This window comes from Pinus tabuliformis, chromosome Q (genome assembly GCF_031772625.1).
Source record: "Pinus tabuliformis cultivar Carrire ecotype Pingquan chromosome Q, CPIR1, whole genome shotgun sequence".
In the NCBI taxonomy this organism is placed as follows: Eukaryota; Viridiplantae; Streptophyta; class Pinopsida; order Pinales; family Pinaceae; genus Pinus; species Pinus tabuliformis.
Genome location: NC_142296.1, coordinates 382702930 through 382775018, shown reverse-complemented (window position 1 = coordinate 382775018; position 72089 = coordinate 382702930). Strand labels below are relative to the sequence as shown.

At 37.0% G+C, this 72089-nt stretch overlaps 1 protein-coding gene and 2 pseudogenes across 1 annotated transcript; all 3 read right to left on the bottom strand.

Moving 5' to 3' along the window:
- Positions 1–13740: 13740 nt before the first annotated feature.
- LOC149219785 (beta-amylase 3, chloroplastic-like) lies at positions 13741–16591 on the bottom strand. Its single transcript, XM_089384485.1, has 4 exons — positions 15972–16591; positions 15262–15472; positions 15024–15134; positions 13741–14885 (listed from the first exon to the last, which is right to left on the bottom strand). The coding sequence occupies exons 1-4, from the start codon at positions 16589–16591 to the stop codon at positions 14082–14084; spliced, it is 1746 nt and encodes a 581-aa protein (XP_089240611.1). The 3' UTR covers positions 13741–14081.
- Positions 16592–22658: 6067 nt separating this feature from the next.
- LOC149219783 (pentatricopeptide repeat-containing protein At2g03880, mitochondrial pseudogene) lies at positions 22659–41655 on the bottom strand (annotated as a pseudogene).
- LOC149219784 (uncharacterized) lies at positions 34104–35287 on the bottom strand (annotated as a pseudogene).
- Positions 41656–72089: the final 30434 nt, after the last annotated feature.

Here is a 72089-nt window from a genome sequence, read left to right as displayed (position 1 = left end):
AAAACTTGAAATGCCAGAAGAAAAATAAGGAGAATGCCCAATAAACAAAACCACAAAGAAACTTTTTATTAAAAATATAATCCTTGATAAATCAGCTAGGGCGATGGTAGCTTATCTCTGAGAAGAGAGTGATGGCTACATGCCTCTGAACTGTAAAGGCTACATTGTGGCGGACAATCTGTCCTTTTACAAAATGTGACTTGTTACTATAGTATTTTTAGTTACAATACCACGGGTAAATTCCATGGGTGAATGAATACCATGGGTGGATTTTACAATACCACGGGCGGATGCCATTTACAATACCATGGGCAAATCCATGGGTCGATGAATAATATGGGTGGAAGAGTACCATGGGTGGATTTTACAATACCACGGGCAGATGCCATTTACAATACCATGGGTAAATTCCATGGGTCGATGAATAATATGGGTGAATGAGTACCATGGGTTGATGCCATTTTCCATTCGGATCACTACAACAAGCCAAATCCGTTGTAGTTGTTGATCGTGATGTCCTCTTGTGCTTTCCTTCTCTTCCTTTGCCTTCTTGTTCCAAAAATCCAAGTATTCCACACTCTCCAAGAGTGCTCCAAGAAAACTCTAAGTATCCAAGAGTACAAGAGAGAGAGAGAATAATGAGAGAGCTCCAAAACTAAACTAACAAAAGTCTATGTACTGATCCTCATAAGCCTTTTTATTAATGAGGCCTCTATTTTCTTCATTTTCCATTATTTTCCTTCATTTTCTTCCTCACATGCAACCTGTGACCTTTCACCTCCCTTTTCTCCTAATTTCCATTATTTCCATAAATAAATGTGCAAAAAATGCCATTTTTCCTTTCCAAAGACTTAGCCATTGCCTTTGCCAATTTCCTTAGCCATTAACAACCAAATGAACACCCACACTAGGATGTCTTGCCCAACATTCAACTTGGAATAAGTGTCCCATCAACCATGGTTATTATTTTGCCTTTATTAACTTTTATTACATGGAATTTTCACTAGGGCTATTATAAAAAGCAATAGAAAAAGCAACGAAAATCCCATGAATTACTTGATAGAGATAAAGAAATGTTATCGCATAAGTGAAGGAGATTTGAAATTGGATTTTGAGGCGACCCATAGCGAGATGAGGGAAAAGCCCACGTGGATCAACAAACTCATCTTTTGTTCTATTTGGGATTGTTGAGCTGCCATATGGAATTTTGTGCCTAAAATTGTCTTGGAGTATAAACTAGCAATGCCTTTCATTTACTCTTATCCTTTCCCTTTACATCTTGTAATAACCACAACATGGTTAGAAATTTTTTTGATAAGCATACTTACACAACAGTTCACATGCATATTATATTTTCATTTTTAAAATGTGTAAGGCAATACCCAAATGAACTAATGGGCAATTTTTCTAGTTCATTTTCTCAAACAGGTCACAAGGATCGTTGCTTGTTATACACATGACCATGGTGACGTCCCAAGTCACAAAGAGAATGTAGGTACTTGCGGAGTTAAATTTGAGCCCTTGCTCTCAACCTCTCAAAATTAAAAACAACTTTTCAACGTTTCTTAGAGAGATGTTGGAGTTTGTGGTCTTCATTCCCTTACTGTAATTGTAATCATGGAGAAAATTTAATGGGCCTTACCTTCTGGTATTATAGATATTGTTCTAGAAGTTCAAGTGTTGTCTTCTGCTTCTATTCATCATGGAGAAGCTTTAGTGCTTCAGTCTCACGCTTCTCTTGTCCCACAACCTTCAAAAGCACAATACTGATAATCCCTTCGAATGTCTAATGGAAAACACAAAGGTCCATAGTAAATATACTTTGAGGGTTTAAGAATTTACCTGCAAGTATTCTTCCTTTTCAGCTTCATATTTCTCTTCATATGGTTTCTTCTCTTCTGCACTCAATGCTTTCCATTTTTCTCCCAAAATGGATCCCATATCCTTGAAAATAACATTTGGATTTTCTGATTTCACCTGTTGGTAGAATAACACAACAAATTTGAGCAAATGATTAAAATGAGCAATCTGAAGAAACATGTGAAACATTCATATAATAAAAATCAAAGCCTTTCTTCTAATGCCATAATTAATTTGCAGAATGAAATTATAAGAGAATCAAAGATTCCATTTGTCTTAGAAAAGACCAATATGGCATAACATGAGGGAAATGCATATTCAGTATGCACATGTGATGAGAATATTGAAGACTGAAGTTCCCAAGCCATCTGAATTATGTTCAGGCCTTATATTGTGAGGAAGTCAATAAAACACCTTTTTTAGAGGACTTTTGGGATATTTCCCTTAATAATTAGTATAGTCTTTCCTTCCACACCTACATTTTGCTAATAATACCTACCAGATTCCATTGTTCCTGGCACCATAAAATATATGAAGGAGAAGGTTTCTTTGGCCTCTTTGGATACTCCCCAAAAAATCACTTCACCAGAAATGATATAAGACTAACTCCCATCAAATTATGCAAAAATGTCATAATACCATATTTCAAGGATAGTAAAAGAGTTGACAACTAGGACATAAGAAAAAACGTGGAGGGCTACCATGAGCATAGAAAATGTAGTATTCAATGGCCAGGACAGAGGAAGGTGTTGACAAAGAAATAATTCTATAACATTAGTTCTTTAGACCCTAGCCCTAAGCAACAACAAGATTCAGAATATGAGATAACCCTCTTGCTGACACACGCACCCACCCTACCCTTCAAGAATTTCAACCTCATAACATAGCCAAAAAACCAAGCTCAGCCAATCCACCTAAATCCTCGGGGTTAGATAATTTTTTAGCATGGACCTAGAGCTCTATAGAAAAAACTAGAACAAGGGTTGGAGGGAAAAGTAAGAAAAACTATTACCATGATAGGGTTGAATCCCTTCAGTTTTTGGAGCTTTTTGAGCTCTATAAGAAAAACCTAGGTTAAGGGTTGGAGAGAAAAGAAAGAAATACTATTACCATGACAGGGTTGAATTGCTTCAATTTCTGGAGCTTCTTGAAATCCAACTAAAGCTAATGAAGTCAACATCCATGAAGGTTTGTTGATTGACTTCTTCTTCTCTGAATTTGCAAAGCTTCGACACCTTCCGTAAAACCATGAGTGAATCCAAGGATGAAAATAATGAGAGACAACATAAACAAGCAATGAAGCAACCACCACCTAGACCTGCAATTGTGTTTTCCCTGTGTTCTTTAGAACAATATGCCATGCTGTTAAAAACGTCCTGGCTATAGAACTTGGATTTCCCAAAAAAACTTTTTTCATATACTAGACTCTCAAACGTGAAAGGAACTGTACCATACAAACGATTTTTCGAGACATTGAAGGTATTCAACTTCTGCTTCCTGAGCTTAGAAGGAATCAACCATGTGAGAAGATTGTCCAAGGTATAAATAATTAAGTACTAATAAAGTACCGAGATTCACATGTATCGAACTGGGGATTTGTTTTTTTGAAAGATAAAATCTCCCCAAGCTAGTTACAAGAACCAATTTAAGCAAGAATCTCTCCACATAGTTGTCTATTGCTAAGTTACATCTTTCCCAATTGTTGTAGCATCCCTAAGCTCAGAGGAAAAGCATCGACGTAAAGCACTGAGATTCACAGGTATCAAACTAGAGTTTTATTTTTTTGAAAGATAAAATCTCCCAAGTTGCTTGCAGGAACCAATTTCATAGCTCTCCACAGATATCGTTATTGCTAAGTTATAACTTTCCCAACTGTTCCAGCTTCCCTAAACTCAAAGGAAAAGCACTGGCGTGTCAATTTAGCCAGCTTTCCCAGCTATTGCAGCTTCCCTAAGCTCGGAGGAAAAACACCGGCGTGTCAATTTAGCCAGCTTTCCGAGCTGTTGCAGCTTTCCTAAGTTCGGAGGAAAAGCATCAGTGTGTCAATTTTTGGTTTGAAGGAGGACAAAAATAAGCGTATGTGATTCGTTGAATCTACCCAACAAAACCCCGCAGAGGAACACCGACATAATTAAATATTTTATAAATACAAATAACTTTAAATATAAATATTATTAGATTATGATTTTATAAATATAAATAATATTTGTAATAATTAAGTTATATACAATATATATTTATTATAAATATAGTTTTGTATTCTAAAAACCAATATATTTTTAGGTTTTTTTTTTTTTTTCATTTCCTTTTAAAAATTTTTTATAAGTACTAATTTATTGATTAAACAATACATAACATATGAAATTATTATGGTTTTAGATAAATCTAATTACATTAATATGCATGTTTATATTGTAAAGAGTGTTAGATTTTCAAGTTTTCTTATTATAAATATTACGTGTATGTTCAAGATTTAATAAAAAAGAAAGTTTCCTATTGTTAAGGTTGTGATTAAATTTATTAAATTATTTGCATTTTATAAATAAAGATTTTCTGGTTATTTATGTCATTAATTTTTTTTTTAAGTGTATAACTTACTTCCAATTTTAAAATTAGATTTCTTTCCATCTTTATTACCATAATTGTCTTTTTATCTACATTTGTATCCCAAATCTAATGACCTTCATAAACTTTTAATTTTTTTTTTTAGTACGAAAAAAAGTTGTATATATTAATATAAACCGCAATAGAAGTCTGATACAGAAAATATATGAAAAAGGGAAAGATTTGTTTCCCATATATCCTACAGCTAACATAAAATAGAGAGAATTTATACCCAGATACATGTACATTAGACACTATTATAGTAAACTAATATTCAATGAAAAATGGAGCAAAAAGGTACCCGTGCAAAAAGGTACCCGTGCATGCAGCAGCTGATAATTAAACAGGGACTCGATACATACCAGGACATTGAGGGCGAATGCTATTTCCAACCCTATAGCTCCATAAATGTCTGTACTTGGCTAATGCTATTTCCAACCCTATAGCTCCATAAATGCCTGTACTTTACAGCCCAGAGACCCATTCTCCTTACGTCATCGCAGGCTCCCAACCATGCATCCATCGAATGTTGACGTAAGGAGGGGTGTAAGTACAGGCATTTATGGAGCTATAGGGTTGGAAATAGCATTCGCCGACATTGAGACTATATACCAAGCATTTGGAATGGCTGAACATGATACGTGTCGGATCCATAGTGATGCACATATATGAGCAATGGAGAACTCCTTTGTAGAAATCCAGATTGAAGAGATCCTTTGTAACCATCTAAAAACTTTTAACTTATATACATGAGCTAGTGCTATTGGTAAATAATATTATCAAAAATAAAAATAATGGCCATAAAAAAGTAAGTTTCCTAGTGAAAATTTACCCTTTTTTCCTCTTTTCAATATTATGTGAATTTATGACAATTGATCACTAATATAATTACATTATAAAGTTTAGTGTTATTAATATTAAAAATACATTAAATATTATATATTATTTTTTTAATTGAGAAACAATAAATTGTTTCATTAATTTTTTTAATTTAATTTATCAATGAATCACTAAAATATTTATTAGTCTTGAAGATATTTATTCAAATTTAAAAAATATTTGTATAATATAAATAATATTTAAAGAAAAATAATAATATATTTTAATAAAGTAATAAAATTTAGTTTAATAAAATCATATAATTTTATGAAAATCTCACTCTTAAAATATGAACTAGCATTTTAGATAAACACAAGTAGATGTTTATTTTAAATAAATATTCTTCTAATTAAAATATAATTATTAAAAAATAACAATTAACTTAAATATCATGGTTAGAGATGGTAAGAGGGGGTATTTTGTGACTTTAAGGAAGACAAAGTCTTCAGCTATTTATGGGGTCAAGGTAATATAAAAAATAATCAAGTAGAGATATATGATCTCTACCAAAGATTTTTGTTAGCCAAAAAACATCAAGTGGAACACTTACAATTATGGGAAATTCTTTCTTAATCTTGTATCATTTGGTCAAATACTCCCTCCCAAAGGAAAAATCTATGGAAAACATCATGAAAAGAATCAAGAAAATTGCAGAAGATATCCCATCCAAAACATATTTCCATGTCCTAAGAGACTTCAACAAAGAAGCAAACAAGTATGCTAACAAGGGTTGTAAATTGAAGATAGGTGAATTAAAGATTAATATCCAAATTAGGTTTGTTATAATTCTGTAATAGCAGATGAGGTCTATTAAAAAAATAGTTAAATTGGTTGATACAAGAAAATATAAAAATGGAAAATTAAGGGTCCCAATTGACTTTATTGCAACAATGAAGAAACATATACATACAAAGAAGTTATCTTGAATGATTTTTTTTTGGTCAAGTGACCTGTGTTTATCGAGGCTTGACTTGTGGCTTGAGAAACCACGACCCAGGCGCATCTAAGTCGTCAAAATCACTCGGGGATCACACCCGGCCTCGGCCACACCAACCCTAAGTTCGCTGGATTTTAGCATGTCTCCTCCCCCTAACACAGGCGCAACAGCCTCCATGAGGTTCGATCCTAGGTCGCCTTGCTAATGAGGCCCATCCTCAACCAATTGTGCTAATGGGACTTGACCTATCATGAAGGATTTTAGAATCAATTATGTGTTGTAAATTTATTTATTTTGTTGGGGATATTTTGTAAGGTATTCACCTACAAAACCCTTCTTTTTGTTGCTAAGATATATTCTCCTCAAGAAAATCATGTATTCCTATTTGAAAGTAGAAAATAGTTGGAAACAATTGTTGAATTAGCTCTATATTGGCCGATGTATTTGCTACAAACCAGGCACAAAACTATACAATATAAATACTCTTTCAAATTCAAATTAAAACAAAATAAAAAAATCATTGTTTCCTCGTATGGGGTGAGACACAACACAAATGGAATGATGGGGACGTGAAGATGGGGTGGTACCCTGTTGTCACTTTGCTCAATAAAGAGAGGAGGCATGGGCACCACCCACCCTCATTTGTCCTTGATATTATTTCAATAGCTAGACCATCATTAACACACTTTGTTGGGTCTTGAAAATGTCATTCATTTCCATTACACTTTCACTATTATGTCCATTATATCACCTCCATTTCACTACTACGTCACTACATTCATCCCACTTTCACTATCATTGGGCCACATTTATGTTTTTCCAAACTTTATTAATTCTTAGCATTTTTAAGTGAATTTGTGGTTAAAATTAGAAAATAATGTGCATATGCTTATACCTAACAAATGGGTTGAGATTGTTGACATGTGTAGGTCAAAAGGAGGCTTCTAGAAGACCTTTATGTGGCACTCTAAGGCCAAATTCGAATTTGAGTGGAAAGAATCATGGGATCATGAGGATATGTGTCACATCTCCTAATTGTATTGAAACTCTAAGAAGACGTGTCTTATCAGTTCCTATTTTGATTAGGACTCTAGAGGTAGAGGGAGAGATTCATGGACTCTCATTAATGAGATGGCTTCTCATCTTTTTGTATAAATAGGAGATCTCTCTCCTTCATTTGTTAGTTTTGTTAGCTTGTTAGTCTTAGCTTAGCTTGGCTTTGTAGTTCTTCCTTGATGGCTTTGGAAAGCTTTGGAGAGCTTTGTTGTACTTTGTAATTTTGAAGAATTTGAATAAAGCTTTGATGTTCTCAACATGGAAGGAGATGTGAAGTAGATGTCATGGAGCACATTAGAATGTAAGGTAGAGTAGATTTTATTTGTAATTTTGTTTTGATTTCATTATGTCATTTGATTGCTTTCAAGTTTGATAGATTATAGTTTTCATTGATGCAATTTTAATTCATGCAAGTGTGTTCAACCGGTTGATTGTAGATTAGTTTTTCTTTACATGTTTTTGCATCAAATAGTGACATGAGATTTGCCTCTCTACTGAACTTTTTCAATTTCAATTATGCTTTGATTTCAGTCTTATTTATTTGTTGTTGTTAGTTAGTTTAGATATCAAATTCTTCATGTCATTTGATGTTATCTCCAGAGCCATGGATTAACCCCGAAAAGCTACTTGGCGAGCTATTGGATTATGAGTGAAGTGATTTGATTTTACTTTCATCTTTGCAATTAGATATCAGGTTCTTCATGTTATTGACGTTATCTCCAGAGCCATAGCTTAACCCCGAAAAGCTACTGGGTGAGCTATCGGATTATAAGTGAAGTGACTTGATTTTACTTTCATTTGCAAGTAGGTAATTTAGCTATCAGGTTCTTCATGTTATTGACGTTATCTCCAGAGCCATGGCTTAACCCCGAATTGCTACTTGGCAAGCTATCGGATTATAAGTGAAGTGACTTGATTTTACGTTCATTTGCAAGTAGGTAATTCAGATATCAATTCTTCATGTTATTGAAGTTATCTCTAGAGCCATGGCTTAACCCGAAAATGCTACTTGGCAAGCTATCGGATTATAAGTGAAGTGACTTGATTTTACTTTCATTAGTCTGCAATTTTTGGTTTGTTTGAGTGCAATAGTTTAGATTTTATTTCTGTAATTAGATGGGTAGCAGAGACAGTGATTTCATGATCAGTATTTCATCTTTTGTTTGATTTAAGTAGCTGCATATTTACACTTTTGTTCAAGTACTGATTTGATCAATAACATGTTTTGAGATCTTTTGAAGTGTTAAGTTTTGGAAGTTACCATAAGGGACATAAACCTTGTCTTGAAATCTACATCCATACTTGACCTTTAAAAGTATTCTTAAGACCTTAGAATAGGATTTCCATTTGCATTAAACACTTTAGGAAACCAACAAGAACAAAACCCCAAAAACAACATAAACTATAAAACAACGAAGTAAGAAAAATGTTAACTAAGCACATATGGTGCACCACACTTCATCAGTTTATGATACCCGGATTGATAATTTATGTAGAGCAATTTAAGACGTTAAATTGACTAGACACACTTCACATTGTTTGTAATGTTAGAGGGTGCTGGTGAAAGGATGGTCATGGAATGGTTGCATCATTGTGGCTCTTGGGATTTCAGGTTATTCGAGATTTCTTAGCTCGCACTGTGCAAAGTTAGGTTTTTTCTATCTAGGTTTAGTGATTCATAAGAATGTTTCCCATTGGCTCACGAAATTTTCTAATTTCTCTTCGGGGGAAGGACTAAGTTGCCTTGGCATGGCCTCTCCCAACTTTGTAAATTTGGCTCTCACCTTTGTTTGAGTACTACAATTCTTCCCTAGTGATGTAAGGGCGAGCTGGGCGATGACGAGCTTGAATTTCAATTCATGTGTTATGGCTCTGCTTAGAGACAATCATTCTTGGCATCTTTTAGTTTGAACTCTAGTTGCTTCATTTCCAATTTTCACATTGATGGTTGGCTCCCATTGCTTGTCAGAGGAGCATGCTTTCTATCTAAATTTGCCATTGCATTCTTGATGGTTTATTCTAGTTGGATATTTGGTAGATGGTTGTCGTCGAGCGATGTTGGTTTATTCTAGTTCTCATCGACTTTTATCGATGGGTGTTGTTGGGCCATTGTTAGTTTCTTCTTTACCTCTAACCTCTGCAAGCCCCGATTTTCCCTCATTGTTTTACCATCCCGCAACTTCTCCCACTTGTTATCTATTGCATGTGCCTCTCCTTGCTTGTGCAATGCCTCCCCCTTGCCTCCACCATGCCCCGATAATGTGCTCAAAGCCAGTGCGACTCATTGAGTCTTGTGGATGGCAATGCTCGAGCTTGTCTTCGCATACATTTTGTGGCTCAATGCTTCCACTTGCATACTCTGACAGACATTCAAGAAAAAATCCATCATGCAAGTAAAGAGGTCTTGGCAGATATAGGGGAATTTATTGACATAGAAGTCTTGGCCTATGTCTCCAACTGGGTTCCCAATAGGAGCCACACCAAAGATAGAAAAAACCAATATCTTAGCAGAATTGAGCTCTACTAGCACATCAAAGCACTCCTTGGCATGGTCCTCATTGTGAGGAACAAGTCCAAAAGATAAATCCTCCTTCAAATGGATGACCCATAGGTTGAGCACAGGGACATGGTGCTTTGGCTAACTTGCATAGAAGCCACACTGACTCGTGGCAAGGACCCAACTTCGCCAAACACCTCAACAAACCCCATTAATGTTTTGACTTCCTCCTGAGCTAATCTAGATGGCTTAATGTTTTGATTGTATGGTTGTTTCTCTTTGTGGCTCCATGTTTCTATTATACAATTTATATACACATAAGTTCAAGTTTTATTTCAAGCACGTATATTGTTTACACAAGATTGATAGCATTATTAATGCCAGAAATTGGCTCAACCAATATGTCTGATTTTGTAAATGTTTAGATTACTACCCTTCTTTTTGTTATTGGTTTAGTCTCCCTAACAACAAACTACGATGATAGGAGAATCATTATAGTCATAATATATAACTTATAAGATAAAAATAAAAAGATTAAATATTATAGTTAATAATAATGATAATTATTATTTAAATTTAAAGAAAAAATATATATTAGTTTTATACATTACGTACTTGTTCAATTTTAGCACAATCAAATGGGTTGAATTGATATTTAGATCTTCGTCACTGAATATTAGAAAATGCAACGCCTGCAAGAACTTAAGCCCTGAAGATAATAAATACCCCTGCATTATAAGACTTCTCTTTTAAATGTTTATAACGGAGGAAAACGTAAAGTTGGAGCACTGAAAGATGTGTGCGATAAAAAAATAGGTGCAACGAAGTACAATAAACTTCAGAAATATCTATGTTTATATTCATGGAACTCTCTTTTAACATAGTTTAAATGGATAAAATGGATTTTTTAAAAGAGTTGTTTTTAGAAATATTTATGTTTATATTCATGGAACTCTCTTTTAACATAGTTTAAAGGGATAAAATGGATTTTTTTAAGGAGTTGTTTTAGTGCAATTTTTTCTGGGAAGAATTTATTGAAATCAATAGGTAATTTTGTGCACTCGAAGTGCTCTAGGTGTTTCTAGGGTGCTGAATCCATAGATACACTCAAAAAACTAATTTAAATAACACAAATCAAAATTTCACTTCAATTTTTTCAACCAAATTCCGGCAGTGAAAAGTCCAGAAAAATCGCACTAAAAACAACTCCTTTATAAAATGTGTAAAATAAAATAATATTAATGAAATATAATAAATATAAATAAAATATTTATGTTAATATTCATGGAAGTTTATAGTAAATGGATAAAATGTGTTTATATATTTATAAAATTTATATTTATGGGATTAAAAGCATTTTTTACCTATATAATATTTAAAAATATTGATATAGCTCAATATTTTTATAATAATTTTTTTATATATAAAGTTGTGAAATAGTGAGAGGTAATATATATATTTATTTTTTAATGGTAATTTAAAATATTTTTTATATCAAAAATATGGAAAGTTATTTTTATATTTTTATGAATTTTATATATATATATATATAGTATTGGTTGAATTTGAGATTATTTTATATTTATCTATATATATATATATAGCATTGGTTGAATTTGGGTTTATTTAATTTTTTAATGGGAAAGTTAAAATGGTAGAATCTATCTTGATTCTATTGAAAGTTATTAAGTTGAAAATTTTAAAAGAGTAGAATCTATCTTTATCTTTCATATAAACAAGGTTTTTAATTTGGCAATGAGGCAAGGTTTCCCTAAGCTTTGGACACATAGTCTTATTGTGTTTATCTTTAAGAGTGGGGATAAAAATATTCCATCTAATTCCAAGACCATTATGGTTAATCACATTTTAGCCGGAAAAGAAGATTAGCCTTTGGCTTAAAAACCATGGTAAAAAAGCTAAAGGTCAATTAATGTTTAAGAGATACCATTGAATTGTGGACTATCTTATTACCCTTAGAATAATTGTAGAGTAGGATAATTGTATAGGAATTCCACAATAATAGAATTGATCTCTTTTTTTGTTTTGTTGACTTTGGAAAAACTTTTGACATCATCCTTAGAACAAAGCTATGGAAGAGGCTTAAAGAGATAATGGTTCCTCTTTGTTTTGTTGACTTTGGAAAAACTTTTGACATCATCCTTAGAACAAAGCTATGGAAGAGGCTTAAAGAGATAATAGTTGTTGATGGTCATTGTGGTAATGTTGTTTCTAATGTTATTGCCAAGCTTAGGATCACTAAGGGTTAGTCTAAATAAATTAAATGCAATATTGAATTCAAGCAAGGGTGTCCTTTATACCCTACCCTTTTTTCCATATACATTGATAAGATAGAAGAGTGCTTGGAAGATGCAGGTTATGTTTGCCCCAGACTCACTAGTATGGTCATAACTGTTGTCCTTTATGTTAATGATGTTCTATTTGCAAGAAGCCATTACAATCTTGGCAAACATTTCATAATGCTCCAAGATTTTTGTTCCAAGATGGGTAAGATTATTAATACCGACAAAAGTAAATCCAACAAGATCGTCTATGGTACTTTTAGTTATGACAAAAACTCCTCAATGAAAGTTCCTTTATACAAATATGTGGGAATTAACATCCATCATAAGCTCAATTAGAATATTAGAATTGAGAAAAGTATAAATGGAGGTTGGAAAACTTACTATGGGCTTGAAAACAATTGTAAGTTTGTAGACTTTTGGATTTGTGATAAAGAAAAAGCTCGTCTTTGAGACTTTCATCATTCAAATTGTTATTCTATATGGATGTGAGGCTTGATGTTGCAATATATCCAAAGAGTTGTCGAGCACGGATCCAAAAGAGATTTATAACCTACACCTCAAGATTAAAAGAAATACTCTCTACCATATCCTCCTAATTAAAGCAAGCCTTCCTCATTGAAAGCATGTCCTCGTTGAAAGCATGACCATGACTAGTTATCTTATGTATAAGAATATGTTAGACAACATGGATGCTAAGAGGTTTCGTAAAATTGCTTCTAATCTAGCCAAAAGCCCCACATTTGGCTTAAGTGAGAGTGACATAAGGATGCGTAGCCTTGATTGGTCCATTTGAGAATAAAGGAGGAGATGATATTGTAAAATTTAGATAATATTAAAAATATTACTTCAAAATTTAAATAGAAGTTGTGGGGCACTAAAAAGCTAGAGGGAAAAAGGAAACTAAGATATCACAAGGAAGTGATTAACCCCAAGTTTGAAAATCAAAATAACTTTTTTCCCTTAAAAAAGAAAATGGACATTGCAAAGATAAAAAACTAATTCTCATAGTAATATAGTGAGTTGCTCAATTCCCAAAATACCATTGGGTGAAAGAGTTTGTCACTTGTGTAATCCTAAAAGAGTTGAAGATGAAAAACATTTTCTTTTAGATTATCCATCTTATACTTGCTCACATTAGATTTATTTTTCAAGATATTTGTCATACTACTAGCTTTCTTGACCTATTGAGTCAATAAAACTATGATGATTTAGGAGCATTTATCCCATTTTTTTTTAAAGATAGAAATAAAATGCTAAAAAATTTAGACTATTATGATTCTATAAACCATATAAATCTTAATAAACATTAATCACCGTGATATATATAAATCTTAATAAACATTAATCATCGTCGTATTATATATATATTTCATTAGTCACCATCATATATATATATATATATATTAACTTCTCATTTTTATTAATAATTAAAAATTGAAAATATTGATATAATATTTTAGTTATAAAATTTTAATATACGCTTTCCAAAATAAATCCAAAAATAAAATGAAATAAATAACGTATTTGCAGAATCTTTGAGCTATCTAAAATTTCAGGTAATTTTGAATATTAACGACTTGTAGACAGTGATTCAGTCTTCACACTTAATAAATGCAGAACTTTTTCTATATCAGATAAATATCAATTTACAATTACTTTTTATTGATGATATAAAGTCGACATTACAAATGGGAAGAATGTTATAGAAAGTATTGAGTATTCTACTCATAAATCTTTATACAGTATGTAGAGGATTCCATTGGTATAAATACCTCACATCGAATGGAAATGAGGCTGAATCGCTTGACTAATAAAACTATGCTCTGGACATTTTATGCTAAGCATACTGCACACGAACCTATTGATAAGCACAATTTATCCCGATACCATATAATACACCCTCTTAATTACTTACACACTTTGGTAGGCAGAATCAAGAATAAAGCTAAGCGTGCATCAGAGCTGCGGCATCATTTCTCAGATACGCAGCGGCGTTGAACTTGAGCTCCGTTTCAGAACGATCCTCTTCTCCATACCTCAGCGTTCGTCCTTCGCTCATGTTCCTTACAAACCACACGAAGCGATGCCAATTCTCGCTCTGAAACATTTGCTGGTTCATCCTCAGATACGTGAAAGCACACATCTGGGACTTGCTATCATTGCTATCACGCGGCTTGAGATTTGAATTGTGCATGATTTGGGCGTATGCACTTCCATCGAACCTCTGCAACGCATTCTCCCCAGCAAGACCCACACCTGATTTCCTGGTAGCCTCCGTAACCTGTCTCAGAAGCCTCTCCGGACTGCACCGTGCGTGCTGTGGCTGCTCTTCATCTTTCATCTCGAAGCAGGTGAAGTTCAGAACAGTTCGGTGTTTCTTAAACATGCGTGCAATGGGGAGATACCCATCGCTTTCTCTGGTGTTATAGTATCCCGCAGTCAGCTCTGCAGCGTGAGATTTTGAGCCGTAGTGCCAGTGGATCCCTGCAACTTTTCCAGATAATTTGGCACCGCTGCCCCTGAAAACGCCTTCTGCAGCACTCAGAATTCTGTCACCATGAGCAAGTAACATTTCCGAATACCAATTGAGAAAGAATCTGCCATAATCGGTGTCCCATGTTCCTTCTCTCCGAAAGAAGCCAGTGTCTTCCGGAAACTGGTTATAATTCCCTGAATCGCGAGGGCAGTCTAGCCCCCACTCGCCATTCCCAACGGCCTCTGCACGGGCGATTAAGGACGCCTTCAAGTACTGTACAAAAATTGGATTCCAAACATTTAGGTGGTTACTGTAATTTTAAGTCGGTCATACAGAGAAATATATTGGATTCTCGTATTTGTATCACAGATTTGAATTTCCAATTGTCCGGGAAGAGGAAAGCTGCTTTACCTTGTCATAGCACTGAAATTCGCCAATCCCAGGGAAACGCCAGGTGCCGTTGCTCTCAGGATATGAGGGATACCTCAGCTCTCCACAAGGCCCCATTCCAACTTGAATTTCCTGCATATTTGTAAAACTTGCAATCTCAGGAAGGTAACAAACAAAACCTGTTCGGATCAACCGCAGATTTGAAATGGAAATTAAATCTACGTTTCAATTAATTGGAGAGAGAATTAGATGGGCATACCACTATGACTTTTCCAAGCATATCTCTGAACGTATCTCTGAAACTTCTCATATAATCTGCGTATACCTGAATCGGCGTTCTTCCCTTAAGCACAGGCAGGGTGTCGCACCCTAACGAGATATACTCTTTGTTTCTCCTTCCAGCCTTATCGGTGTATACCAAATCTGGATTGCTCTCGACTTCTTCCAAAGCCCAGCGAGGTAAGGGAATACTACATCCACAACAGAACAAACAGCAGTATAAGTAAAGCACAATGACGGCCTTAACATGATAAACTTGAGCCTCAAACTCTTCTTTCAGAATTTCCGTGCTCGTTTTCGCCCAACAAATTTTGTGGCGCATCGCCGTTCCCGGGGCGGCCTACAATTCTTCCCAAATATGAACAGGACTGGCGAAGAGCTAAGAAACTTTTCGAAGCTGCTCTGCAAATAGCTGAACCGACTATTTAATTGGCTAGCTAAGTACAAATTGAATTTGATTCCGGACTGTTATGCCCCCAAACATTTCAATCTCTCAATTCTTTGCTACCGACTAGGTAGTTAAGTTGTTGTGTGTGTTAAAAAATTGATATTGAGCGCAGTAGAAAGAATTTGACATATTGCTACATAACGGAATTGGGGATACATCAGTCTCTCTCTGACACAAAAAACATGCATAATTCACTGGACTTTTAAGGTAAACGCTTGGAAAGATTAAGACAATATGCTTACTTGCAAGTGTCGCCAACGTTTCCTCCACATTGATGGAAAGACATTACTGCCTGAAGCTTCAACCCATGCTTGCTAACCATTTGAACGAGCTCCTTATATCCGGACCAGTTGTAGTTACCAGGGCCATCTTTCTCCACCAAACCCCACCACACGTCCACCATTAAGCCTTCCACTCCTCCACTTTTCAGCGCCATGAGGCTAGCATTCAGGGCGCGCCTTCGATTAAGGGTGCCATTGGCTTTCACCGTATCCAGAGGCAGCATCACAAAAACCGGCACTCCTTGAATCGCTACTTCACTAATAGCAGGGCTTTGGTGCATTAACTCTTTTTCAACAACAGTCTGGGTTTGCACACTGTAGGCCTTACACAACCCGGTCCTCTGCTGCTGTGAAATTCTCAAAGAAGGCAGCTTCATGGCATTCATTCGACAAACTTCTTTCCTGGGATTTTTCAGGCATATCTTCGGACCGTGTACTTGCTCCGCAAAACATTCAGAGCGACAGAGGATGTTATTTTTCAGGCATATCTTCGGACCGTGTACTTGCTCCGCAAAACATTCAGAGCGACAGAGGATGTTATTGCTAGAATTGGAAGAACACGTAAAAGTGAGACTAAACATTTTCGACAGATCTATGGGCAGCTTAACAGAGCTGATTCTTAAAGACTCTGAGAACTGCTATTAGTAAGGCAGGTAAAGTGATAACTTTAGACCTTGCTGGATGTTTATTCTTATAGAGGTGGGCACTGGGAATGGTTACTGAACTTTTGGAGCAGCCCACCAGCTCCCAGAGGCCAAGCGTCTGGGCTCGCCACCTGCCATCAAATTAGTGGTGAAATTGATGCGGAAACTGCACGCAAAGGCTTAAGCCGTTAAGATTGCACTCAAAGAGATGGAAACAGGTCAAATAGGGAAAGAAATACAGGTCCCACGTTGATGCAATACCAATGAACAAGATATTTTGGTGCCACGTTGATATTTTTGAGAATATTTATTTTATGTGCGTGGATATCATTCTGATTTCATGCACACAATCGCTGAATCCTGCTTTGATTTATTACGTTAACTGCAAGATTTAAGTTCAAGTTACGCTATCAGAAAAGGGTACTGATTTCATCAGGATATTTTGGGCACAGATATTTTTCGTTAATATGAAACCAACGTTTTTTATTTCTTGAAATAGTCGCCTCTTATGTTCTCAACGACTTCTGTTTCACGGTTTTGCCATCAATGGCCACTTAAAAAAACCCACGCAAATCTCCCCTAAAAGTTAATGACAACACAGCTTCTATTTATCTATCTAAATTTCTCATATTAAGTTATATTTTCTCAACAGACTTGATTCTCCTAGCTCCTTCTGCGTCAGCACCCATAGTTAAGTTAGGTGGCTAGGCCCCTTCGAGTGGGCCCACCTATGAATGTTTGGTGAAAAAAAACCATAGTTGAGCCAGCTGGGCCTACGGCCCCTTCCGGTGCAGTTCAGCGTGGACCCTTCGTACTTGAAGACACGAACGTAAGGTCGCTGTGCTGGGGCCATTAAATGGACGTTATCCGTTGTTTTTGCTCAATGCCAATAATGTAAGGTCGCCGTGCTGGGGCCATTAAATGGACGTTATCCGTTGTTGTTGCTCAATGCCAATGAACGACGGAGAATAATGGAAATTTTTATAGGCACAAAGTACATCAGTCTCTAATGGAAATCCCAAAACAATAGAAATCTTGTGAAGCTGTTGTACAAATCCACAGGAACAATGGAAATCTCGTGTTTCCTAATGTGCCCCTTTGATCACTAGGGTAAAGTGTAATTACCAAAAATTCAAAGACACCATATCAATCCTTTTCACCCACCTTGCTTGCCCAATAAAAGCTTTGGAGTACCTTTTGGAGCCATTTATAGGTTATTTGAGAAGGAAAAAGGATAAAGAAACAAATGTCCTCTGCTGCTAGAAATTTATCAATAATTGCAATCTTCTTGTAAGGCAATAGGTCAAGGTTAATCCAAGTTTGAATTTTTGTTTTTAAAACTTGGCTATTATTCATCTTCTGTTAGACAGCTAATCCTTAGGATTAGGTTTGTGTTATGATAAGTGGTTATTAGAGTCCAAAAAGATCCGGAAACTGAATCAATAGTTTTTTTTGATGTATTTATATATACATTATGTACCTTATTCTTTGATATCAATATTTAATATACAATTTGGTTTCCAATTTATTGTCTTACAGGAGGCTTATCTACCTTGTCAAATACCTTAGTTCACAAGTTTTGTGACCTTCCCTAGAGCCACTAGTTTTGTGGCCTTCATGAATGCTCCTTGATTTGTGGCCTTCATGAATGCTCCTTGATGGTTGTTGCAGTGGTGAAATGCTTGGTGAAACCAAGAATGTTGCTTGTCGGATGCATCTAACTGCAAGACTCGTTTCTTTTTTGAGTTAAATGAAATCGAGTGAGGAGGTCCGCATGAATCCTATCCGAACAAAGATCATCATTCAGACACTCGTATTTAGAATTGTGTGTTGTGCTTTTTGTGCTAAATGAAGGGTAGCAAAGTTCTGGAAAAGTTGTGTTGTGCCATGAGGATTACGCCAGAAATCGCCTTAGGATTTTGGCGTGGTTTGACCTACAAACTCTACTAGACTGTGGTCCGATATGGTGAATGTAGCACTGTTTGAAGGAAATGACTGGAAGACGCCCAGAAAACCCCATAGTGTCAAAGTTGTTGAGAATACCCTTGCGTGCATGATTGGGCATTGTCCGATAAGGTTCATATTGAAGAAGAGCGCAATCACAGAGAGGCTTGAAAATCAATTTCCATATTTAATTTATCAATTTGTCTCCGTAAATAATTAAAGCTCTCCTCGCCATGAAATTGCATACGCTATTTTTGTAACTAGTCGCGTTACTGAAGGAGAACTAGATGTATTGTCGTGCTGCTCTTACACAGATATATTGTATGTATTTTGATTTCTATATTATCTTAATATAACTATCCTGATTTTCTCTCTGAAAAAAGAAGGAAACTAGATGTGACACGACCAGATTATTTTTTATGATTTGTTTAATTGTTGCTTGTCTACCATCAAGCCTCTGTGTTCTATCTAATCTTTGGAGTTTCCACTTTATGACCGTACGCATACTAAATCTTTTTTCATAGCTTTAAATTGATACGTTAGTTTCAGCGTGGATGGAGGAAGCATGATCAATGTTCCCAAAGAACTTTCAAATAGATAAACCGAGGAGAAGGCAAGGTACAAAAGGAAGTATGGAGAGCGCTGCACTGTTTGTCGAGGAAGAAAAACCCTATCTTGCATTAATCGACTTCATATTCTTCATGGAGCCGCAATAAGAAGAAGCAGCAAAGCGTGTTGATGAGGAAGAAGATGTGTATGAGACCACATAATGGGTTAGCCCTTCCCACCTACCTCATCTTTTCTTTCTCCGACTTGGATAACGAGCCCACAGGAATTGGCATTCGTCTCCAGCATTTTCAGAGAAAGAAGTCGAAGTTTCAGAGGTACTGCTTGGATTTGCATGGAAAATTACCACCACAGAAAAAAGTTTAAAGGATTTGAAGGTGGCATCATCTTCTCCTTCTAAGTCCAAATATTTCATCTCTGATTCATGCCTCATCTCTTGTTTCTACTTCTACATCCATATTGGCTCTGATTCTGGGTACTTGGCTGCTGTTTTTTGCACTTATGGTTTGAAGAACAACGCGGAAGAAATAAGATTTGTGGAGGAGAAAAGGTTGCACTAGGTAAAATTGTCCAAAGTAAATATTCTTTTGTTACATTGTTTGAGAACATAACTTTGGTTCCCGATGTAGTAAACTTGCAAAGATGTATTCTAAAGGGTTGATGAAGGATTATTTAACAATTGCTAGCAGTTTTCATTTATGTGCAACATTTAATATTCTGTCTTCGAGATCACAAGACTTTTGACAAGTGTATTTAAGGTAGTAATAATTGTTTGTCATGCCAAGAAGCAATTGCTTTGGAAAATTATATTCAACAAATTTTATTTTCCAAAGTTAAAAGCAGCCAAGGTAAAAGTGCGTCGGAGTAACTCACAGGGTTGGCATAATCATGTTTTGAAGCATTTTTTAAAAGTAAAATATTTTATTTGGTGGCATATTTTTGGTGAAAGTCTATGAGAAGTGGTTTAGGAGGAAGCAAGTAGTGTCATTGTCTTTTTAGTATCACTGGCTTTGTGTACTTGAAGACCATTGTTACTTGTCAAATTATGTTGTAAACCGACACTTGAGATTGACTAAAGTGGCTCAAATTAAAAATGTAATAGAAATCTTAAACAATCTCATTAGTTCCACTGTTGATGAAACTGTAAATATCAACAAAGTAAGTCTGGTTGATATTAGAGTTTGTTTATGTGATGCATTGGAGACAGTTGAATTTCTCCAGATTGAGTCTCAACTACAACCAGATGATCCTAATTTCAAATAGCAATGGAAGAGTAATGAAGCAACTTCAGGAGAAAATTTGGATACAACAGAAAGTAATGTTCAAGCAAGGGTGTGCAAGAGTCATTTGCATACAGATGTGCAACCTATCATTCCCAAAAACTTTATAAGACAATGGGAAAAAATTACACAAAACAAGCATAGAACTGGTTTGAGATATAATGAGGATGTCCTGAATGTATCTTTTTCATATTCTTGATTTTTCTAAACCTATAAATTTTGTAGTGTTAAATTTCTGGATGGTGTTGTTCCATAACAAATTGATCAATGTAAACAATGTAATAGAGTTGGACATGTGAAAGATCAATGTTTTGATCTTCACCCATGTGAGCATTATGGAAATCACAATCACCATTTAAACAAATGTTCCAGAAAGAAGACTACTACAAGACAGAAACTAAATTTTGGATGGATTGCTTCTTGGGATTAGTCAAAAACAACCAAGAAGATTTACAATTCATACCATAGGATATGTTTGAGAGTGTTTACTAGTCTTGCAGTGATGAAAAGTACTTCATCTTATCACCCTATATCTGACAAGGGGGGAATTGTTGATGGTCTACTATAGGTTTGAAGATTTGTCAAGCGAGTCTGAGTCATAGATCCACAAGTGAGACTGAGCCACAACCTATCCCAGTTAGAGCCAGAGTTGTAGCCAAAGAGACTTCAGTTTTTACTGAATGAGTTGTTTGTGAATGAGCACTTTCATATTCGGAATTGTTCCAGGAACTACATTAATGGTTCCAAATTTGAAAATTTGTATTGATCTGAGAACTTCTATGAAGGTTTTAGACGTGGGCATCATTTTTGGTTTTCTCTTAAAAACTAACATACTTGGTTTGTGGTCATCCTTTAAAAACCATTTCTGAGATACATTCAGCTCTTGGCTAAAATGCATTTTTTCATTTTGAGCTCTCATTCTTGGACTTAGATACATCCCTTCAGATTAAGGGGGGAATGTTAGACACCTAATCCTCAGGATTGGGATTGTGTTATGGTGAGTGGTTATTAGAGTCCAAGAAGACTTGGAAATTGAATCAACAATTTTTTGATGTATTTATATGTACATTATGTACATCATTCTTTGAGATCAATATTTAATATACATTTGAATTTTGTTTCCAATTTATTGTCTTACATCTCCAATAATTAACAACTGAAAAAACTATTTACCGAAGGACCTGCCCAAATAAGAAACAGTCTCCCCAAGATTTATAATCTTTCATTCATGATTCAAGAAAGTAGGGGATTTATCTTGGCCAAAACAAAAACCTATTTTTTTTCTCTCTAACAAATACTTTTGCACATTTTGCAAAAGTTTCAGAGCAAAAATTAGTACCCTCCATAAATTGTTGAATCCATGAATATGTTAAAGCCAAAAATTACAAAGTGGAAATTTGGGTCTATTACAATATATCCTGAAAATTGATATTATATGAATTAATTACATAAGAGTAATAAAGAAAATCTTTTACAAGTGAAGTTTATGTCGCTGAATTTCAATTCTCCAACACCTTTATTAGAGGCAATAATGCTTCCGAATTTTTTTCCAAATAATATCTAATAATCAAATAATGAGGTGGAGATTTCTAGTTACCTTTAAACTGGCATTCATCACTCATTCCAACCACTGAAATGGTCTAGATATCAATGCATATTTTGTACACGGTAAAAGTGGTCATCTTTTACGAGAACTTTTTGGTGGACAAATTCTTAGACTAGCCTGGTGATCTTATAAGGGTGTGAAGGCCTTCACCTAACATCCAATCCCTTGCCTGGATCCCATCAGCACCATTTTATGATCTTTCTTCAAGCAGGTATCCAATCTTGCAAAACCTAAATACCTTCCCTGATATTGTATCTACATACAACAAATCATGTTCTGCAATGGTAATTGTGTACTCCATCTCCAGGTAACAAGATACTAGAAATCAAAGACAACATTGAAGGGCACGAAACTAAATCACAATAGTGCTTGCCAATAGTAAGGTTGGAACTACCAACCCAATATAATTTTATACTACCCGTGTCTTCTTAGAGACACTAATTGGGCTTTGATCCTAATTCTAGCAAGGTCAAGGATCAACTGTTAATTTAGTGTTGATCGTCTTCCAATGCTTAGAGTATACAATGTCGATGCAAGAGGCTACGGACTAGGAATCAATCAGTTTTCCTTATAAGAGGGAATCACATACATATAATTGTCTCTTGTTTTAGTACCACCAAAAATATCCACAAGAACACATCCCATCCTTGAAATGATGATTCTATCTGGCGTCCCTCACAATAACTTATCACCATGCAATTTTATAAATGAGTTTGGAAGCAATATGACAATCACCACAAACATGAAGATTCTTCATGATTTGAATAGGAATTCTCCCAGGAATACTAATAACCCCAAACATAATCGCTAGTTTCTCACTATGATAGGATAAAAATTGTTCTTTCTACTCATCCTCTACATCATGCAGAAAAAAGTTTGTATCGGGCACATACCCTTCCTCCTTCATCAGCTTGGTTAATTCCTCCAGCTTCTCATAGATCACTTTTATTTGTGGATGCCTTCTGTCTCTGACAGTGAAACTATGCACCCTACCTTTGACCTCAATCCAACTGACTCTTGGTTCCTTTTTCAGTCCTCTATCTTTCAGCTTTTTCCTCACATTTGTAAGACAATCCCACCTTCCAGTTGCAGCATATATATTTGACAAAAGCACATATGCTAGAGAATCTTGTGGTTCCAACTTGAGAATATGTTTTGCTGCTCGTTTCCCTAAATCCACATTTCCATGGAAAACAACAAGGTCCGCCATACCAAAGCATTTGGTTCAAACAACATTTTATTTATTAAATCTTCAGCCTCATTCAATTTCCCAGCACGACCAAGAAGGTCAACCATACACACACAATGCTCCATTGTTAATGTAATGCCATAATCTCGATCAATGGAATTGAACAACCTACGCCCTTCATCCACTAATCCAATGCTACTACAAGCTGACATAACAGAAACAAAAGTGATATTATTTGGCTTCATACCTACTTGTTGCATTTGGTCGAAGAGTTGGAGAGCCTCCTGGCCATATCCATGATGTGCATATCTAGAAATCATTATGTTCCACGAGGCAACATCACATTCACATTTTTCGGCAAATACTTTTTGTGCATCTCCCAAACTTCCACACTTTGCATACATGTCAACAATGGCATTTCCAACAGAGATATGTGAGTCAATCCCACTTTGGATAGCAAAAGAATGACCTGCTTTCCAATTTCTAGGACTGCTAGGTTGGCACAAGCACCAATGACGCTGGCAACAGTAAATTGATCTGGCTTCAAGCCTGCCTGTAGCATTTGGCCAAAGTTTTTCAATGCCTCTTCCCAATACCCATTTTGGGTATATCCTATAATCATGGCAGTCCATGAAATCAAGTTGCATTCAGGCATTTTATTAAAAACCTTACAAGCAGACTTGATGCTTGCAAACTTTGTATACATATCAAGAAGAGATGTTGCAACCCAGATATTGGACTCATAGCCAGTTTTGATTATGTAACTGTGGATGCATTCACCTTGTCCTACATTTGCTAGGCTAACACATGCCCTGAGAACACTAGGTAAAGTGCACTCATTTGACTCATACCCATAAACCACATCTGAACAAATAATGTTAGGTTCTCCTTGCCATGAAAATTCAACATGCATCCCGCTATTATTTCATTCCATAAAACAACATCTCTAGCAAACATTATGTTAAACACGTGAAATGCATCAACTATACTATTACATTTTCCATACATTTCAACAAGGCCACTCTACACAAAGAGACTTATGCCAAATCCAGTCCTGACAATATAAGCATGAACCATATTTCCATGTTTAAGGGTTGTGAGGTTGGAATAGGCAAAAGTATACTTATGAAGGTATAATATTTTGCACCCATTCCTGCCTTGAACATTTCACAAGAGATTTTCAAAGCCTCCTTTCCATGTTCATGTTGGGCATATCCAATAATCATTGCACTCCATGACACTACAATTTGTATAGGAATTTCATCAAACATTTGGCGACAATGGTGCAACATTCCACATTTACAATACATGTCAACAAGTGCACTTCGTACAAAGACGTCAGACTCAAAGCCAAACTTGGTGATTTTGCAATGAATTGTTGTGCTCAATTTAAGAGCTACTAGACCAGTGCATGCCCTGAGAAAACTTGAAAAAGTGAACTGGTCTAGTTTGAACCCTTCCAATTGCATTTTATGAAACAACTGTACAACCTCATCACTATTCCCACTCTGTACACATCCGACTATCACTGAATTCCAAGAATCTATATGCCTTTCAAGCATTTTATTGAACACTCTGAAGGCTGACTCTATACACCCAAACTTGAGATACATGTCAACAAGAGAATTACCCATAGTGACATATGAGAATATACCAATTTTTACAATATTGTGAGGCCCTATCCTAGGATCTTCTAACAGATCTATTTCTCTGGAATTTAAATGCAATAAGAGGCAATAATTTACTTTCTTACAAGACTTTTAAACAATGAAAATTTTACCATTTACATTCTAATCCCTATAACTTATAGTGAACATTTTATTTCAATAAATTTACATGAGTAATCTATAGAGGAATACCTGTACCGGTGGCTGGTGGAGATGCCTTTGAGCTGCTGCTCCTACTGAACGCTCCTCTTGACTAACCCAACTAGATTTACCTCTCAGCCAACTAGGAAATAATTCCTAGCCTAGGAAACCTCCACAGGTTCCCTAGCCCTCCGAGCCCAAGTCCAACCAGATGTAGTGTGTGTCCAAGATGAATAATCCAGACCAAGATGAACAATATTTCCCTCCTCTCAACAAACCCAAGAAACCTCCACAGGTTCCTTAGGTCTCCAAAATCACAACAATCCTAAAATCACAGCCAACCCCAAAATCAAAGCAAGACCCCCACATCCCTTTTCTCCCTTCCTCCTTCCCTTTTATACCCTCCCTCTCTTCTACATCTCAACCACCTCTCATTAATGTCAATAACTTCTCTTCCATCTTTACAGTTGACTTCTCTTCTCCCAAGTAAATCTGGAAGTACATTTGGAAATGTGATATGAATATAAAATTGGGAAATTAATGGGAGAGGACCATGTCTTCTCCCAAGTAAATCTGAGAGTACATTTGGGAATGTGAGATGAATATATATATTGATAATTAAATGGAGAGGACCATGTCTTCTCCCAAGTAAATGTGAGAGTACATTTGGGAATGTGAGATGTAATTAAATGGAGAGGACCATGTCTTCTCCCTAGTAAATGTGAGAGTACATTTGGGAATGTGAGATGTAATTAAATGGAGAGGACCATGTCTTCTCCCTAGTAAATGTGAGAGTACATTTGGAATGTGAGATGTAATTAAATGGAGAGGACCATGTCTTCTCCTAAGTAAATGTGAGAGTACATTTGGGAATGTGAGATGAATATATATATATATATATATATATATATATATATATATATATATATATATTTGATATAATGGAAGGAGACCATATCCTACCTAAGATTCAATTTTAGAAGGCAAGTTGGGAATTTGAATAAAATAGAAATAATGAATTTTATATTAGTAAATAAATTTATAGTTTCCAAAATGAAGGTATTCACCAATATTTCTCAATATTTTCAGGTAATGTAAACATTAATAAAATTTGCATGATAAGATTTAAGTGGGGCATTACATACACCCCTCCTTCAAAAAACTTCGTCCCAAAGTTAGAATGAAAAGATACAAGGAGTTCGAAAGCATAGCAAACCAGAGAGTTATAGCAGTAAAATTTGATAAGTCAGAAAATGACATTACTTCCCATCAAGAGTCTCCAACTGATCTATATCCTCCTATCCATCCTGACCTACTTCCGTTCCCACCCTATCCATCCTCTGTTGCTTTATCAGTGGCAACGGCCATACTAACCACTGATAAAACTGACATGGTGGAAGCGTCGACTATATCGACCTAACTTCCCCAGCAGGCAACTGGCAATTGTCATCACATGTCTAGGGGAGTGTGTCCACCACTACCCTCCCACAATTCCAAGTTTCAGAGGATACATGGTGGGAAATGCCTCCACCCCCCCTTACAACTAGGGTCGACGCCCTAATACTAACCACACTATAGAGCTGGTTGGACTTGTCATCGAATAATCTAGTCAGGTCATCTTGCCACCTGTCATTTGCATTTTACTCATGTCATATGAGTGCATATCAAGTAGACACCAAATGTAATAGAACAATGTACATTATACCTTCCTCATGAGATGTCTCGACTTTCCCTCAATGGAAGAGTAGATATTGGCTATCATATAGTTCTTTCCCCCTGTGGGTTAGCTCTCATTCATGCATTTATATAACAACAAGATATATAATCATCATGTTATTAAGTCTAGTATCCACGCGTCAATCTTGTAGTTCATCATAATTTCACTAAGTTATTCATTTAAACAAATCATATCCTCTGGAGCCATATATGAAACAAAATAATTCTGATAAGTCACGCACTAGATAATTCACCACTAAGTGAGTCATACATTTAGGCCATACATCAACCATTTCCTTCATCAATATCAAATCTATTAGTAGTTTCACGTGTCCAACCAAATGCATCAATATTACATAATGTTCATAAATAATAACATGGAACTGCAAAATAGAGCCTTAGTATGGGTAGCTATCTAAGTCAAAATGGGCATCACAGATGCTCATGTGACAACCTTGTGAAACCCCTCGATAACAATTAGAGTTGAAACAGATTCAACTGTCCACCATGGAAAATAGCATTTGAACCCGGATATGCTATAAGGTGGTACCAAAACCAAAATATTGGCAAGCAACGGATTAGTGCACTATCAATTCCACTAGAAGGCGCTAGTATAAGTTTCATGCATATAATTTCTTTAATACCTCAGTGAATATAAAAGTCCCACTCTTTGACATATTGCCTGCACACCATTGTTAATTCGGAATGAACACATGAAGAAGCCATTACAAGATATGTGTTGTTTTATTTTCTAAAAGTAAAATATCGTATCATGTCTTGTAATGATACGAGCATGAATTGTGATTTGTTATACTTGAAAGGCATAATATCATTATATTGAGTCTATATAGGATCCTATGCCTATTAGGATTTAATATATTATTTAAATACTGCCATAGTCCTGATCGATAAGACTGGTCTAATGGATGACAAATGTCCATAATGTATGAGATTGGAGACATTTAAACACATTCATTGGCAGCACCCCTTTGCGAAGAGTTGCCGGACAAATGTTCGTGACAACTTCAGGTCACTACCCTGGGAGGCCATTCACTGTCACGTTGCTTAGCATTAATTATAAATCAGTCATATATGTCAATGCTCCTATATTATGCACATGTGCCTAACCCTCAAAGGATCGTTTGGCTGATCTTTTGAGTTCAAAAATAGATAGCATCCAATCATGCTCTAAAAAAAATAATAAGAAGTAAGAATTGGCAATAGCAATTCGAACACCTTGCATGACTGCTTATTTCTTCAACAACATTTTTCTTTGCAAATTACTTTCTGCTTACTATCTTCCATCTTTGGTATACCTTCTTGAAGTTTCAATAAAGAAGGATCTATAATAGCTGTCTAAGTTGGAATGGAAATCATAGTTGTTATATTTGGGGTTCTTTAACTATTTTATGTTTTGGAATGTTTTGTCTAAATTTCGGAATATATATATATATATATGGTCCGATCTTGATTTTTTTGTTATTTTGCATGCATTTATAGATTCAGCACCCTAAAAACATCACTAGACGCTCAGATTGTATAAAATTCACTGCTTAGATTGTATAAAATTTACTGCTCAAACCTGTGGTTCCAGCACATCCTTCCCTAATTTCAAATAATTTTAACCAAAAAACATAAAACAGTTAAACTACATACCATGTATATAGCCACTTATCATAGGCAATTTCAAATTCATGGACGGTAGCAACATTTCCACTACAGTGGCACTTGTCCATATGTAATATGAGGATGGAAAAGAAAGTTATATACTAGCTTTTAACAACGAATAGGGAATCGAAGAAACCACTAACAGAACCTAAAGAGGAAACTGAAAACCCAGTCTGCAAAATTAGCAGTGGTTGGGTTTTAAAACCCTGTTTCAAATGGAAAAGAGGGGCAAGGGTAATTGAGTTGAAGGGCCTGGAGATATATACTAAGAAGGCACACTGATGGGGGCACTGAAATTTGAACATGAGGAATTAAGCATTAATTTGTGAACAATATCTTTTCATTCAGTTAACTAGTAAACAAATCATTAAAAGGTCATTTGGGTTGTGATGTTGTGGTAACTTGTAAAACTGTCCTTCAATCTATGTGCTATATCAATATATGACAACAGGTTATAGTCTTGGTTTATATATATATATATATATATATATATATATAAAAGGTTTTGGCCAAACTGAAAAGGAAAATTATTCACACAAACAAGATTGTAAGTGAAATAAGCCTTTAAGAAATCATATATGTAGCCGAATAAACTGGGTTCATCTTGTGATTGAATCCGTTCTGCTCGATGTTGTGCAAGGTTTGTCTTTGAATTCCCTAAACTCAGTTTCTCACCGAAATCTGCATCTGCTAGTGCTAACATGTGAGCGTAGGATGATGAATCTCTGAACATAAAAGAGACAATGTCAGTGTTTTTTTTGGTCCTTTTGAAGCTTCAAGGGTGGCCTCACGGACCTGAATATTTCATCGTTCCCATAACTAGATTTCTCCATATCAATTCTGTTTGGTTGTATGAGAGATTGTTCCCAGTAATTGGCACCCTGTACAACTGTCCCGTAAGATACCAGGAACTTCTAGGGGCGACATCCTGAACACAAATCTTTGTGTGGGCTCATGCACACTGGAGAGCAGAATATACGCTGCGTGAAAACTCCAAGCACTTCATAAATGATCGTCATTCGATTATCACATCAAAATATTGCTGCCTGTACGCCTCTCACGAGTGGTATTCAATGATCTTTTTGATAATGAAGTTGTGCTTCTTTCTTTAATGAAATCCCAGATCTCAAGGCTCCTTTTCCCACAATAGCCTCGACTTCTTGCCTACAACAGAGTGTTTGCCCAGAGAATTTAGTCCTGTACAACATAAATCTGTTGAGGGAGAGAGAGCTATGCAGATGTGCTATAAATTCTGATCATGATGCGAGTGTTGCTGAACTAGGCACATCGTTCTTATAGGGAGCCTATACAAAATGGCCTTGGGGAAATATCTATAAGAGAAACAATTGTCATTCTTATTTCTACTGGTTGCAGGATTTATGTGCATTTTTTTTTTCTCTTAGCGTTTAGCATGTCAGGTTATCCTTCCAAATTCCAAAAGTTCAAAAAGAGGACGCGAGACCAAATTTGTGGCAAAACAGGCAAGTGGTAGCCCAAAATAAAAACAATTCCACATCCAATGATAAGAGGCCTGCTGAGATAGAGAGAGAAGCAAACCAAGTTACAGTTGAGGGTACACAGAAGCCAAATGCAGAGCAAGTGATAGTGGATAGCACACGAAAGCAAGATGCAAATCAAATGGCTGCAGAAGATGTAAGGAAGCAAGGGAATAAGTCAATTGTTTTTAGAAGACATGATGATCCAGGATTAAACTGGGTGCTTTGTCAATGGAATGGAGCTGTTGACTTCATCCCATGCCTCGACAATGCCAAGGCTATAAAACGGCTACGATCTCGTAGGCATATGGAACACAAAGAGAGGCATTGTCCTACCAAAGTGGACTTACCGAGATGCCTTCTTCCTCTTCCTGAAGGTTACAGATCACACATTTTTTGGCCTAAAAGCAGGGTCACGATTTGGTTAAAGAATGTTCCTCACACCAAACTTGTTGAATACAAGAACGATCAGAATTTGGGTTAGTTGATTATATTATTCTTGAGATCACAAAGGATGACATAGAGGACAAAAAAAACACTATCCCAAAGTGAGATGGGCTGTGTGTGGTGAGATTGACATTTTACTAAAGTGTTCTTTGATCCCCTTGAGAACAAAATCCCAAAGGGAAATTTCAAGTGATATTAGGAATCTAGATTGTCCCCTTCCAACATGAAGCCTTCCTTGTATGGAAATCAAAACCGAACAACTTCAACTTGTTGAAGGCAAAGTTCATCTTGCTTCTGATTCACCACCAAATCACTAAATTATTTTTTTATTATTATTATTATTTTTTTTTATAGAGAAGACACTCTTTCACATCACGTTCCAAGATCAGATATTCATCTTGACCAAGAGACATCGCTATCCAATGCCTCAAAATGCATTGCAAATCAACAACTCTTTTGTGCCATTCTTGGTCATTTGCTGAGATAATGTGTAGTATACTTGTGTGTTCACCTTGTCCCAATAAAAATTAATATATGGATGTGATCACAAGAAGTCAACAACTAAAAGAACATACCAACATAAAATAAAATCTTCTAGTGATTGAAGCTCGACATAAACATAGAGAACCCAAATTGTGAGTTCTCATGTTTTGAAGAAGGCCTCTATATAACTTGAAAACTGCACATGGTTGAAACTAACTGCCAACCAACGTTTTATTGTCTCAACTAGAATTATTTAGGAGGCTTATGAAATGTGCTGAAGTTCTAATAATAATGATGGCAAGAGAAGAAACATTAATCAAAATAAGCTAGGTGACACCATCCTATGTAGTTGAAAGAACTACATCCTATTTATGGTAAAAAGAATATTCCAACAAAATTTTATGATGAGAATGAATCATTCTATCCACTTTTCCATTGTGAAAGGAAATTACTAGCCACTTTAAAATTAACCTACATCTATGAATTTAATACCAAATTTAGCAAATATCTTTTAAAAGCAATGAATATAATTAAGATCTTAATACATATGAAGGATGCTTGGAAATACAATTATCCCATATTCTAATCTCTTTTAAACTTTTACACTATGCCCCACATCCCAACAAATTAATTTATATAGCATACTTGTGAACCATCTATCTATGTCCAAATATGTCTCACCAATAAAATGTCCATATACTTGGAATATAAAGAAATCCATAAGGACAATATTTTTGACGAAGTGAGCCATGGCACACCTGGTTGATGTGGATCTGGTGGCATCCTATTTTTTTTTAATCAGAACCATTTCATCACTCACAAAATAGTTTTTGGTCAATACTAAAAAAAAACAAATTAGAGTTATGTGCTTTGTGGTTGCTGTTAAAACAACACCAGACAGGGGTATAACTAATATGCAAATTTTGAGAGGTTCAAAGCTGATATTAGATTGGGCAAAGGGCATCACCAAATTTGAGAATTTACATCTATCCTGTTCATGGAAAAAAACTAAAGATCCAGGGAATATGTTTGAAGAGGTTTCCTTTCAAGTTTCAACACGTACTTAGAGAGCCCAATGAGAAATCTGGATATGCTTTCAAAAGAAGCATTGGAAATGGATGAACGCCTGATGGTGCTATTAAAAAAAATGATGGTGCTATTAAAAAAAATGATAGTTGCCCTCTCCCTGAAGTCATGCCACTCTATTGAGAAGGAGTAGAATGAAAGAAGCCTGTACTGCCCTTTTTTCTTAGAAAGGATTATGTGTCATTTGTTGTTAAGCTGTTTTTAATTTGGCTATTAAGCCAAGAGATTTGAGAAAGACTGTAATAACAGTGGACTGTTGTGGACCGTGGTGTTTTTACTAATGTGTTTTTCTTATGAATGGTATTTGTTGCTAAGATACAGAAGTAAGACTATTAACAACAATTTTTGTGTCAGTAGATAGGTTCAGATTTTGCTTGATGAAGCAATAGAGTGATTTTATCTTCTGGAGTGCCAAGGCACAACGATACACATATTTTGATTTCTCTTTGAAATATTGAATATACAACTTTTTTTCTTGGAAAGAAAAGGTTGTATAGGAGGGTCCTATTTGGCAGTAGAACAATTTTTTCTTAGTGTCATTATGCCATGTATTTACATGGTCACAACTTTTACCGATACTTTATACTTTTTGTAAATTTAGAACCTGGTATAATCCCTTTGGAGCAACCTTCTCTTAGCTAATGTGAATAAAATGAAAAATAGAATAGTGAACAATGTGGAAAAGGTTAAACATGAAAGCCCAAAGATACAACAGAAACAACAGAAACAACAAAATGAACTAGTACCAACAACAGAGCAGTAGGGATTGTATCTGAGGACCCCTAGCAACAGAGCTGATAGAATGGGCTCGGAGGTTTCAAACAAACCAGCCTTTGATCCGAATTGGTCATTTCAGCCTGCAGTAACGTCTGCAACCCAGAACTTCAATGAAGCAATGCAGATGCCATTACAGCAAGAGATTCTTCTAATTTGTCGGAAGCCTTTTCAAGGCCTTATCTGGAGTGGCCAGGTGTTGCTGACTGTGGACAGTCTCTTACTCTTGAGGAATCAGCAAGTTCCAAGAGGAACAAATTTATCACAGTAGATGCAATCGGATGAAAATCTCAAACACAGTCAGATGGCTGCATTTGTGCCCCAACAATCTGTAGTTGGGGAAGGCCGGCCATCTGATGTTTGGGCAGTTTCTAAGACAGAGATGTTGTCCAAAGTTCAGACAACATCTATTTCATCTCCATATGAGCAATTAGAAAAGGCATCAAAGGAACAACATATGCCTCATGATTTAGGTGATGATACCCACAATCCTTCAGTTGTGAATGACTTTTCACAGGGAATATCCTTGTCGTAAGCCTCACTAGAAGTAGAGAATGTCATTGGAGTTTCAGTGTTAAGAGTGTTTCACATCATCTTCTTTACAGCGAGAACTTTTTAAAACGGCTTAGATAAATGATGTTAACTCCATTACACAAGGGCTTGGCATTGCAATCCAGTGGATGCTTTGCAAGTTTTTCTGGAAGCTTCATTCTGAAAAGATTTCAATGAATGGTGTTTTTTTTTCTTATATAGAAAAACGTCTTTTTGTCAAATTAGATGTCTGGTGTATGCAGAGTTAAAAGCCATCTTGAAGCTTTTATTTATCCTTTAAGTGGATTCGTCTCCTTTTTTTTATAATATACCATATTTTCTGTCAGTATATCCAACATTTTTTGACTAAGGAATCCATAATGCCCCAGCTGTAAACTATTTTCAATTCTATAAACATAGACAAACCAAAGAAGCAAAAGGTAGAAGAGGGATGCCCAACATTTTTTCAAAAGTTGAAGACCAAGAAAACCCTGATAACTCAACTGTAAACTTGGACGGATGCGACAAAGGAAGGTGGAAGAGCCAAATCCAAACCACTTACTTCAAAATATACTACAACATCACCATTTAAAGCACCCAAGAGAAGAAATCTACATCTCTAATCTCATTATTTAGCTCATCCACCCCTCCCCTCCTGTGATGGATGGCCAACAGATACAACAAGCCAAGGTTGATATCCAACTAACATACAACACTTACCACTGGCAATGAAAAATAGCAACTAATAGTTCCAAAGATACTTGTTATGCACGCAGAGGCACAAAACCCTAACAAACAATCTTAGAAAAAGAAAAGACACAAAGAAATCAAAGAGTAGAGAGGAGTTTACATGTCTAAGGTATATCGGGCTGGGGGGTGAGGCGGATGTATTCCTTGCCTGAGGGGAGTGGAACCACGCGTAAGCCCTTGGGGAACAATTCATTGGTAGTATGGTTTGGGATAGAGGGAAGAACCATGCAATCCTCCCCGTGCTTCCAGTCCACAGGCGTGGCAATGCTGTAATTGGCGGTGAGCAACAAAAAATCAATGACTCTAAGAATCTTGGAGAAGTTGCGACCGGTGGTGGCGGGGTAAAGAATGGACAACTTCAGCCTCTTGTCGGGGCCGATCATGAAAACGACCCTTGCAGTTACGGGCATTCTGGCCTTGTCCTTCTCGTTGGGATCTAGCATTCCATATTTCACAGCCACCTCTCTCTCGGGGTCGGCCACGATGGGGTAAGTTACCATGGCCTTCCCTTCACTGAAGCCCTCAATGTATTCAATCCAAGCCCTATGGTGTTCTGCTTCGTCACATCTCAATGCCAGGACTTTGATGCCGCGCTTCTCGAACTCGGGCATTAGTTTCCCAACCGCCCCCAGCTCCGTCGTGCATACCGGTGTAAAATCGCTCGGATGGGAGAATAGAATTGCCAGCTGTTATCAATATATTCATAGATTTTAATAGGGCCCATGCTCGAGTCTGCAACAAAGCCTGACACTGTATCCCCCAGTTTCAGAGCGATGGCTTCACACTATAATTTTCTCTCTTTCACTGTCATGCTGGACTTTGAAGGTCTGGGTAGTTTTGAGCGGACAGAACAAGAAGATATGCTACTATCTGTTCTTAATGTAGCCATAAGCAATTTAACAATCTTCAACAAGAAGGACTTCCATTTGGACAAAGAGATAGAAGTAGTCTTTGACCACTTCCAGAATGGGATCAGCCTAGTTAAGCAGGATAAGGAGAAAAATATCTTTAAGGAAATTGACTGTAGTTTTTTTATTTGTTTTTTTTTTATAGGGTAGAGCACATTCTTATATGAAAAGGAAGAATGGAATTCAATGCTTCTTTGCAATACCCAAAATCAGGCAAATCCCTCTCAACTTCTTATAGCAGTGGTGCCTTGATATATATACACTGAGTATATCAATTCGAGCATCAACTCAGTCCAATACTCAAAACCTCCTAACAGATCTGTTCATATCTTGCCAACGATATTTTAACATGTCTTTACTTCAGTTTTATTGCTTTCCATGGCTATAAAGAGGGTATCATTTTCCATCTAAGAACAAATTGTTATATGTATATATTAGGGTTACAAGTCCTTATGAGGATTACAAGCTCTTTATAGTGGAATTTTGGGTTTAGTGGGTTTTGGGTCCAGATTTTGAACCATGCTCTGATACCATGTGTAAGGCCCTATCCTAGGGTCTTCTAACAGATCTATTCTCTGGAATTTAAATGCAATAAGAAGCAATAATTTTCTTTCTTACAAGACTTTTAAACAATGAAAATTTTATCATTTACATTCTAATCCCTATAACTTATAGTGAACATTTCATTTCAATAAATTTACATGAGTAATCTATAGAGGAATACATGTACCGGTGGCTGGTGGAGATGCCTTTGAGCTGCTGCTCCTGCTAAATGCTCCTCTTGACTAACCCAACTGGATTTACCTCCCAGCCAACTAGGAAATAATTCCTAGCCCAGGAAACCTCCACAGGTTCCCTAGCCCTCCGAGCCCAAGTCCAACCAAATGTAGTGTGTGTCCAAGATGAATAATCCAGACCAAGATGAAAAATATTTCCCTCCTCTCAACAAACCCAAGAAACCTCCACAGGTTCCTTAGGTCTCCAAAATCACAGCCAACCCCAAAATCAAAGCAAGACCCCCACATCCCTTTTCTCCCTTCCTCCTTCCCTTTTATACCCTCCCTCTCTTCTCCATCTCAACCACCTCTCATTAATGTCATTAACTTCTCCTCCATCCTTACAGTTGACTTCTCTTCTCCCAAGTAAATCTGGGAGTACATTTGGAAATGTGATATGAATATAAAATTGAGAAATTAATGGGAGAGGACCATGTCTTCTCCCAAGTAAATCTGAGAGTACATTTGGGAATGTGAGATGAATATATATATTGGTAATTAAATGGAGAGGACCATGTCTTCTCCCAAGTAAATGTGAGAGTACATTTGGGAATGTGAGATGTAATTAAATGGAGAGGACCATGTCTTCTCCCTAGTAAATGTGAGAGTACATTTGGGAATGTGAGATGTAATTAAATGGAGAGGACCATGTCTTTTCCCTAGTAAATGTGAAAGTACATTTGGGAATGTGAGATGTAATTAAATGGATAGGACCACATCTTCTCCTAAGTAAATGTGAGAGTACATTTGGGAATGTGAGATGAATATATATATATATATATATATAATTTAATATAATGGAAGGAGACCATATCCTACCTAAGATTCAATTTTAGAAGGCAAATTGGGAATTTTAATAAAATAGAAATAATGAATTTTATATTAGTAAATAAATTTATGGTTTCCAAAATGAAGGTATTCACCAATATTTCTCAAATTTTTAGGTAATGTAAACATTAATAAAATTTGCATGATAAGATTTAAGTGGGGCATTACAAATATTCCCATGAATTTGTTATCCAAATCCAATATTTCCTAGGCTGCCACATGATCTTAGAAATATAACCAACATTAATGAATTTTCCACATTTCCCAACTCAAGAATTCTACTGTAAACCTTCATTGCCTTCTTTGGTTGCCCATTTTGAGTATATCTTGCAATCATAGCAGTCCAAGTGACTACATTCGGCTCGCACATTTGGTCAAATACCTTGCAAAATCCTTCCATGTAGTCACTTTTGGCATACATATATGCAAGAGAAGTACCCACAAACATGTCTACCTTGAATCCAATTTTAACAATGTAGGCATTGTTTGTGTCAGTATTTGCATACTGCCATCAGTGATCAAAAATCCTCTTTTCATACCATATTAGGGTCCCATTCTAAAATTCTTGTCATTCCACTAGGTCGTTATGCAAAAATTTACTCACTAATGGTAGCCCGAAATAAAAAATCATACTCCCCTCTCAAAAATTTGTATTTGCTGGCCCACCTTCATGTGTCCTGCTGAGCATCCATTGACTACAAAGGCTCATTTCATCATGTTTTATGTCAGTCAAGTCCACCTGAAGTTTAGTCATTCAAGGTTCCATTAGGTCAGCTAGGTTTCAATTTCCGAAGGTCCCATAAATCACCATTTCACTGCATAAGGTCAGCAAAGTATGAGAGTGAAACCGATAATATGCTTTTTTAGTTAAATAAGGGTTTACAAGTATGTAACCATGGTTACTGAACTTCCAAATTTGATTTCAAGTAAGGAATCTATTCTAGCTTGTAAATTTTATTTCAAAAGAGATGTAATAATTTTTATTTCATTTATGTAATTTTATGTCTATTATATGTAATAAGTCACCATTTTAGCTATCTACTCAATTCCATTACCAATAGCATCCAAACAAATGTCAAAATGAAGATTGCCAAAGCATCATCCACCTGTCAAAGGAAAAAGTTAGAAAGTCAAAGAGCATTAGTGTGAAAATTTGAAAAGTGACATGAAACATTAGAAAATGGGTTTTCAAAGCATAAATAAAAACCCATTCAAGTATAAAAGCCCTCAAAGACATCAATTCAACATTCATTTGCACTCCTACACTCTCAAATCCTCCTCAGCAAAAGAGAATTTTCGAATTTCAGGCGAAATTGGGCAAAATAGGGCCAGAGGGTGCGTTTAGAAACTGGAGGGCGCATTCAGAACTGGTGTTGCACATTTGCCATAAAACTCAGTGTATTTTCTAAGGGCGTTGCGTGCCTGTAAGGAGAGGGCGAATTTGACCATTTTTCTACGCCTTTGCCCGAGAACATCTAGAAATTGCACAAAATGCACTACATTGCTCCAAGCATCAAAATTTGCCACCAAGGTGCTCCAACAAGCAAGTAGGTTAGAATTACATTATTCCTCTCCTTCACAATTAATTTATATGGTGTTTCATTTTTTTTGGAGTCATACTATGTTCAAAACCCTAATAACATAATTCCACTCCTAAATCTCATTTTATAGCATCCCACTACCATTCCTACACTTCAAAATTACCCCCTGTCACCTCCCTCATATCACACATCCCCATTTCCATCTCCCCAATTTCCTCACATCATTCCATACTCTATACACCTATATTCCATTTCATCATCTCCCTAGGGTTTGACTCCAATAACTCATGGTAGAAGAAGAGAACAAAAGTCAGAGTGAGGAAGAAAGATAGGAGAGGAGGCTATCTAAGAAAGGAGGGAGAATCATTAGACATGAGCCAACCAATACCAGAGAACTCATGGCATCTCCCATCATTGTGACAAGCTTTAAACATATGGGTTGTTTTGAGTTTTGTGAGAAAGTGGAAAGGATCCAGCATCATCCTGTGTTGACCAGATTATTCATCACCAACCTCCATGACAACCAGGTAACCCTTGCTGGTGTCACCTTCACTATATCTCTTGCTATCATATCAGAGGCCCCTGAGATCCCAAATGTTGGGGAAAAATGGTTTAAACAAGGAGAATTGGATCATTTTTTATATGAGCCATATCTTAAACCAAGGTACAAGAATGAGAGAAAGAGGATTTTTCCTTTCTCATACTTCCTAGACAGATATGTTCCCATGATGAAAATCATCATGAAGTACTTCACATGTGAGGGTAGGTTTTCTAGGCTCTATTCCTATCATATTCAGAGACTCATGCATTTCACAAGAGTCAAAATGCTCAATATGCCCTACTATCTTTACCGGGACATTGACAAGATGTCATTCATTGCCCAAAGGAAAGATTATGATCATCAAATGCAAAGTATATTTCACCACTCCCTCATCAAGATCATAGTCCTACACCACCTTGATCAGCTTAACATTGCATGGGGCACTTTCATATCCAATGAGATTTTCACAGTTCCACCTATTCAACATGGCCAAGAAGTACCTTCATCACCTCATCCCTCCACCTCAGCCCGTACATCATCCATCTTCATCTAATGAGTCATCCACACCATCACCTTCATCATCACCATCTCATGAGACTATTCATTCACCTGGCAGAGATGAAGGCAATGAGCAAGAACACATTGAGCATGGTGAAAGCAGCAAGCCTAAAGGGGCTAGTTTAGGTACCTTGACACATACCTATCAGAGAGGGCACAGGAAAGTGTTTTCCCCACAGATTGTGGGAGGGGCCTTGCATTCTTCATCGACAAAGCAGGTATAGAAGGGTAAGGAAAAGGTGACAGAGGCAGAGATTCAGCAGCAGGAGGAGGACCTCCATGAGACAGAGCATGATTTTCAGTTAGTTGACCCAAATGAGCATGATGACAGTGAGAACACAACCATTGTCATCAAGGAGAATAATGCACTCATAGGAGGGCTCCAGGTCAACTTGCAAAGGGCCAAATACATTATTTCATACTATGAGCAGGAGAACAAGCAATTTGAGGTAAAAAATGAGCTCATGGAGATTCAGCTCATCAAAGCAAAGAGAGAGGCTGAAAAGGCTAAGGCCTTACTTGATGAGGCATATGGACAATATGGTGAACAACTTGATGAATAGGTGCCAAGAAGAAGGCCAAGGACTAGAGGCCTAAAGAGAGCTTTGGAGCTAGAAAAGCAAAGGGAGGCAGAACTAGCCAATGAGCTCACCCTAAATGAGCAATTTTCCAAAATGGTAAATGAGAAACGAGAACATTGGCTCGAGAGGGTGAACACCCATCTTAAGAGTCTCTTAGACAATGACAAAAGGGATAGTGATATGCAGAGAAGGATGGCAAAGTACTATGCCATGAGAAACAAAATTGCAAGAGCCAAGCTCAAAAGAGCCCATGCAAAGATTGAAGCCTTGACCAAGCAAGAGGAGAAAAGAAGGCTAGAAATTCTTGCCAAGGCATCACTCCATGCCTCCAACACATGATCAGATGTCATCCCACCAATTTTGACAAGTTTTGAAGAAAATTTTGGAACTTGTGAATTACTGTGTTTTTTGAGGCATTTTTAGCACAGTCAAAAGGTCAAACGCGTAACACCTAGGGTGCTGCTCTCCTTTTTGGGGCATCTGATGAGCAAAAGGTCAGCATATTTGATTTCAGAGTGATGAGAACATGGACCCTATGCATTTTCTAAGCATTTGGAGACAAACAAGTCAACCAAAAAAGTTAAAAACCACCAAAAAACCAACTTTCTGCCTCATTTCTGGCTTGGGTGCTGCGCGTTTACTAGCCTTGGGAGATTGGTTTTTTGATAGGTAAAATGAGCTCCAAATTGAAAACTGAAGACATATATGGAAAGTAGACTTGAAGGGATTTCCAATGAGCTATCTTGAAGCAAAGTTGGACGCCGGGAAGGCACCCAAAAGTAGGCCTGAACTTTGAGGGCGCGTTTGACACTTAAAGGGTGCGTTTGACAAAGAGAGGGCGCGTTTGACAGTCTTCTCCAATTTTCACTGTTTCTCTCCAAATTAATTTTCACCTATGGGAAATTGATGTTTTACTGATGTAATTGATAAGGATGATGTAATTATTATGTTTCTTACTGTTATCTAGGGTAAATACATTAGTTAAATGGTCTACATGACTTGTAATGAATCAATTTGCTTAAGTTAGGGATGAGTCACTTTGACCACCCTATACTCTAGTTATCAGTTCGGTTTTTCTTGCAATTGATCCTCCTATGGATTCGACCCCTGAGGCTAGGATGAGTTGGTTTGAGGCATATATTATGTATTTTCTTAGTCATTTTACAGGTTGGACTCTCTTGGATGTTGTAATAGCTTTCAGACTTTGGCATGGAATATATTGGATGAAGTTGCAGCTATTTTGGTGGGATTCCTGTGGCATGGTATTTTGATCTTGTTTCTTCTTCAGTTTCATATGTGTGAATGTTTTGTTATTTTCATGATCCATTTCACTCTAATTATGTTGATTTTCAAGGTGTGATAAGCAAAATTCATCTTTGTATGCTCTGTTTTGGGAAATCATCATAGATTGTTTCATTTCTTTAGTTTAAAAATAATTCATGACCCTCATGATATTTTTAGCATCTCACTAGTCTAAACCATCTCATAACTATAATACGAAGTTTAAAGTACCTTGCCTACCTTGCCCCATCAGATGTCTGCAATTCAGATTCACTTTGCCCTGGCCTAGTTCATTCTCTAACCTAATTCACTCATCCTTGTGACTACCCAACCAAAATCAAATCAAACAACCCTCTGCACTTTACATCTAGCCTAAAACCCTAATCTATCCAGCCCTCTTGGCTGTGATCCTTTGGAGAGAGCCCTCTCCATCTTGGTAGGGCTAGCTACCAAGTCAAAAGATTGGTCTGTGGTTACCTTAGTTGGACTCTTCCTCAGCCTTGGAGATGCGGAGGAGTGATAACAGGCATGAAACTGTAAGCCTTGATCCAGAGCTGCTAAACTCGAGCACACTCTCAACACACTACTAAGAGTGAACATTGACCAATGGAGACGTTTCACAAATGGGATCATCAGCTCCATGGGAACAATGGAAATGTTGTGGAGACATTGCACAAATGGGATCATGAACTCCACGCGAACAATGGAAATGTTGTGGAGACGTTGCACAAATGGGATCATTAGAACATTGAATCGTAACATGAAAATATTCCCTATGATTCTAGTACAATGACTTCATGGTGCACTCCATGACAATATGCCTGGGAATTCCACAATTGTTGCAAACTGACACATTTGGGAAATCACGAGAAAAATTCCCAAGCCACTTGTGGTTCTTGCAAGCATCATCCAACAGGGAGTGACGAAAATCCCTCATGTAGGGCGCGTCACAGTAATATGTTTGATCACTAACGACTCTGCTATGGATTCAGTGGGTCCCTCTTTGTAGACTATCCCCATCCATATTGACTCCACTTCAAAAACTCTCAACTGCTTCAACCACACAAGCAAAATGCAAAGTTGCAAAATGCACCCCTCTTCTTTCGATACTCATTCCTCCGGCCTCAGACTCCATGCCTCCGTGAACCCTAACAACACAACTGATCTTTCAATCCCTCACTATGGATTTTAAGTTATGTGATGTTTGTCAAAAATTCAGAGAAAGGTTACTTGAATTCTCTAGAAGTAGCTCAAGAATCCTCAAAGCTTCTAGAATTGAGGGAAAGTGTCCATGTATTTTCTCCTATTCTCTTTCCTCCTCATCTAGTTCTGAAGGTAAATTTCAATCGTCGTACCAATTCCACTCGTCGACAGTGGTTCTTTCCCAGATGTATTTAACATGTATCAAATTTTGGTTGCTTCGAGGATAAAGAAAATGGAAGATTCCTATTGGTTGGGGTGAACAATGTCTACTGACCCCAAGCCTATAGAGAAAATGACTATTGGAAATAATATATATAAATTTAAGTATTATTTATTATACAGATAGGTGCATTTTTGTGCTGAGAGGCACTCTCCAACTGAGTAATAAATAGATGTAATGTCTTCTCCTATAAATATTTTGACTAGGTCAAATTACATAATTTTTTTAATTTAAATTAAATTTCAATAAAAAAAAAATTAATAACGTGAATATTTTTACTCGTTAAAAAAAACGTTAAAATAAAAATAACTTCATGGTATCCACCCATGGTATCAACCCAAGGTATGAGAACCCTTGGTATTAACCCATGGTATGAGAGAGGAATATAGCCTATTTAAAGGGGGAAATTAAACTAGCCTAGATCCATCTTAACTCTAGATCTACCAAGGGATCAAATCTCGAGATGCAAATATCTTTTAAAGTGAAAAGAAATTTGATCCATATTGGCACTTGGTAGATCCAGAGTTAAGATAGATCTAAGTTGGTTTATATAATCTAGTATGAGGGCGTTGTGTGATTTTTTCCATGTTTAACGTGGACTTCACAAGTTTCATTTAAAAATAAATAAAATAAATATTAAGTTAATAACTAATTGTTAAGTTAAGTATTAAAATTATATTCTTGAACATTGGCACACGAGTATGAAAATTATTTTCCAAACAATGTAGAGCTTGGTTGATTATTCAACTTACATAGTACCCCTTCTGTGAGTCAGATTAATTATGCTTAACCATAATTCAAAATAACATGTTTCTCAGTGTGTTATGGAAATAAATGTAAGTGTCAATTCTTTTAACTAGAACCATGAAAAAAAGGAGACGTTATCCAATATTTAAATCTAGATATTCTTCATCATTAATATTCTCTATAAATGTTTCTCATAGTGCTATGGAAATCAATGTAAGTGTTGATTTTTTTAACTAGAACCATGAAAAAAGGAGAGGTTCTATGATATTTAAATCTAGATATTCTTCATAATTTGGAGTTGCCTCACTTGGTTTCTTGCTTGCATGTTGCAGAGATTCGGCTTTCTTCTGAGTTCACATCCATACTTTCTATCCCTCTATTTCTAGATAGTTTGATGGTGATTTTAGAGGTATTTCTTCTACTTCTGCAGACATTGCATTTGTTTATTGGCAGCAAATTTATTTTACAATGTGTCTTTGAAATTGGGAGGTGTTGATGTTTTTGAATGTAAGTGTCACTCTAGCACTACACCCACATCAACATCTTAGACTTCTCAGCGATTGTCGAGAAGTAATCGGAACATTATATCGCAGTTTAAAGTTGCTCGAGTCAGAGTTGATTCCATGCCAATAATAGTGCAACTTAACGTACTCATGAGTTAAGGAAAAGAAAACAAATCCTAACTGCTCTTACCCTAAAAACAAATTATGTACAAAAAAAACAAACTAATCAGTTCACTAAGGTTTGAACCTTACATTACTATAAGGCCTCATCTACATGGAACTTATAAGATGAGAAAAATAAATTGAGTACAAAGCCTTATGCATGAAAAATTAAATAAAAAACAACCGTCCTATTAATGTCAAACATTGAATACGAGTGAAAATGTAATAATTGAAGGCATATTGTGAAATTAATGTTCCACATTATTAATGTTTTAGTTGTTGTTTAATAGGTTTATATTATGATAATAAAAACCTTAATCATTTACTGGTCACTAGGGTTTCCTGGTCCACTTCGTTCTGATCATCATCATAATATAATCGGGGGTGGGGGGTGAGGGGGCTCAGAGGCCCCCTCCTTCAGGGATGCAATTTTGCACAAGGGTAAGGAGCTCAAAGCTTATTCACAAAACTAATGACTTACAATGTGTTCAACTCATCCAGGAAAAAAAGTGGCAACTGCTCAGGGGAAAGAGGAACGAATAATGGTGCTAGCAAACTCACAACCTCAGATCCGAATGATGATGGAAGCTCTAGATAGCCAGGGGTGAAAGAAAAGTCTCAACCTCAGACATAGATGAGAAACAACTGCAAACCAAAGGTGAAAACAATTCTAGCTTTAGAGATTCAAGACTATGACATGGCTACATACAAATACTTTATGCAGGAACATGCCATCATCTGTAAATTCATGGGCATATGGCCTTCGGAAAAAGCCTTAAACTCGTGGATTCTGACCAGATGGCACCCAAAAGGAGAAATAAGACTGTAGGTCGGCTCCAAAGGCTTCTTTTCTATTTTATTTTTTATTTTTTATTTCCTAGAGGACCACGACCATATCTTTGAAGGCAACCCATATTTCTTTAACTTTGCAGGACTATACATGTGGTATTGGAAGGAAAAATTCACGCCAGAAAAGGAATACTTCACCAGGGTCCCTATCTGGGTGAGACTATATTCACTCCCCACAGACTACTGGTCATCCTTAGTGCTAAAAGGAATAGGCGACAAGTTAGGAGAATACATCAAAATGTCGGAGGTACTAGGAACAACTACTATGTCTCATACGCTAGAATTTATGTCTATATGGATGTCTTAGGGGTGCTCCCAGAAGCCATCAAACTCGTCTTTAGGGATGAAGTATGGCTCTAAAACATAGATTATGAGCACATACCTTTCATATGAAGAAAATGTCATGAGCACGAACATCTCTTTAGAGACTGCCCACAAAATGTCCCTCATCACACCAACACCCAAACAAAAAGGAAGATAGATGAACAAGGTTTCACCAAAGCAACCCCTAGGAGCAGGAACAATAAGAAAACTCAAGGAAAGTCAGATCAACAACATCTATCCAATAAAAACAAATTTGAAGCCCTACAAGAGGAACCAGACGAGCAAACCTCAGAAGGAAGTACTGAGGAGGCGGGGGAAATGCCAAATCAAATACCTATGCTACAAGAGAAGAAAAGGGGAGATACAAGCTCTTGCAAGAGTTGATCTCAACTCGATAGCAGAAGCTTGGGAAAAAAAAGGCGTGACCGCAATACTCGAGGAATACCTCTAAAAAATATGAGGGTCATACCTAATGCAAGAGGAACTAAAAATGACTACAACAAGGAAACACATGGAGTATTACATCCACAGAGGGATCCTTTCCAACATCTTAGTAGATCAATACAACCCCAAAGGTCCAAGCCGAAAGTGAGGACGAAAGACCACAAGCCAACTCCTCCAGGAACTAAGAGCAAGACTAATTAATGAAGGAAAAGTAATATATCTCACCCTAACTCACCATATTTCTCAATGAATTTCATCTCATGGAACATCATAGGCTTAAATGACCTTGGGAAAAAAAGACTCTTAAAATAGAGAATAATGAACAACAAACAAGACATAGTGCACCTCCAAGAGACAAATCTTGTTATGGATAACCTACTAGCCCTACAAAAGGAATGTTGCAAAGGATATAGTTACTTTGCCAATGTAGCACGGGGGAAAATTGGAGGAAGCTGATGATGTGGAGGAGCCAACATATGAAGTAACCTCCTCAATAGCAACTAGGAATTATATCACTATTATCCTAAAAATTAGAAGCACCACTGAAATCATCAGTGTAACCAATATATATGGACTTCACAAGGTGGAAGAACAGATTCAAATGCTATCTTCAGTCATGAAAATCCTAGAAAGCATACCCCATCGACATAAAATCGTAGGAGGGGACTTTAACATGATTCTCAATCTGTCAAAAAAGAAAGGTGGTCTCAGGAAACTAGGCAGGGACACTGAAGCCTTCCAAGAAACAACAAACAAAATGAAACTGGTGGACATGTAGATTGTCGATGGCATCTATACATGGAATAATTGAAGGTGAGGAGATAGGAAAATCGCCTCTAGGTTCGATAGATTCCTCATATCAGAAGCAATCTATATGGCTTCCTAGGAGAACAAATTCAAAATACTCCCACAAATAGGATCTGACCATTGGCCACTTGCTCTGAAAATTCACATTTCAACAACCCCCAAAAATTGCCCCTTCAGATTTGAGGCTTTTTGGCTGGAGCACCTGAACTTCTTAAGTAACCTGAAAAACTGGTGGGCCAACTCTCCAAAACAAAATGGTACACAAATGTACCAATTCCAACAAAAGTTAAAGCATATAAAAAATAAAATCAAACAGTGGAAAAGGGAGGTATTTGATAACATCTTCAAGGAAAAAAAGGAATTGAAACAACACATGGAAGAGATCCAACAAAGAATCATCTAGCAAGGTATCACATACCAGATGAGGGAGGATGAAAAATATCTTCAAAAAATTTGGGAAGAAAGGGATAAAAAGAGGAAAAACTTTGCGAGCAAAATTCCAATATTCATTGGCTCAACTGTGGTAAAAGGAATACCACCTTCTTCCACCGCTCCATGATCCATCACAGGAAAACAAATAGAATTCGAAACCTAAGAACTATGGATGGGATAATGATCCACATTCATGAGGAGATCTCGGAGGAATTGAACAACTACTACAACAAGCTCCTTGAAGAGCCTGATGTAGACCAGACCCAGACCATCGGAGAAATAACGAGTAATATCCCCACCATCCTCAACTAGGATCACAACAAAATGTTTCTCAGAGAGGTTTCCTTGTAAGAAGTGGAATAAGCGATGATGGCCATGTTCTCAGGCAAAGCTCCAAGACCCGACGGATTCACCATTGGTTTCTGTTGTAACAACCCTCATTAAAAATCCATGTAAAAATATATAAGACCATAGTCATGGGACATGTATTCCAAGTTGAATGGTGGGGAAAACATCCTAGTGGGTGTTCATTCAGTATATTATGGCTAAGGAAATTGGAAAAGGCAATGGCTAAGGCTTTGGAAAGGCAAAATGGCATTTTTGGCTCTTTTATTTATGAAAATAATGGAAATTAGGAGAAAAGGGAGGTGAAAGGTCACATGTTGCATGTGGGGAGAAAAATGAAGGAAAATAATGGAAAACGAAGAAAATAGAGGCCCAATTAATAAAAAGTCTTCTAACGATTAGTGGGCCATTGGGCAGGCTTGGTCAGTGTAAGCTTGGTCAGATCAGTTTTGGAGCTCTCTTCTATTCTCTCTCTCATACTCTTGGATACTTAGAGTTTTCTTGGAGCACACATGGAGAGTGTGGCATATTTGGAGTTTTGGAGCAAGAAGGAAAAGTAAGAGCAGGAAAGCGCAAGAGGACATCGGTATCAACAACTACATCGGGTTTTTCTTGTAGGTACTGAGTTACATGTATGTTTTCCTCACTAGTTTTGGCATGCATGACACATGCATGTGGTTTATTGGTCATGATCTGCCATTGGCATTGAAGATTGGCTGGATTGGCAGTGGATTTGCATAGCCTTTCCATTTACTAGATAGCCATGGTATTGTGGGTTCATTTGTTTTTTTTGTTTTTTTGGTTGGTTCTCATGTTTCCTTAGCTTGGGTTGAATTACTAGTTCCTGGAGCCTTGGTTGGAAAAATGCTCTGGAGCCCTGTAATAGCTTGGGTTGAGTTACTAGTCCTAGAAGCCTTGGTTGGACAAACACTCTGGAAGCTCGGTGACAGTTGTGGGTTGAGTTACTAGTCCTAGAAGCCTTGGTTGGAACAAACACTCTAGATCCTTGGATGGCTAGGATAGAGACCAATTTGATGACAGTTTTGTGATGTCCGACCGTGAGGTGGAATCACTATTTGATGGGTTGAGGTGGATGGCATTTGTATGCCCTGGATGGTTTTGGATTCATGTGTTTTATGAGATCCCACATTCATGCTTGGAATATGGCATAGGGGTGAATGGATGAAGAGATATTTGGCTCAACCATTCTACGTTTGGGTGGAACGTGGATGTCCCATTCCAGGTTTGTATTTTTCATCATCAATATGAGGTTATTTATCTTTGTATTTCTATGAGTATTATACTGGATTATATGTGGTTTATATGGCTGCGATTTCATGAGTATTTTTTCTACTACTATGTTGGTTATTTATGTGTTTTATGACAGTAGCTATGTATGACTCTCATCATGTTTTTCTTATAATTGAATGATCAATGTATCTATGACCTAGTGGATGAAATGACAATTTATGTGCGGAGGCATAAATTCTACTTAGTGATTCTCAACTAAGTATGAGACCCCTATGCTCAGATCTGTTATTTATACCTGTAGATTACATATTCGTGATATGTTTGACAAAATCTCTGTCATGGCTAGTAGGGGTCCAGTCAAAGTCTCATTCAAGTGATTGCATTTATATTGTCATTTCCTTATTATTTTACTATTATGGAGATGTGATTCAATTATGGGCAATGACCTAGGCTCTGGGCTTGAAAAAGTGGCTCAAATCTTGGGAATGTTGGCACAAAACTGACAAAAAGAGTCCATGGACGCTGGCTTGCAGGCCTGTGAGAGTGTCCAGATATCCCTAGACGTTGGCATGCACATAGCATGAGAGCGTCTAGAGGTCAATTAGTCCAAAAGCTCAGTGGGAACCAAGGGCTGGTTGGCAATGTTATCACTCAAAATTTCCCTAGAGTTGTTATGAAAGAAATAATAGAGGTAACCACAAACCTACTTTTGAGATCAGGATCTAGCCTTCCTAATGCTCAAAGAGGGCTCTCTCTTTATGATTTAACTTTGTTGAGTTAATTGATTTTAGGCTAGTTATTTAAGCTTTGATTGGGTTTTGATTTTGATTTGGTGGTGAAATCACTGACTTAGATGGATAGAGGGATGTCTTTTACCATTGGGCTATGGGGTGAAGTGTTAAGAAAACAGGACTTAATCAAGTTCTAAAGATAGTGTTTACAGGGCAAGGTAGCTAAGTAAATTCAGATCTTTTGGGCTGGATGGTGAAGTGGTTTTTAATCAGGGTCAAGGAGCAGTTAAGGGTTCCTCAAACCGGATAATGAGGGAAATGATAGAAGTCAATCGAAACTAGGGAGCGATGAAGGATTCCCTAATCTGGATATCAGAAGAAAACATTAAAATGATTAATTGTTCAAGACATAGTGTATTTAAACAAACTCTGTAATTTTTCCAGTTATTTCATTCAATATGGATAACATGAAAATATATGAAACACTTAAGAATATAACAATTTGACAAATAGAAAATACTTCACTGAAGTGGCCAACACATGAATCTTGTAATGCAATGCCTTTATTACTCAGTCCAGTCTGTTGACTTGAAAAAATGGTACAATGAACCCTCAGGTTTTAGATCAATACAACTATAGAAATGTCTAGCAATCCACACCCTATACTTCGAATTATGAAGTATTTATATAAAAACTTATTACAAAATATCCCAAACTGTTTTGGGAATTATTCTAGGAAAAAGAAACATCTTCATGCAAGAAGATAGAGACATATATGTAACTGTTGTAAGTTGTCCATGTTTATTTGGCTCTGTTGTCAGATCTTTTGCTGCCTTTTATCCTTTGCTGTTTGTCTTCCACATTAACTATTTTTTTACTTTTCCATTTGACTGATACTCTTTCATCTGATACTCTTTGACTAAGCTGATTTGCTGCTTTTCTTTCACAGCTCTGTATCTACTGTTACCTTTCATTTTCACAGTAAATCATTTAACTTTTCCCAAGTCTCTGTGTCTGGTAATTTAATATTTACCATTCTTTTACCTCATGCTGGAGGTAAAAGAGGTTCTCAAAATTCTGGTACAAAAGCTTTATTGTAGGCATCCCTTTCATAGAGGAACTATTGGCTTGCTCTCTTGCCACTTCTATGGTTTTCCTGTTATAGTCTTCACGTGGCATTAACCTGTCATTTATTACCAATGGATTTGGCAGAACTTTCTGCCTCAAAGCATCAAATGTTAGGATATTCCGACACATAGGAAATAGTTAAGTATAATTTGGTCTAGTGTAGAGTTAGGTAAAGTGTGTTTCTTTACTATGTACTTTTTGTGGCTTACAATCTGACGGTTACGATATGTAGTGATCCAATGGTTCATTCTCTCCTCGGTATTACCGACACTTGATCCGTGGCTTAACACCCGATTGGTCCATGATCTCTATTTAAAGAGCATGGAGGGTCATTTGTAGGGTAACCGTTCATGAGAGAAGCTTATGTGAATTTTCATTCTTTTATTAATAAATTGTCTGAAGTGGCCGCATTGGCTTAGGCCGTGGACTGTTTCCCTCTTTGAGGGTTTTAGCCACATCAACAATACTGGTGTATTGATCTTTGATCTATTTGTGAGCAGTGTCCTTTGGTGTTCTGTTTGAGGAACTTACCCTGTAAATTCCTACATGGAATCAGAGCATGGTATTCAGTCTGGAGCCAAACTTTCAGTCACTTGTACTTCCCCTAAAGTTGATGCTACCTTATACCGTCAACTTGTAGGAAAACTTTTGTATCTGACCCATACTCGTCCTGACCTTTCCTTTGCTGTTGGCCTTATTGCTCGGTTTATGCAAAACCCACATGAAAGTCATTGGAAAGCAGCTAAAAGAATACTTCGTTATGTTTGAGGTACAGTCCAGTTTGGGATTCATTACAGTGCAGAAGCATCTCCTCTATTGGTTGGTTTCACTGATTCTGATTGGGCTGGTGACCCTGATGATCGGAAGTCTACTGCAGGTTATGTGTTCACTCTTGGTTCAGGACCTATTACATGGGCTTGCAAGAAACAAAGTGCCATTTCTCTTTCTTCAGCAGAAGCAAAGTATCGTGGTGCCGTAGAAGCTAGTAAGGAAGCCCTGTGGCTTCGTCAGATCCTATCAGAGTTTGGCGTTCAGCAACAGTGTCCGACTACACTTTGGTGTGATAATCAAAGTTCCATTCAACTATGCAAAGATCCAGTCCAACATCAGCGCAGAAAACACATTGAACTGCACATGAACTTCATCAGAAAACTCATTCACGACCATGTTCTTGAAATGCAATATTGTTCAACAGATGATCAAGTTACAGACATCTTTACAAAGCCTCTCGTAGAGGCGAAGTTTACTAAACTTCAATTTACGGTTGGAGTTCAGGAAGTTGTCTGTTGGGTCCCTATAATACTAGTGATTACCCCATTACTATTGTAGTTGTACCCCTTATTAATATTGTTGTGCCCCTATTGTCCCCATATTGTTATTACTGTGCCCCATAGAATCCCTCTATTGTTATTTTTGTGGCTTTATATTATTATTGTTAGGTCGGCTAGGTTATATTGTGACTCCTTAGACTCCTATATATAGAAAGGAGGTTTTGTCATTTTAATCATCCAAGAATTATTCATTTATGTAATGTAAAGCAGGTTACCCCATCGAAGAGGCTGAATTCTAAGGCGTTGATATATCTTTTCTATCTTTTTCTTGAGCTGGTTTCATAACATTTGGTATCACATCCATTTAAAGCCAGTACAGTTTCTACTGCATTTATGGAAACAATTCAAAAGCTACATGGAAACCCAAAGATTATTGTAAGTGACAGAGATCCCATTTTCATTGGAAATTTTTGGATAGAATTATTTTCTTGTCTTGGTACTCAGTTAGCTCATAGCTCATCTTATCATCCTCAATCTGATGGGAAAACTGAGATAGTAAACAAATGTTTGGAAGGATATCTTCGTTGCTTTGTATCTGATAAACAGAAACAATGGGTCAAATGGTTGCCTCTGGCTGAATGGTGGTATAACACTTCCTTCCATACAGCAACAAAAATGACCCCATTTATGGCACTTTATGGGTATCAGCCACCATCCATCACATCATATTTAAGAGAAAATTCTAAGGTTCAAGTAATGGAACATCACATCGAACATCAACAACAAGTCCTCCAACTCTTAAAGGATAACCTCGTGTTGGCACAGAATAGAATGAAACAATAGGTAGATCAACAATTCAACGAAAGAAGTTTTGATGTAGGTGATTGGGTATTCCTACGGCTACAACCATATAAGCAAATGTCCCTCAAGCAAGCTAAGAAGGATAATAAATTATCACCAAAGTATTATGGTCCATACAAGGTGTTGCAAAAGATTGGTACTATGGCATACAAATTGGAGCTTCTTGCAGCGTCTCGATTGTACCCAGTTTTCCATGTTTCATGTTTAAAGAAGGTTATAGGTGATAAGCTCCCAGTTCAAACAATATTGCCAGAACTTGACGAGGAAGGAAAAATTATATTGGAACCAGAAGCAGTCACAGAAACAAGAACTCGACAGCTGCGAAATCGATCAATTTCAGAGTATCTTATCAAGTGGAAGAACTTATCTGCTGAAGATTCCACATGGGAGGATGAGAATTTTATACAGAAGCATCTAGAACTACTCAAGCATTGAGCACAACACTTTTTTGAAGGAGAGTGGCATGCTGGGTCCCTATAATACTAGTGATTACCCCATTACTATTGTAGTTGTACCCCTTATTAATATTGTTGTGCCCCTATTGTCCCCATATTGTTATTACTGTGCCCCATAGAATCCCTCTATTGTTATTTTTGTGGCTTTATATTATTATTGTTAGGTCGGCTGGGTTATATTGTGACTCCTTAGACTCCTATATATAGAAAGGAGGTTTTGTCATTTGAATCATCCAAGAATTGTTCATTTATGTAATGTAAAGGAGGTTGCCCCCTTGAAGAGGCTGAATTCTAAGGCATTGATCTATCTTTTCTATCTTTTTCTTTAGTTGGTTTCATAACATTGTCACTAAGGGGGGATAGGCTCTAGTGCCTCCTTCCTTCTCCTATTGTGTCATATTTTTACATCCTTCAATCCTATCCCAAGTTGTTCTTAAGGGGGAATGTTAGGATATTCCGACACATAGGAAATAGTTAAGTATAACTTGGTCTAGTGTAGAGTTAGGTAAAGTGTGTTTCTTTACTATGTACTTTTGTAACTTACAATCTGACGGTCACGATATGTAGTGATCCAACGGTTCATTCTCTCCTCGGTATTACCGACACTTGATCCGTGGCTTAACACCCGATTGGTCCATGATCTCTATTTAAAGAGCATGGAGGGTCATTTGTAGGGTAACTGTTCATGAGAGAAGCTTATGTAAATTTTCATTATTTTATTAATAAATTACCTGAGGTGGCCGAGTTGGCTCAGGCCGTGGATTGTTTCCCTCTTTGAGGGTTTTAACCACGTCAACAAGACTGGTGTATTGATCTATGATCTGTTTGTGAGCGGTGTCCTTTGGTGTTCTGTCTGAGGAACTTACCCTGTAAATTCCGACATCAAATTTAACCATGAACCTGCCTATAGCCAGTTCCATGGTTTGGAATTTGTCCTCAAGCTGCATCATTAAGTTCCTCTTGGTGAGTACTTTCTTCACCTCTAGTATAGTGCCAATCCTGTCAGCTATGTCCAGCTCCTGGAAATTGATGATTTGGTGCGCAGACAGGGTTATGTGGTAGCAGGAGAGGTTTCTGAGGATTCAATTGTCTATTTTCTACTTCAATTTGGTGTCTGCAGCGTCTTCTGGTTGCAAAAAGGTGGTTAAAAGGTTGCGCAGAGGTTCAAGGTTTTAGATTTGGTTAACAGAGGTTTGTAGTGAAAATGAGTGAAAAGAGAAAAAAGGGGCTTTTTCGGCCTTTTAACCAACAACGGTTAGATTTTGGTGCGAGATTTAGTAAATGAATAGTGGGCAATTTTTCTTTTACGCGGGGAGGCGGTTTTGTGCCATATCGCACCACTTTTGGGTGGGGGGCGGTATTTTTCACGAGCACGCGATATAACTTGGTGCCGCCACGTAGCCAAATAGTGCTCGGCCAAAACCATGAATCTTGCGTACTTTTGGATCGTTAACTGTCAGATGATGAAACTATGCGATATGGATATACGCCGTTAGATCTGGAGGTGGGAGATTGGAGGGCTATCTCGCGGTGAAGTTTCACGGATGGAGTTGGGATGTGGTTGGCAGGGCCCGAGATTTAATTAGAATGAAAAGTGATTAATTAATATAAGCAATGGGTTAATAAAGGTGGGGACCATGGGTTTATATGGTGGAAGGTTTTAACTATATACCAAGGTTTGGTGAGTTAAAAGGGTGTCGGGGAATTATGACATGGGGGACTTTAAATACACAAAGCGGGACTTTAGGAAATAACTTAGGATAAAGGGGTTTAGTGGGTTTTTAAGGGGGAAATGGGAAATTAATAAGGGGGGAATGTATTATTTGTGATGGGAATGTGTTTCACACTAGGGAAAGGGGTTTTGGGAAGGGGGAATGATTTTTAACGGGTAATGTGTAGGGAAATGTGTGAAACAATGGGAAAAGGTCAAAATGAAGGGAAAGGGTTTTTACAAGGGGAAATGAAGAGGGAAGGGGTGCTTTGGAAGCAAAAGGGGACAACATTAGAGGATGAAAAGTAATGGTGGGATAATGAGGGGAAATTAATAAATAAGCTTTAGTGAATGTTCTTTCTCTTTGACAATTCCTCCCTTTATTTACCCTAGCATTTTCTCTTCATTCACTGGGTGCATTTGAGCTTGCTGACCCTTCATTTATTTTTCTTTGATAAACAAACTATCTAATTCTAACCTTATAACTTCCAATGGCTCAGATTAAATTGATGAGCTCACTATTATTCTCTACCTAACTAATGATTTGCTAAGATTAGATGGTTTAGTCAGATCTTTATTCACTATCTATCAACATGAAATTTAAAGCATGAATGAATCAAGATTAAACTATTTGATCATCATGGATTGTGGCATTTTGGCAAGATGCACACAATCTTATTTGCAAAAAGTAAACTAAGAGTAGTGGCATTTGAATGTGCACACTTTCATGATCTTTTTTATCTCTTTTTGGTGGGGTTCATATTTAATATTCTTTTTTGATCTTTGTTTCTTTTTGTCCTTTGATTATTCTTTTAGGACATACCCTCTTTACATTTTTTAATATGGGAAAACATTTGCAAAAAAGCAAAGGTACGTACAATATTACAAGACTTAACATAGTCAATTCCAAATTATGATCCCTATTATTATAGGAACCTAACAGTGGCTCCACTTGGGGATGGCATCTCCTCATGAGATGTCAAGAACATCTTCGACTAGTGGCCTGATCCATTGGGCCGATCCCAAGCCTGCACCTGCTTTGTTATATAATCTCTGTGACTGAAAATCTTGAACTAAAATCTTAACCTTTTCTGCAAACTGAAATCTAACACATGCTGTACTGAAATATGATCTGAAATAAACTTGCTGCTGAAAAACTGTATTTAATCAAACTGAAATCCTACCTACTTACTCTAATCAGTTGTCCAACTACTGGTTAGGTAAAATGAAACAACCAATGCAACCATTCAAGCATGATATACATTGGTGGATTTTGCTGCATTAGCTTGTTTGTGATCAAAACTGAGATTCTAAAACCCAATAGAAATTTGTCAACAAATGAAAAGATAAGGAAATACTTGATTTCCATTGTTGACTCTAGGAACTTTTCAAAAGGATATTCCAAAATATATACACTATTTTTCAACTGATTTAGGAAATTGTACATTTGTTCTTGATGGCCTCTATGCCATGAAACTGAAATGTCATTTTTATCTTTATCCCCCTGCAAATTTTCAGACAAGCTTTGTGATGATATTTCTACTGATTGAAATGTTTGACTGATGAAACCTTTATCATCTTGATCCTGAATCTCATAGTTAGTTAATGGAGAAAAATTTTGATTGCATCCATCATCTAATATATCAGCTATTGGATCATAAAAAACTTGGAAGGATTGCTGCAACTTATTGCATATAGGTTTGAATGGAACTTCATAGATTTCTACAAGCTGCTTGTCCTTTTATTTAGAGATTTTATACCACATTTCCTTTAAAAACTGAAATGATTCAACACATAGTGGTATAGAACTTTCCTGTGTCATTTGATCAGGTGTTTCAATGAAATTTGATAACTGTAGTTGTGAAACTGAAGAATCTTGATTAAGAGTTTTATTGTCTTCTTTGTTATCAATAACAATACCAAAAGACTGCTGATTTTTGATTGCTTTAAAGTTTTCTCTGATGAACTAAAATGAAGCAAAACAAAGAGGCAAAGAACCTTCACTTATTTCCAAATTTTCTGCACTTTCTTCCTCACTTTCATAGCTGATATGAATAAGTTGATCACTGTTTTCAAGCTGCTGAAACTGAATTTCCTTATTTCCCAAACTAGCTTTTGATTGCTCTGTTAAGTTAGCTTGAAATTGGAGAACATAATTATCATCATACTGATCATACTTAGGCAAATCATTAAAAGAAGGAATGTCATCAAACATACACATTAGATCAATAGATTCCTCTTCCACATATTGATCTGTAAATCCATTTTCTGATCTATGGTAGTTGGAATTAGCAAGAATTTGTTCATGGATATCAACCTATTCTTTTTCTGAAATAAATAGGTCATGGTGATCTTGCACAAAATTTTTATCTTGCATGGTGATCTTCTATATCATTTCCTCTATTTTTCTTACCAAAATGTCGAGTTTTACCTCTGCAATGTTGTTCTTCTCTGCTTCTGCTTTCAACTTTTGTTTTTTAATTAGCAGATGAACTTCTACATCTACTGCAATGTTTTGCATCTTTTCAAGAGTTGCTGGGTTTCTTTCTCTTAGCTGAAATTCTATTTCTGGATCAAATGCTTTTGGATAATGCAAGAGAGCTGAATTAGGAGGAGGTCTTATATTTGCTGGCATTGAATAATAAACTTGATTAAATCTGTCAGAAAATTGTTGTATTGTTTCATTTGGCTGTCTTTTCAACTAATTATATTCTTCTATGATCTGAAAAAGATTGACTTTGATTATCCATCTATCAAGGAAAAATTTGACAAACTGTTGGAAATTTGAGATGCTTGCAATAGGCAGGTTCTTGAACCAACTCTTTACTTTACTTTGCAAAGAAAGAGCAAAAATCCTGATAATAACATCATCTTCATTAATCTCAAATAGGTCCAGATAATTTTCAAAACCTTGAATATGTTTTTAGGCAGTGATACCATTCTCTCCATCAAAATTGGGGAGATATTTGTAATAGTTATCAGGAAAATCATGGAGTATAGGAGGTAACATGAGGGGCTTATATCTATCAGGAACTTTACAAGGTACAGGAATATGTACAGGGATTGTAAGATTAGTCTTGATTGCTTGAGGCTTCTCAATTGGAAAATGATCTTCATAAGATTCAGAAAAAAGTTGCTCAAATGGATAAGGAGAATATATATTTACAATATTCAAAGGAAAATAATAAAAAATTAATCTAAGATCTTCTCTAAAATACAATATACATTGAAAAACCTTCTTGATGAGAAAGAACATGATGTCTTGGATAGCAATCCAAGTTAGAATCCCGATCTTCCCATATTGTTCTTTCAGGTTCATTCCTCTAGTGGAGTCTTGATTTTCAAACTGATTTGGAGCTGGAGTCGCCAGGTGAATTATTTTAACCTTTGTGTGTCTGATCACTGTCCACCATCATATATCAAATCTGATATTTGTATAATCTTTCTGAAGAAAATGTTCTCTTCCCCAGTATGGTCGCCACTATGTTATCACTCTAAAATTTCCCAAGAGTTGTTATGAAATAAATAATAGAGGTAACCACAAACCTACTTTTGAGATCAAGATCTAGCCTTCCTAATGCTCAGAGGGGGCTCTCTCTTTATGATTTAACTTTGTTGATGTTGGGTTGTGTTATATTCTTTCCACGACTAGCCCACGTAGTTAACCGGCGGGTTAGAGGGGGGGCGGAGCCCCCCCTTCGTTGCACCGATTGCGTAGCGGGGGGGTCACAGGGGGTTTGAGGGGTGCAGGTAACCCCACTCTTTGGTTTTGGAACCTATGTTAGGTTGGGCGGACCCACCTATGGTTTTGTGCATGATTTTCACACATGATTTTGGACACAATGGTTTTCGGTCCATGGTTTTGGACGTGATGGTTTTTCGGTCCATGGTATTGGATGCTTCGGAATGTATAAACATGTATTATAACATTGAAAGGAACATAATGAAAAATCAATCTGGTAGTCCCGTTTTGGGATCCAGGGGGAAATCTCTGTGTATATGTGTTATGCTCTCGCATTGTTTATTTTCTGTGTTTTAGAATTCGTATGAGGTCATTTCTGTATGGGGTTAAAACCTACATTTGGTATCAGAGTTGTTTTGGCTTCAAGGGGATGCCTTTGTTGTTAAGGGGTTTTGCTCAGGCCTATGGTAGACCCTGTTCAGTGGGAGATCTGCGAGATCAATTCTGGTGGTGAAAGAAGATGGCGAGTAGTGGAAAGATAGATATCGAGAAATTTAATGGTCAGAGTTTTGAGTTGTGGAAACTCAAGATGGAGGATCTGTTGGTGGATAAAGATCAGTGGATTGCGGTAGATCCGGGTACTAAACCAATGGGAGTGTCCGATGAAGAATGGAAGAAGTTGGATCGGAAGGCAAAGAGCACAATACGATTGTGTGTCTCAGATTTAGTATTGTTGAATGTATCAAGGGAAGCTACATCGAAGGCTTTGTGGGACAAGTTAGGGACTTTATACCAATCTAAGTCTTTGGTGAATAAACTGTTCCTACGGAAAAATCTATATAACCTGAGAATGAAAGATGGAGACTTAGTGACAGAGTATCTGAATGCGTTTAATACTATGGTAAGTCAATTATCGTCTATTGATATCAAAATTTCAGATGAAGATAAGTTCATTAGTTTGTTGTGTTCTCTACCAGATTCGTGGGATAGTCTGGTTATTGTAATAGGTAGCAATGCAACTGCCTTGCAGTTTGATGAAATAGTCTCATCCTTTTTGATGGAGGAGATGAGACAGAAAAATATGAAGAGCCAGAATGGTGATGCCTTGTCTGTACAAGGACGGTCCCAGAACAGAAACAAAAATAAGTCATCGAGTGGGAGATCTAAATTTAGAGGGAGATCTAAATTTAGAGGGAGATCTAAATCTCTAGGAAAGCTTGTAAAGGTGGTGTTCTGGAAATGCGGAAAGGAAGGGCACTACAAAAGGGACTGTAAATCTAAAGCTCCTGATAAAGGAAAGGGATCTGATGATGCTCCTTCTGCAGAGGCAAAAACCACCTCAGATGAAGGTGGGGATGTGTACTTGGATTCTTCAAGTACACATGTAGATCATGAGGCATGGTTGATTGACTCAGGTGCATCCTTTCACTTCACTCCCCATAGAGAGTGGTTCTGTGAGTATGAGAAATACAATTGTGGTGATGTCTTCTTAGGGGATGATAGGAAGGTTAGAATCGTTGGTCGCGGAAAAGTAAAGTTGAAGTTGCAAGGTGGAAGGGTTAGAACACTTCTGAGTGTTCTGCATATTCCTGCATTGGCCAGAAATCGGATTTCTGTAAGCAAGTTGGATGATGCAGGTGTAAAAACAGTGTTCGAGAAGGAAACCTGCAAGATGGTTCGGGGAGCACTGGTATTGATGCGGGGAGTTCGGATTGGAACTCTGTACAAGTTGCAAGGTAGCACGGTTGTTGATGGGTGCAACAGTGCTGTGGTTCCTAAAAGTGGAGCAGAAAATCTAGTGGTCTCTGGAGAGAAGAACATGCTGTGGCATCAAAGGCTTGGACATATTGGAGAGAAGGGCCTTCGAATACTTCATGGTAAAGGTATGGTAGAAGGTATGAGTAATAGCTCTCTGTTATGGGAAGCAGAATCGGGTGAGTTTCCCCTCTGGTGGTAAGAGGGCGAAACATATATTAGAGCTTATGCATAGTGATGTGTTTGGACCTGTGATGGTTCCATCACTGGGTAAGTCTGTGTACTATGTATCATTTATAGATGAGTTCTTAAGGAATACATGGATATATTTCCTTAAGAAAAAATCTGAAGTCTTTGACAGGTTTAAAGAATTCAAGGCTCTGGTGAAAGACCAGACAGAGAAGAAGATAAAGGTGTCGAGGACAGATAATGGTGGAGAGTTTTGCAGTAAGGAATTTGAAGAATTCTGTAAGAAGTGTGGTATAACACAGCAGAAGACTACTCCATATACACCTCAGCAAAATGGAGTTGTAGAAAGAATGAACAAGACGTTGATGGAAAGGGCAAGAAGCATGCTCAATGGTGCCGGGTTAGGATAGGAATTCTGGACAGAGGCGGTGGAGACAGCATGTTACCTGGTCAACAGATCACCTTCATCAGCATTGGAGGATAAAACTCCACAAGAAGTATGGACTGGTAAGAAACCCTCTCTTTCACATCGGAGGGTATTTGGATGTGATGCATATGTACATGTTCCAAAGAAGAAACGAACCAAGTTGGATAGTAAATCTGAAAAGTGCATCTTTATTGGGTATAAGGATGGTTTAAAGGGTTATAAGCTTTGGAACCCAGTAACAAGGAAGGTTGTGTACAGCCGAGATGTGGTGTTCAGAGAGGTGAAAGATGTTATTAAACATGAAGTCCAACCAAAGGAACCTGAGAAGATAGAGTTTGAGCTAAAGGAGGAAGAATTAGACTCTACAGTAGAGGAGGAATCAGAAGATGAAGAGCCACAAACTCTGGGTGTGAGAAGATTAGTTCGAGAAAGAAGGCAGCCAAAAAGGTATAGTCCATCTTCTTTTTTTTCAAAATTTTCTTTATCTAATACTGATGATGATCCCAGAACTGTGAAGGAAGCAGTAGATTCAGAGGATGGAAAACTCTGGAAAGAGGCCATGGTTGATGAAATGGCATCTTTGCACAAAAATGAGGCTTGGGATCTGGTGGAGTTGTCGGCTGGAAGGAAACCCATTGGTAGCAAATGGGTGTTCAAGAAGAAGACAAATGCAGAAGGAAAGGTGGAGAAATATAAAGCTCGGTTGGTAGCAAAAGGTTATTCCCAGGTGCCGGGAATTGATTTTGGTGATATTTTTTCTCCTGTTGCCAAGGTAACTTCTATTAGATTACTTTTATCTGTTGCTGCTGCTTTTGATTTTGAGGTAGAACAGATGGATGTGAAGACAACATTTCTTCACGGGGATCTGGAAGAGGAAATCTACATGAAGCAACCTGAAGGCTTCCGGTGAAGGGTAATAAAGAACTGGTATGCAAGTTAAAGAAGTCTCTGTATGGGTTAAAACAGTACCCAAGGATGTGGTATCATAAATTTGATACATTTATACGGGGACTTGGCTTCACTAGAAGCAAAGCAGATCATTGTGTTTATTTTAAATTAATTGGTGACCGTGTTATTTATTTGGTCTTGTATGTGGATGATATGTTGCTGGTTGGAAATGACAAAGAAATTATCCAGGATTTGAAGACCCAATTGTCCTCCAAATTTGACATGAAAGATCTTGGTGCTGCAAACTATATTTTGGGCATGGAAATTAAAAGAGACCGGGCAAAGAGGAAGCTCTGGTTAAACCAGAGGAAGTATGTTGAGACAATATTGTAGAGATTTAATATGCAGGATAGTAAACCGGTGAAGGTTCCTATTCCTGGAGGTGTAAATTTATCTGTTGAACAGTGTCCCAAGACATAAGAAGAGGAAGAGGACATGTCCCGTGTTCCATATGCAAGTGAAGTCGGTAGCCTGATGTATGCAATGGTCTATACTAGACCAAACATTGCACATGCAGTGGGAGTATTGAGCAGGTTTATGTCCAAACCAGGAAAGGAGCATTGGACAGCAGTGAAGCGGATTTTCAGGTATTTGCGTGGCACTAGTGATTATGGTTTGTGCTACCAAGGAAGACCAAGATTGGACAGAGTGTTGGATATTCGTGGCTTTGTTGATGCAGACTAGGCTGGAGATCTGGATCAGAGAAGATCTACAAGTGGGTATGTGTTTAACCTATTTGGAGGTGCAGTCAGTTGGATGAGTAAGAAACAATTTGTAGTGGCACTATCAACTACAGAGGCAAAATACATGGTAGCCACTCATGCAAGCAAGGAAGCAGTTTGGTTGCAGAGATTGTGTTCAAGTATGGGGTTAGTACAGGGAGATATAATGATAGAATGTGATAACAAAAGTGCAATTTTCTTGGCAAAGAACCCTGCAGATCATTCAAAGACAAAGCACATTTATGTTCAATATCACTTTTTGAGGGATATGATAGAAGACAAAAAGGTGTTGCTGGTAAAGGTGGGCACTTTGAAGAATACTGCAAATGCATTGACAAAATTTGTGAGCTCTGAGAAGTTCTCTTGGTGTAGAGAAACAATGGCCATTGCAGGGATGGATAAATGACTAAGCTCTCTTGTGGCCCCCTGTGGAAAGAAAACAACAAGTGGGAGAATGTTGGATTGTGTTATATTCTTTCCACGACTAGCCCACGTAGTTAACCGGGGGGTTAGAGGGGGGGTGGAGCCCCCCCTTCGTTGCGCCGATTGCATAGCGGGGGGGTCACAGGGGGTTTGAGGGGTGCAAGTAACCCCACTCTATGGGGTCCGGGGCAGCGCCCCAGAAAATTTTGGTTTTGGAACCTATGTTAGGTTGGGCAGACCCACCTATGGTTTTGTGCATGATTTTCGCACATGTTTTTGGATGCGATGGTTTTCGGTCCATGGTTTTGGACGCGATGGTTTTTCAGTCCATGGTATTGGATGCTTCGGCATGTATAAATATGTATTATAACATTGAAAGGAACATAATGAAAAATAAATCTGGTAGTCCCGGTTTTGGGATCCAGGGGAAAATCTCTGTGTATATGTGTTTTATGTGTTATGCTCTCGCATTGTTTATTTTCTGTGTTTTAGAATTCGTATGCAGGTAATTTCTGTATGGGGTTAAAACCTACAGTTGAGTTAATTGATTTTAGGCTAGTTATTTAAGCTTTGATTGGGTTTTGATTTTGATTTGGTGGTGAAATCACTGAATTAGATGGATATAGGAATGTCTTTTACCATTAGGATATGGGGTCAAGTGTCAAGAAAACAAGACTGAATCAAGTTCTAAAGATAGTGTTTATAGGGCAAGGTAGCTGAGTAAATTCAGATCTTTTAGGCTAGATGGTGAAGTGGTTTTCAATCGGGGTCAAGGAGCAGTTAAGGGTTCCTCAAACCGGATAAAGAGGGAAATGATAGAAGTCAATCGAAACTAGGGAGCAATGAAGGATTCCCTAATCTGGATATCAGAAGAAAACATTAAAATGATTAACTGTTCAAGGAAGAGTGTATTTAAACAAATTTTGTAATAATTTTCCAATTATTTCATTCAATTTGGATAACATGCAAGTATATGAAACACTTAAGAAGATACAAATTTGACAAACATAAAATACTTCACTGAAGTGGCCCAACACGTGATTCCTGTAATGCAATGCCTTTATTACTCAGTCCAGTCTGTTGAATTGAAAAAAGGGTACAATGAACCCTTAGGTTTCAGATCAATACAACTATATAAATGTCTAGCAATCCACACCCTTTACTTTGAATTATGAAGTATTTATATAGAAACTTATTACAAAATATCCCAAACTGTTTTGGGAATTATTCTAGGAAAAAGAAATATCTTCATGCAAGAAGATAGAGATAGATATGTAACTGCTGTAAGTTGTCCCTGTTTATTTGGTTCCGCTGTTAGATCTTTTGCTGCCTTTTCTCCTTTGCTGTTTGTCTTCCACGCTCACTGTTTTTTTTACTTTACCCTTTGATTGATACTCTTTGACTAAGCTGATCTGTTTCTTTTCTTTCACTGCTTCATATCTACTGTTACCTTTCATTTTCACAGTAAATCATTTAACTTTTCCCAAGTCTCTATGTCTGGTAATTTAATATTTACCATTCTTCTGTAGACTTCATTAGCTTCTGTGTATTTTGCAAAGGTAGGTTTTTTACAAAAAGATGTTTTACCTCATGCTAGAGGTAAAAGAGGTTCTCAAAAGTATGGTACAAAACCTTTCCTATAGGCATCCCTTTCATAGAGGAACTATTGGCTTGCTCTCTTGCCACTTCTCTGATTTTCTTGTTATAGTCTTCATGTGGCATTAACCTGTCATTTATTACCAATGGATTTGGCAGACCTTTCTGCCTCAAAGCATCAAATTTAACCATGAACCTGCCTATAGCCAGCTCCATGGTTTGGCATTTTTCCTCAAGCTGCATCATTAAGTTCCTCTTGGTGAGTACTTTCTTCACCTCTAGTATAGTGCCAGTCCTGTCAGGTATGTCCAGCTCCTAGAAATTGACGATTTGGCGCGCAGACAGGGTTCTGTGGTAGCAGGAGAGGTTTCTGAGGCTTCAATTGTCTATTTTCTACTTCAATTTGGTGTCTGCAGCGTCTTCTGGTTGCAAAAAGGTGGTTAAAATGGCTGCGCAGAGGTTCAAGGTTTTAGAATTGGTTAACAGAGGTTTGCAATGAAAATGAGTGAAAAGAGAAAAAATGGGCTTTTTCGGCCTTTTAACCAACAATGGTTAGATTTTGGTGTGAGATTTAGTAAATGAACAGTGGGTAGTTTTTCTTTTACGCGGTGAGATGGTTTTGTGCCATATCGCACCGCTTTTGGGTAGGGGGTGGGTATTTTTCGCGAGCACGCGATATAACCTGGTGCCACCACGTAGCCAAACAGTGCTAGGCCAAAACTGTGAATCTCGCGTGATTTTGGACCGTTAACTGTCGGATGATGAAACTGCGTGATATGGATACGCGCCATTGGATCTAGAGGTGGGAGATTGGAGGGCTATCGGGCAGTGAAGTTGCACGGACGGAGTTGGGATGTGGTTGGTGGGGCCCGTGATTTAATTAGAATGAAAAGTGATTAATTAATATAAGAAATGGGTTAATAAAGGTGGGGACCATGGGTTTATATGGCGGAGGGTTTTAACTATATACCAAGGTTTGGTGAGTTAAAAGGGTGTCGGGGAATTATGACGTGGGGGACTTTAAATACACAAAGCGAGACTTTAGGAAATAACTTAGGATAAAGGGGTTTATTGGGTTTTTAAGGGGAAAAGGGGAAATTAATAAGGGGGGAATGTATTATTTGTGATGGGAATGTGTTTCACACTAGGGAAATGGGTTTTGGGAAGAGGGAATGATTTTTAAAGGGTAATGTGTAGGGAAATGTGTGAAATAATGGGAAAATGTCAAAATGAAGGGAAAGGGTTTTTACAAGGGGAAACGAAGAGGGAAGGGGTGCTTTGGAAGAAAAAGGGGACAACATTAGAGGATGAAAAGTAATGGTGGGATAATGAAGGGAAATTAATAAATAAGCTTTAGTGAGTGTCCTTTCTCTTTGACAATTCCTCCCTTTATTTACCCTAGCATTTTCTCTTCATTCATTGGGTGCATTTAAGCTTGTTGACCCTTCATTTATTTTTCTTTGATAAGAAAAATATCTAATTCTAACCTTATAACTTACAATGGCTTGGATTAAACTGATGAGCTCACTATTATTCTCTACCTAACTAATGATGTGCTAAGATTAGATGGTTTAGTCAGATCTTTATTCACTATCTATCAACATGAAATTTAAAGCATGAATGAATCAAGATTAAACTGCTTGATGATCATGGATTGTGGCATTTTGACAAGCTGCACACAATCTTATTTGAAAAAAGTAAACTAAGAGTAGTGGCATTTGAATGTGCACACTTTCATGATCTTTTTTATCTCTTTTTGGTGGGGTTTATTTTTAATATTCTTTTTTAATCTTTGTTTCTTTTTGTCCTTTGATTATTCTTTTAGGACATACCCTCTTTACATTTTTTAATATGGGAAAACATTTGCAAAAAAGAAAAGGTATGTACAATATTACAAGACTTAACATAGTCAATTCAAAATTATGATCCCTATTATTATAGGAACCTAACAGGCAGAAAGGTTGGATTGGTTCTTGAGGGCCCTAATGCTGATACTGGATCTCTATATGGCGTGTTTTCATCGGTTCCACTTCCGTAACATGACTTAGGATGTCGAATCATATCATAGTGGCCTCTCGTCACATGTTTACCCCGGTTGGTCAGTTGCTTGGGTAGATGTGGGAGGAGGGTGTTATCGAGTGGTATCAGAGCATGGGTTACCCCTCACACTAGATGGGTTGTGTGTTGGTCATGCATTCATGTTGGTTGCATATGTGTTCCTTACGCTTGTAGGTCATGTGCTTGTTGCATTTTCCTGGTGGTGATCATGGTTGTAGTGATGTCGCCATGTGAAGGTTGATGGTGTTGTCATGAGTGTATGGGTGTATATGCATTGTTATGTGTGTCACTGTCTATATACATGCATTTTCATGGTTATGGTTATGCATGTATGGTAGGTTAGACATGCATTGTGAGGTTATTATATGCAATTAGGTCATCTTGATGATATTGGTATGTTATGATGCAAACATGTTCGTTGAGATAGAGCATGAGATGCAGATAATTAAAGTGAAGTTGCAACAATGGACTTCGGGGTAAGAGAAGATCATCATATAGGTATTGTATGTTTGGGATGTAAGTATGTTAGTTAATGGATTTTTATATGCATTAGTGTTATATACATTAGGTTTATGTACGTGTCTGTGATGTTATGGTTACATACATGACAGATGCTAGTTGATTAGTATAGTTATATGCACGTGTGTCAGATAGTCATGAATGATAGTAACCTATGGTTGTAACCTATTTTTGTTTTATGTTAGATAACTTGATGATCATGTTATAAGTTAACTTCTTGTTGTTTTATGATAGTTATCTTGATGATTAGGTTATATGTTGTTGATGAACATGATATATAACTTGTTGGTGTTATATGATAGTTAGTTTGATGATTAGGTTATATGTTGTTGATGAGCATGATATATAATGTGTTGTTGTTATATGATAGTAACTTGATGATTAGGGTTATTACATTAATATTTTGATGTTATATGTATTGTGTTAACTTGGATTGGTCTATGCAGATGGTTAGGGTTATGACATTCAAGTATGAGTTGACATGTTTTTGATATTATGTTGTAATAATCTAGACTGATGGTGCATATGGGATTGTTATGCATGAATGAATTTTTTTTATGAGTTTATGATGTGAACATGTTAGCTAGTGACTATTATGGATATCATGACCTTATTTATGTTTGAATTGATATGTTGCAAAGTTATATCGTGGTGATATAGCTTGATTGTGTAGACAAGATAGCCTCCCTTGAGGTACCTTAAGGTATGAGCTTGCTTATGTCATCTACTTTGTGCTTGAATGTTTGATTATGTCATCTATTTGGTGTTTGATATTTGGTGTCTATTATGTCATCTATCTATTGTTGAATGTTTGATTAATCGCATGATATGAGTATGTGTTCAAATGATCTTGTTTTAAGATTATTGTACTAATAAATATGTGTTGAGACAGTTGATATGTACTTGAGTGTAGTAAGTGACAGTTGTAGAATTATGTCTAATTACTATGGGTTGAATATGGTTTATGACATGATTGTTAGTTTTGGTAAAGGTCGATTTCAAGTTGATAGATATGACTGTCTTGATATTTGGAACATGTGGTTGACATGTGTGAGCAGTTGTAGGAAACATGTTGGGTATTAGCATGACAAGGTAATAGTTGAAGTGTTTATATAACTAACAATTGGGTGAAGTGATAGCATATAGTAAGACTCAATTGCAACAAGGAAAAGGTAAAAGAAAGGAATTGGGCAAGAATTGCTTTGGATATGTTTGGAAATCCTAATTCCAAATGAATGAGTGCTTTACATACATAAAGTCTTCTTAACCTTAAACTTGGCTAACATTATGTGGATATGTTTGCAAACATATCCACTTATGTTTCCAATTATACACTTTTTATAGGTTTGCAAACATTATTTGTTGGGTAAGCCATTTGTGGTTAATAATAATGACATTGTGACAAGCTACTTCACCACATATCCCAAAATGTCCCCTAAGAATGTAAATTGGGAGGACTTCTTGGTGGTTTTTGACATGAACATTGAGTATAGGTCACATTGAATCAATGCAACAACCAATTTCTTAAGTAGGAAGGGACAACTTGTCATACTTAAGGATGATGAGTTACCTACACCTAATGAGAGTCATATTCACATGATGACAAAGTTGTAGGACAGGATTAAGAATGGATTATAAGTTTATCCAGACATGAATAACATTATGAAGTAGGTGAAGGAAGGGAAGATGAGAAAGTTTTGGCTTCACAATGGATTCTTGTACTTTGGTGAGTGCATTTATGTGCCCAAGTCAAGTAGCCTCCATAAGGAGTTATTGAAGGAATATCATGACTCACCTTGGACTTGATACCAAGGATATCATTGTCATTATTGAAGAGAGCATACTTTTAGGAGCATATGAAGTGAGATGTGGAGGAGTACATCTAGACTTGTATTATTTTTCAACTGGACAAGGTTGACACGAGATTGTAGGTAGGCTTGTTGTAGTGTTTATGGATTCTAGAGGGACCATGGGTGTTTGTTTTGATGGTCTTCATTACACATATTCTAGTAGTGTAGGGGTACAATGAGATCATGGTCATGGTTGATCATTCTTCTAAGTATGTTGCCTTCATAGCAATGAAGATGCCTTGCAAAGTAGAGGACGTGGCACAAATGTTTTTCAAGAATGTGATGAAGTAATAGGGTCTTCCATTGAGCATTGTGTCAAACAAGGACACAAGATTCATCGGGAAGTTTTGGACATCATTGTTTGATTTTTTGGTACAAAGTTGCGACAAAGTTTTAGCTATAAATTTTCAAGAGATGGGAAAAAGAAATGCATCAACAAATTGTTGGAGGACTATGTGAGGCACTATGTGTGAGTTGATCAAATAAATTGACCATACTTTTTGGATGTGAATAGTTTAGTTATAACTTAAAGAAGAATTTATCGATGGGCTATATTCCATTTGAGCTAGAAAATGGACAACAAACCATGATGCCTCACGTGATGATGTAGGTCTATTATGGGAGGATTCCATGAGGAGTCCCTCTATTGGTGTTTAGATATGGGTTATAGATTCAATCCATTCCACATTTATTTATCAATCAGGGTTCGTTAATTATTTCAAGGTTATTGTGCAGAGTCTATGCAGGCCACAGGTTCCCTACCTAGTATTGAGCATCTACAAAATACAAGCCCAACGAATGCTACGAATTGAGTAACAGAAAAGTAAATAACATTAACAACAAGCTAGAGTAACAACAATTAGGAATCACAACAAGATTATAAAACATGTAAAGGAAGAACAATAATTACAAAACATTAACAACATAACCAAAACAAATACATATTCACACGATTAAATCCAAAAACACCTGATTAGGAGAGTGGGCACAACTCTCTGATCAGGGTTGTGGTGAAGAGTTAGAAATCCCATGGGATTACTGAAGACTGGAATTTTCATTAACCAAAAGGAATTATAATTAAAGTTCTATTGTTAAATGTCCAAAGGGAAAGTCCCTCATTCTGCTTTGCTGAGCCTTACTTATACATTTTATCATTACATGAATAGAAATTAACAAACTAAGAAATTGTGGCAATCATGCATGCCCACAAATATACAATGATTGTTCAAATAGAAACAGAATGCAAAGATAACAGTCAGAGTCGATTTATCAGCTCCTCGGTAGTTGAACAGATTTAATGGTCCCATCCTTGAATAGCACTGTCAGCCTGTTAACATCATCACACTGAATTATATTCTGTTGAGAATCACCCGACATGAATCTGCAAGAGAATTCTGCCAGCAAGCCATCTAAGCATCATTCCCCTAGGACTACACTTCATTAATTAACATTTCAAGAAGACATGCCATTTGAGATATAAATTGACCTCATAAAAGCTATGAAATGCATAAAAAGAAACAGGTAAAGGTGGGTGAAAAATAGGTAATTTTATTGGCCAACATCTCCCCCCAACTGGCTTGGTTGCATGTCCTCATGCAAACCGCTTCCTGCGCAGATCAAGGTTAGACCCGTTGTGACTGACATGAAGCTGAGTAAGATCATATTGCTTTTCCATATCAGTCCCAAGTAGCTAAAGCCCATCTGTATGAACGATGTCCTTCCACCAGTCTTCATCCACAACATAAGTTGGTCCATAATCATAAGAAGGAAACTAGATAATGGAAAATTGGAACCTTAACCCCAGCCAACGAACTCCACAATGTTGTATGCAAGCAATGTAGCGTGGAACTCTCCCCAATTCTATGACAAATTCGGGTTTCCCAAACGGTTCTTTTACCCGTACTGCTGACAATGAAAAATGCAGATCTGTCTTGTGCACATGTTGACACACCATCGTTGTGTCTTGAGAATCTGGTCTTTTCATCCTTCGAGTTTGAGAAACCGATGATGTTTAGTAAAAATATCCCTAGATTGGAATGCTCCATTCTAACCATCAATGGGTGATTTGCTTCGTTTTCCTCAAATACATCAGGGCCCTTTTTCCATTTGACTTGATTAATCACAAAAGATGTAAAAGCTCTCAACTGAATGTCCCCTACAAGTGGCACCAGATTAAATGAATGATCAGTTATTAGGATATAATCATGCATGTATAATTCACATAGTAAATGTTGGTTAATATGATTGTTAGCTCTTAGAATCCTCAACAACTATATGGGATATTCTATGTTGTGACTTAACTCCTGGTGAGTACTTTCCAAACAGAAAAACAGACACTACTCATGAAGAAAGAGGGCATAAAAGTTAGCAAGGGGCCTACATTCCATTATTTGTTTCCTTAAGGTGAATATATCGTCCTTACAGTTTTCAGTAACTAAACATGTCCCTGCAACTCCTTAATCTTCTTCTGCATCTTTTATTGTTGCTTTGAGCCTTTTCGATCTAAGTTGTATAATTGGCAACCACCCTTGCCACATTCTCCTGAATGTCTCTTATTTGTTTCCAATGAGGCTCTGTGGGAATTGACCCACGCTGGAAACTAAAAGTAGTGGCCTTCCATTTCTGGATCTCTACCGCCAAAATAAATTCTCGGGCTTCTTCAAGATGGAGGAGTGTCTCAGTTTGTGTAGATGCTGAGGTCACCTCCTTATCCTCTATCTATAATTCCACCGAAATTGTTCCACTAGTTCCAGGGGTTGTGGTTTCTCGACCAATATTAATTTTTCTCTTTCCTTTTTCCCATTTCTGCAACCACATCACCTGTTTCCTTAGTTTGGTAATTTCTATCTTTAACTGAATGTTTTCTTTGAACAATAGTCAGTATGAGCACTGAATGGGGGCTTTCCTTTTTGTAAGCTCCTCGACAAATTATCATTTTACCATAGTCTCTTCCATTTGTCTCGACGTTGGTACTGGTCCTTGTGGAGAAATATCAACAAACTTGTCAACCGGTTCCTGTTTTACCGTGAATTTCTCCATTTGTTTGGATGTCGGTACTCGTGGAGCGGCATCGGCACATTCTTCTACATACTTTGGCAGTACTGAATTTCCTTCTATTTTTTCAGAAGCCGGTACTGGTTCTTGTGGAGCAGTACCAATAACAATTTCTTCCTCCAATCGTTTTAAAGCCGACACCGATTCTTGTGGAACAGTATCGGCAACAACCTCCTCCTCCAATTGTTCTGAATTTGACATTAGTTCTTGTGGAGCAGTGTCAGCAACAAGTTCTTCTCCTATTTTCTCAGAAGTTGATATTGGTTCTTGTGGAACGGTATCAACTACAACCTCTTCTTCCATTTTTTCAGGAGCTAATACTGGTTCTTGTGGAGCAGTATCAGCAACGACTTCTTCTTCCATTTGTTCAAAACCTTATACTGGCTCTTGTGGAGCAATATCAACAACA

Coding starts and splice junctions, on each gene's coding strand:
- LOC149219785 (XM_089384485.1), bottom strand. CDS start 16,591: ATGTTTAGTCTCACTTTTACGTGTTCTTCCAATTCTAGCAATAACATC. Junction 15,473..15,971: donor AACGTTGGCGACACTTGCAA/GTAAGCATATTG, acceptor TTGTGGATGTAG/TATTCCCTTACCTCGCTGGG. Junction 14,886..15,023: donor AATTTCAGTGCTATGACAAG/GTAAAGCAGCTT, acceptor ATTTTTGTACAG/TACTTGAAGGCGTCCTTAAT.